Raw genomic sequence first — 72,089 nt, 5'->3', positions numbered from 1 at the left:
AGGAGCACTGACGTCACTGTCTAATAGTCTGGCAAGGAGGAAGTGCAAGAGCTAGGCTTATAGAGTAAGTCAAATAGGTGAAACCAATCTAAGGCCCTGTTCACACTGAGTTTTTTTACGCCGCAAAACTCGTCAAAAACCGCTAGAAAATGCCTCCCATTGATTTCAATGGAGGTTGGACGAGTTTTTTTACCGCGAGTAAAAAAAACGCGTTGCGGTAAAAAGAAGCGTCATGACCCATCTTGGGGCGGTTTCCGCCTCCAAAACCCCATTTTAATTAGTCAGAAAGAGGAAAAAAACACCTCGACGAGTGTTTTGACGAGTTTTTGTCCTGCAAAAAACTCTGTGTGAACACAGCCTTACAATCAAGGCAAGGAATCCAGAGAGACAGGTATTAAGAGAACCTGAACAATAGATTCAGCAGGGGAGCTGAACAATATTTCATATGGCTCAATGTGAAAATCTACTGCCTGGGAAACAGGAGTTTCTGGGTTAAAATCCTGACAGTACTCCTTTTTTCCAGGATGTCCTAGGGGCTGGCTTGTTAGGATATCTCTGATAAAATTATTTTGTAAGCCGTGGAGCATGAACATTTTTTCCTGATTCCCAAGAATTATCCTTAGAGACGTACGTCTTCCACTGGATAAAGTTCTGTAGCTTATTACAATAGATTCTGGTGTCCAATATCGCCAACAATATATTTATCTTCACCTTGCAAATTGCGGCTTTTCCTGAAAGAGCTTAAAGAGAGAGCAATGAGAAAACAGGATGCACCTTCATAGTCTCAGGAGATTTTAAACAAAAGTGACTCATCTATGGGTAAGTAATCCAACCAGTCATTCTGAAGATAACTAATAAAGCATCGAATGTACTCTTCAAGGGTTTCATTAGTTCTTTCAGTTTGTCCATGAAATTAAGGATAAAAGGCAGAAAGACAAATTCACTATTATCCTAAAGGGGGTTTTACACTGGGCGATTATCGGGCAGACAAGCGCTCATAGAACGCTCATTTCCGATAATTGCCCTGTGTAAACAGGGCAGCGATCAGCAGATGAACGAGCAAATGCTCGATCATCTGCTGATCGTATAGTTTTAAAAAAGTTAAATATCGTGGTCAGCAGCACATCTCCCTGTGTAAACAGGGTGATGCGCTGCCGACATGATAATAATGTATGGGGACGAGCGATCGGAGCAATGACCGCTTGTCCCCATCAATAGCTCCATGTGACTGGAGCAAACGAACGCCGATCACCGATGTCTCATTGGTCAGCGCTCGCTGCACCGACCGATTATCGGCCAGTGTAAAAGGGCCTTAAGAGGAGAGCAAAAACTTTTCCAGAATTTGGAAGGGAACTGTACCCCTTGCACATTATTTGGAATTCCATGTAATTTGAATACTTCTTAAATCATGAATTCAGCAGTTTGTTCCGTGGTTGGGATTCCTTTGTTTTGAATTAAATGATCCATCTTTGTGAAACGGTCTACAACAACCAGGATGGTGTTCATTACTTTGAAAGGAGGTAGGTCAACTACAAAATCTATAGAAATTGAGCCCTAAGATGGAGATTACATGGGGAGTGGCTATTGCAAGCCTAAAGCAAAAGAGCGTGGTGCTGCATTTTGAGCACAAACTACACATGAAGAAACATATTTTTGGATATCTTTCTTAAAGCTTGGACACTAAAAGGAGCGGGAAAGAAGTTAAAGTTAATGCTTAAAGAGGCTCTGTCTCCAGTTTCATACTTCCCTATCTCCTACATAATATAATATGCGCTGTGTTGTAGATAACTACTCTGTTGTTTTTTTAAAAAAAATACGTTTATTAGTGACAAAGTTATGAGCTTTTTAACATTTATGGGCGTTTTTTTACTTTAACTAAGTGGGCGTTGTAAAGAAAAGTGTATGACACGGACCAATCAGCGTCATACACTTCTCTTCATTCATGTCCAGCTTTAGATCGCGAGATCACGCTGTGCCATCATATCATCATGCGGGTCCTTCACCGGAGCAACGGGAGAATGACGAGACATCGCCTCCAGACGCCTCCTGGCTGGAGGCGATATCTGGTCGCGAGATCACGCTGTGCTGTGACTAAGGGCTGATTCAGACGAACGTTGCGTTTTTGCGCGCGCAAAAAACGTGGCATTTTGCGCGCGCAAAAACCACTTGACAGCTGCGTGTGTCATCCGTGTATGATGCGCGGCTGCGTGATTTTCGTGCAGCCGCCATCATAGAGATGAGTCTAGTCGACGTCAGTCACTGTCCAGGGTGCTGAAAGAGTTAACTGATCGGCAGTAACTCTTTCAGCACCCTCGACAGTGAATGCCGATCACAATATCGAGAAACCTGTTAAAAGAAAAGAAAAAGTTCGTACTTACCGAGAACTTCCCTCCCGGCCGTTGCCTTGGTGACGCGCCTCTCTTGACATCGGGCCCCACCTCCCTGGATGACGCGGCAGTCCATGTGACCGCTGCAGCCTGTGCTTGGCCTGTGCTTGGCTGGAGCGGTCACTTGGACTGAATTGTCATCCCAGGAGGTCAGACTGGAGGAAGAAGCCAGGAGTTATCGGTAAGTCAGAACTTCTTTTTTTTTTTTTACACGTTCATGTATATTGGGATCGGAAGTCACTGTCCAGGGTGCTGAAACAGTTTAACTCTTTCAGCACCCTGGACAGTGACTATCTCCTGACGTCGCGTACCGGAAATTTTTTGCCGGGTTCGGCCAAAACGAGTTCGGCCGAACCCGGTGATGTTCGGTTCGGTTGTCCGGGTTCGCTCATCTCAAAGACACTCCGTTTGGATGTTTGGAAACAGAAAAGCACGTGGTGCTTTTCTGTTTACATTCATCCTTTTGACAGCTGGTGCGCTGTTTCAGTCGGTTCGCACGGAAGTGCTTCCGTGCGACCTGCGTGGTTTTCACGCACCCATTGACTTCAATGGGTACGTGATGCGCGAAATACACGGAGATATTGAGCATGTCGCGCTTTTTGCGCAGCGGACAAACGCTGCGCAAAAAGCACGGACTGTCTGTACTGCCCCATAGACTTGTATTGGTCTGTGCGTGGCGCATGAAAACCACGCGGCCCGCACGGACCCAATACACATTCGTGTGAATCCCCCCTAAAGCTGGACATGAATGAAGAGAATTGTATGACACTGATTGGTCAGCATCATACACTTTTCTTTACTACGCCCACTTGGTTAAAGAAAAAAAAAAAACACCCGGTTGTGCTTTTACAAAAAATTTGCATAAATGTTAAAATGCTCATAACTATGTCACTAATAAACATAAAAAAACAACACAGTAGTTATCTACATCACAGCGCCTATTAGATTAGGTAGGAGATAGGGAAGTATGAAACTGGTGACAGAGCCTCTTTAAATGTCCAGCTTAGAGAATGAATCATGCAAAAATTTTAAAACATCAAGTCGTGCTGTTTCTGGTACATACAAACAATGAAGTTACATCCAGAATCCATCCTTGGAGAAGAGATTGACATAACTTTGCAGAGCAGTAATTTTCATGCCCATCCTTTCATGCCCAAGTATATTCAGAAACCCTTTTATATAAGTAGCCCCTGAAAAGTTATTTTTAGATAAAAGTGAGCTGCTACACTTGTCTTTCTGTGTGGACTCAGAGAACGTCCTGGATAAGGCGTCAGCTTTATAGTTTTTTTTTATCCAGGTCGATAAGTAATCACAAATTTAAATTCAGAAAAGAATAAACTCCATCTTGCCTATCTGGAGGATAATATTTTGGCACTACGGATGAAGTTAAGATTTCTATGACCAGTAAATACAATTACAAGATTAACAGTTCCCGTCAAAAAATGTCTCCACTGAGAAAATGCATTTTTTTATTGCTAGCATCCCTTTATTTCCGATATCATAGTTCTTTTCAGATGTGGACATTTAACAAGAAGAATAAGCACAAGTGTGCAACAACATCATGTCTCCTGACTGCTGAGACACGACTGCCTCCAGAATAAGAAGCATCATCCCCGACAGTCAGTGGCGTAACTATAGGGGTCGCAGCGGTCGCAGTTGCGACTGGGCCCCTAAGCCTGGGGGGCCCACGGGCCCCCGTTGCCATACAGCAAGCTTCCTAAATAAATCTTCTGTGCCGTCAAGCCGGCACTTCCTGGTTACTACGGTCACATGGTACACTTAGTTTACCATGTGACCGTGTTATCACGTGACACGTCTTCCAGACAGTGGAGTGGAAGAGTCGGTTCGGAGGACTCCATGTAAGCTGCAGTCTGGAATGTAATGTATTGTGTGGTGTTGTAATGTAATGTGTTGTAATGTAATGTGTTGTGATGCCTTGTAATATATTGTGTTGTATTGTGTGGTTTGCGGTGGAGAGGGGGGGGCGTTAAATCACAGCCCCCCCTCCTCTCTCCACCGCAAACTGCACAATACAGTATAGTAACACATGACTATGAGAGCGGGGCTGCTGCTGTGTAATATAGCCATTGCCCGGCTCCTGATTACTGACAAGTGCTCGGGGTCAGGATGATGCGATGCGACCGGCGCTGCACTAATGATCTGCGGCACTGAAGACAGAACATGGCGGGCGCGCTACAAAACACCCCCATGTTCTGTCTTCAGTGCCTGAACCGCCGCTCATAAGTGCAGCGCCGGCCGCATCTCCTCATGCTGACCGCGCGCACGCACTTAATGTCAGGAGCGGGGCAATGGCTGTATTACACAGCCGCAGCCCCGCTCTATAACGGCGGAGATCAGAGAAACCTCTCCTCTCCGCCGCCATTCTCCTGAATGCTGCGATCACAGCTGACTGCAGCATTCAGGGGAAAATGAGAAGGGGGGATGCCCCTGGATCGCATCACAGGGAATTCCCTGTGACGCGATTGAGGGACATACCATATATGGGCAGACAGCCCAGAGTCCATTGAAGGACCCCAGTGCTGTCTGACCATATTTCCTGTTGTTAGGGCATACTTCGGTATGTCCTAACAATAGCCTATGTACTATCTGTACACAGGCTAATGTACTGGGATATAGATATATGCCAGTACATTAAAGTTTAAAAAATAAAGTAAAAACAAAGTAATGTTAAATTTTAAAAAAATCCACATACACCTTTTTCACAATAAACATTAAAATAAGTCTCAATACATAAAATATACATATAATCGGTATTGGCGCGGCCGTAATAACCTACACAACAATTTTTTTTGCATCATTTATGATGTGTACGCTGTAAAAAATAAAATAAAAACTGCTTTCTATCACTTATTGTGGGGCACGAGGTGCGATGATGAATTTAACCTCCATGTGCCTCACATTAAGGGCTCATTTACATGAGCGTGTGCGTTTTGCGTGCGCAAAAGGCACTTAACAGCTCCTTGTGTCAGCAGTGTATGATGCGTGGCTGCGTGCTTTTCGCGCAGCCACCATCATGATGACGTGGTGCTTTTCTGTTTGCAAACATACTTTTGACTGCTGTTGCGCGAATCACGCACGTCCCACAGAAGTGCTTCTGTGTGGTGCGCGTGATTTTCAAGCAGCCATTGACTTCAATGGGTGCGTGATGCGCGAACAACGCACAAAGATAGGATATGTCGTGAGTTTTTTTCAGCGGACTCACGCTGAGCAAAACTCACGGACTGTCTGCACTGCCCCATAGACTAATATAGGTGCATACGACACGCGTGAAAAGCACGCGCGTCGCACGCACGTATATCACGCTCGTGTAAACGAGCCCTAACAGTAATTAACCCCATCATGTACCTTACACATTAACCCATTATGACTGAGAAACATGATGGGGTTAATTACTATTAATGTGAGGCATATTCAAAATTCATCATCACACCTCGCGCCTCACATCAGAAAACGAAAGAACTTTTTTTTTTTATTACTGTTGGCAAAGTAAACGAAGTATCGGTATCGTAGTGCAAATTTTGGTATCGTGACATCCCTACACTGTGGGTCGCGTCCTCCTTGGGGGTTCGTGTTAAGACTTCCGGGGGGTCCCGAGTCACTCACCGAGGTCCCAGTTCCATTCAATGCTGGAGCAAGGAGCTGACATCTCCTTGATCCAGCATTCACTGTGCCCTGAGCAGCTCGACGCAGGCAGGCGGGATGTAGCGACATCATCGCGCCTGTCTGCGCCGAGTCACTCATAGCACACACCGGAGGAGCCGAAGGATCCTCCACAAGACGTGGGAACGGGGATAGGTAAGTAATTATGTTATTTTTCTATTATGCACATATGGGGGCATTATGCTGTATGGGGACTGATTGTGGGGGGGGGGGCATTATACTGCATGGGGGCTGATAAGATGGGGGCATTATACTGCATGGGGGCTGATATGGGGGAATCATACTGTATGGGGGGCTGATGTTGGGCAAGGCGTCTGGGCATAGGCGTGCACAGGTGTCTGATGATGATGGTGGTGTTGGGGAGTGGTAGGGGGCCCCAAGCTGAATTCTTGCACCCGGGCCCATGAGCCTTTAGCTACGCCCCTGCCGACAGTTAGAAAAAAACTCTGGATTTGTATTAATAATACAAGGCACTGATGTAAGGTGAATCTTTAATTTAATGAAAGCATCCGGATTCTCAAGTGTCTAAATAAAGCAAACATTCTTCTTTGTGAGCTGAGTGATTGGTGCTATGCTCTTGGAGAAGTCGCAAATTATCTTTCGCTAGATCTATAGAAGTTAGAAAAACCAATACATTTCTAAAAACGTATGTTTAATTCTTGGGGGTTGGCCAATTAACAACAGCCTTGATTTTACTAGGGTCCATTCTCAGACCTTCTGGAGATTTAATGCACACAAGAAATTGAATATTAGTCTGTTCAAATTCAAATTTCTCAAGTTTATTGTATAAGCTATGTTCTCAAAGTCATTGGGGTATGGTGCAGACCTGTTTAAAGAGGCTCTGTCACCAGATTTTGCAACCCCTATCTGCTATTGCAGCAGATCGGCGCTGCAATGTAGATTACAGTAACGTTTTTATTTTTAAAAAACGAGCATTTTTGGCCAAGTTATGGCCATTTTTGTAGTTATGCAAATGAGGCTTGCAAAAGTCCAAGTGGGTGTGTTTAAAAGTAAAAGTCCAAGTGGGCGTGTATTATGTGCGTACATCGGGGCGTTTTTAATACTTTCACTAGCTGGGCGCTCTGAAGAGAAGTAACATCCTCTTCTCTTCAGAACGCCCAGCTTCTGACAGTGCAGATCTGTGACGTCACTCACAGGTCCTGCATCGTGACGGCCACATCGGCACCAGAGGCTACAGTTGATTCTGCAGCAGCATCAGCGTTTGCAGGTAAGATCGACTTACCTGCAAACGCTGATGCTGCTGCAGAATCAACTGTAGCCTCTGGTGCCGATGTGGCCGTCACGATGCAGGACCTGTGAGTGACGTCACAGATCTGCACTGTCAGAAGCTGGGCGTTCTGAAGAGAAGTGGATGTTACTTCTCATCAGAACGCCCAGCTAGTAAAAGTATTAAAAACGCCCCGATGTACGCACATAATACACGCCCACTTGGACTTTTACTTTTAAACACACCCACTTGGACTTTTGCAAGCCTCATTTGCATAACTACAAAAATGGCCATAACTTGGCCAAAAATGCTCGTTTTTTAAAAATAAAAACGTTACTGTAATCTACATTGCAGCGCCTATCTGCTGCAATAGCAGATAGGGGTTGCAAAATCTGGTGACAGAGCCTCTTTAAGATGCTTCACAAGATTGTCTGAAATGTTAAGATACCATCCATGGAGGCTATTACAAATTGATCCAATAAGTCCCTGAAATCATTTATAAAATGTTGGAAAGTGACTGGGGCATTACAAAGTCCAATAGACATTACTCAGTGTCCATTCCGTGTCTTGAAGACAGTCTTTCATTCATGCCCAGGACAGATTCGAACAAGATTAGAAAATATTTCAGCTGTCAGGCCTTCTTGGGGCAATTATGTTCTGATGTTGACATCAAATATTTCCAAAATCTTAAGGAGGACCTGAACCTTTGTTTGCTACAGGTCTGCCATGCCCTTCAGACCCAATTTGATAACAAGTAGACAACCTAAAGCAAACAAAAAAGGGACATAGCCCTTTAAGAAATAATGTACTATATAGTATACAAAAATACAAAATCTTTATTAGATATGATACAACAGATGACATAACACGGAATATAAAAACGAATGAACCATATATAGAGATAAAGACAGTACGGTCAGATGTAAAAGACCATGAACATGCAGAGTCAGACAACCAAGGGTAACCAGGAAACGCTCATGTAACCCACAGGGAAAGGAGAGGTAGAACGTGCATATAAAATGACTATGCCCAAATGTAAAGGTGCTGCCTATCCACATGTACAGTACATATGAACAAGCTAGGAAAATCCTAACAAAGCACATGGGCAAAAGTAGTCAGGCAAAGTGGGACTGCAGTAATAGATCAAAAAACTGTGAATACATCATGCAGAAAAACAATGCCAGCACGTACCCTGAGACATAATGGAGAGCGGAACCAGCAACCCAGAACGGAAGGATGAATAAACGCCTCGACGCGCGTTTCGCCCTACAGACCGGCTTCATCAGGAGGCTAAATTGCATAAAACTAGGGAGGCTTATATGGGAATAGACTATGGTTAAACTCACCTGTGGCGGGTGCAAATCGGCGCTGGACACGCCCGAGCGACACACACATCACGGGACGCACGTCCGATAACCAGGCGCCGCATGATGACCTCAGCCGAGAGTCACCATGACAACGCCAGACGCGGGTCTCACAGCGCATGCGCAAGCCAGCGTCTGTGCACACACCGCAGTAAAGGAAACCAGGATGACAGAAACATTGTAAGTATATAAATTACAAAAATGGGACTACTTGAGGAAATGACCTAAAGGGGTAGAAATGAATAAAGAAATATGTGCTTGATATATACACTAATTATGTACAACACGTACAATACTACAGTGAAGTGACAAATATAAATGGTGGCTAAGTTGATGTAAAAGTAGTGCTGGATACAAAGTGTGAATGAAAAGTAAAAGGAAAAATAATGAAAAATAAAAAAGTGACACTAAACAAAAAACGTGCACAGACTTATTATTCGGAAGAAATTATTTTATTATAAAGTGAAATAAATATGGGAATATAGTAGTGAAAATAAGTGATATGATAATGTGATAAAAATGAGTGACAAGATGAAAAAGGGACAAAGTATAAAATGACCCAAAAATATATAATGTGTAATAGAGACATATAATATAGAAGGATAATAATAATAAAAGATAAAAAATGAATACTATAGAGTAATAAAAATACAAAAGTATACATACAATACATATAGACAAAAAATATTATGTGTAAAAGTGAAATAACGTCTGTGTTGTAAAAATTAAAGCACAATAAATATTAAGAGTTAATAAAACATAAAAAAAATATATATAAAAAGTATACCCCAATAGCTGGCAAAAAGCAAATATATATAGAAGATGAAAATTTTAATATTAAGAAGTAGAAATAATATACCAATGGATATAATATAATGAAATATAGCAGCAATGCCTCACATGAGAAAAAGCAAAAATATTGTAAAATCCAAATAGAGCAAAATACATAATTTACAGCATATAGAAAAATACATAATTGACAGCATATAGAAAAAGACACAATATTCAATGTCAATGTACAGAAAAATGTATACATACAGAATATAATAAATGCACAATAGACAAATAACATACAATTGTGTCAGATTCTTCATTGGTCAAAAGAGGCTTGGGTAGTAGCAACTCAATATCTTCTCCAATCTGGTAAGGTACATATAGAAGTAGTCCCACAAACTCAAATAAACACTCTGTAAAACAAAAAATAGATGTTAATAAAAACAAAACAAAAAACCGCCCTAGAAAAATAAAATTCACGCATAGTTGGAAATTATAAAAAGGGCTTAAAGCTAGTGGCCTAATTTAAACCAAATGGTGCCGTGGTATTGAGAAGCGTGATCCATTTCATCTCCTTTCTCAATAATGCCAGACGTACATCCCCACCTCTACAACCCAAGGAAATTCTATCTATTCCACGTACCTCAAAGCCCCTGGGATTACAAGAAAGGTACTCGCGAAAATGTCGGGCTATGGGTTGAAGTTTATCCAATTCCTTAGTGTTCGCGGCTGATTTAATTTTATTGACGTGTTCTAACACACGTACCTTCAGGGGTCTACTGGTCATACCAACGTAAATAAGGTCGCATGGACAGACGGCAAAATACACCACAGCAGCTGTATTGCATGTGATGTGATAAACGATCTTGTAGTCTTTGCCTCTGTCCGAACTGTAAAAATTGAAAACACGTGGGATATATTTACACGCAGAGCAATTCCCACAATTAAAGGATCCCCAAGGGGGACAACGACTACCAAATGGATTAGGAGGAGCACTGGGGACATAGTGACTAGATGTTAAAAGATCCCTTAGGTTCTTAGATCTCCTCCAAGTAATGGAGGGATAGCTAGGCAGAACCCCTGCAAAATCGCGATCAGTAAGTAATACCCTCCAGTATTTTTGTAGGATATCGCTAATCTTAGTCCATTGTGGGTTAAAAGTGGTGATAAATCTGACATTCTGATCTACGTATTTCTTTTTTGGCTTACTCACCAGAAGTTCATCGCAGATAGAATGTTTCGCTCTAAGATAACCCCTTTTAATATCTCTCTGGTTATAGCCTCGGTTTTTAAACCTTGCTGTCATGTCGGATGCTTGACGCTCAAAGTTACTGTCACTGGAGCAGATACGTCTCGCCCTTAGAAACTGACCCACAGGTATAGCCTTCTTGACCTTTGGATAGTGTGCAGAAGAGGCATGGAGGAGGGCATTGGTGGAGGTTTTTTTCCCTAAAGATGTCAGAAGAAATGGATCCCATATCATCCTTCGTGATGCAAATATCCAAAAACTCCACACAAGTCTGACTATATTTCAACGTCAGTTTGATATTAAAGTCATTGACATTGAGATGACTAATCATGACTCGGATCTTATTGAGTTTGTTTTAGGTCTTCTCAATTATGCTTTGACTCATAACTTTTTTACATTCAAGGACCGCCTCTTCTTACAGCTCCAGGGTACGGCAATGGGGGCGACGTGTGCACCCTCATATGCCAATTTATTCCTGGGGCTGTGGGAGAGGGGCATTGCCCAACAGAATCCGGGTCATGATGCGGTACTCCTGTGGTCGAGGTATATAGACAATATTTTGTTCATCTGACAGGGCTCCACGTCACTGCTTGAATCATTCTTGACTTCCCTCAATGTCAATGACTTTAATATCAAACTGACGTGGAAATATAGTTAGACTTGTGTGGAGTTTTTGGATATTTGCATCACGAGGATGATATGGGATCCATTTCTACTGACATCTTTAGGAAGAAAACCTCCACCAATGCCCTCCTCCATGCCTCTTCTGCACACTATCCAAAGGTCAAGAAGGCTATACCTGTGGGTCAGTTTCTAAGGGCGAGGCGTATCTGCTCCAGTGACAGTAACTTTGAGCGTCAAGCATCCGACATGACAGCAAGGTTTAAAAACCGAGGCTATAACCAGAGAGATATTAAAAGGGGTTATCTTAGAGCGAAACATTCTATCTGCGATGAACTTCTGGTGAGTAAGCCAAAAAAGAAATACGTAGATCAGAATGTCAGATTTATCACCACTTTTAACCCACAATGGACTAAGATTAGCGATATCCTACAAAAATACTGGAGGGTATTACTTACTGATCGCGATTTTGCAGGGGTTCTGCCTAGCTATCCCTCCATTACTTGGAGGAGATCTAAGAACCTAAGAGATCTTTTAACATCTAGTCACTATGTCCCCAGTGCTCCTCCTAATCCATTTGGTAGTCGTGGTCCCCCTTGGGGATCCTTTAATTGTGGGAATTGCTCTGCGTGTAAATATATCCCACGTGTTTTCAATTTTTACAGTTCGGACAGAGGCAAAGACTACAAGATCGTTTATCACATCACATGCAATACAGCTGCTGTGGTGTATTTTGCCGTCTGTCCATGCGACCTTATTTACGTTGGTATGACCAGTAGACCCCTGAAGGTACGTGTGTTAGAACACGTCAATAAAATTAAATCAGCCGCGAACACTAAGGAATTGGATAAACTTCAACCCATAGCCCGACATTTTCGCGAGTACCTTTCTTGTAATCCCAGGGGCTTTGAGGTACGTGGAATAGATAGAATTTCCTTGGGTTGTAGAGGTGGGGATGTACGTCTGGCATTATTGAGAAAGGAGATGAAATGGATCACGCTTCTCAATACCACGGCACCATTTGGTTTAAATTAGGCCACTAGCTTTAAGCCCTTTTTATCATTTCCAGCTATGCGTGAATTTTATTTTTCTAGGGCGGTTTTTTGTTTTGTTTTTATTAACATCTATTTTTTGTTTTACAGAGTGTTTATTTGAGTTTGTGGGACTACTTCTATATGTACCTTACCAGATTGGAGAAGATATTGAGTTGCTACTACCCAAGCCTCTTTTGACCAATGAAGAATCTGACACAATTGTGTGTTATTTGTCTATTGTGCATTTATTATATTCTGTATGTATACATTTTTCTGTACATTGACATTGAATATTGTGTCTTTTTCTATATGCTGTCAATTATGTATTTTTCTATATGCTGTAAATTATGTATTTTGCTCTATTTGGATTTTACAATACTTTTGCTTTTTCTCTCGTGAGGCATTGCTGCTATTTTTCATTATATTATATCCATTGGTATATTATTTCTTCTTCTTAATATTAAAATTTTCCTCTTCTATATATATTTGCTTTCTGCCAGCCATTGGGGTATACTTTTTATATATATTTTCTATATATTTTTTTTATGTTTTATTAACTCTTAATATTTATTGTGCTTTAATTTTTACAACACAGACGTTATTTCACTTCTACACATAATATTTTTTGTCTATATGTATTGTATGTATACTTTTGTATTTTTATTACTCTATAGTATTCATTTTTTATCTTTTGTTATTATTATCCTTCTATATTATATGTCTCTATTACACATTATATATTTTTGGGTCATTTTATACTTTGTCCCTTTTTCATCTTGTCACTCATTTTTATCACATTATCATATCACTTATTTTCACTACTATATTCCCATATTTATTTCACTTTATAATAAAATAATTTCTTCCGAATAATAAGTCTGTGCACGTTTTTTGTTTAGTGTCACTTTTTTATTTTTCATTATTTTTCCTTTTACTTTTCATTCGCACTTTGTATCCAGCACTACTTTTACATCAACTTAGCCACCATTTATATTTGTCACTTCACTGTAGTATTGTACGTGTTGTACATAATTAGTGTATATAGCAAGCACCTATTTCTTTATTCATTTCTACCCCTTTAGGTCATTTCCTCAAGTAGTCCCATTTTTGTAATTTATATACTTACATTGTTTCTGTCATCCTGGTTCCTTTACTGCGGTGTGTTCACAGACGCTGGCTTGCGCATGCGCTGCGCGACCCACATCCGGGAGTGCCGCTTAGCGTCTGGCGTTGTCATGGTGACTCTCGGCTGAGGTCATCATGCAGCGCCTGGTCATCTGACGTGCGTCCCGTGATGTGTGTGTCGCTCGGGCGTGTCCAGCGCCGATTTGCACCCGCCACAGGTGAGTTTAACCATAGTCTATTCCCATATAAGCCTCCCTAGTTTTATGCAATTTAGCCTCCTGATGAAGCCGGTCTGTAGGGCAAAACGCGCGTCGAGGCGTTTATTCATCCTTCCGTTCTGGGTTGCTGGTTCCGCTCTCCATTATGTCTCAGGGTACATGCTGGCATTGTTTTTCTGCATGTATTCACTGTTTTTTGATCTATTACTGCAGTCCCACTTTGCCTGACTACTTTTGCCCATGTGCTTTGTTAGGATTTTCCTAGCTTGTTCATATGTACTATACATGTGGATAGGCAGCACCTTATACATTTGGGCATAGTCATTTTATATGCACGTTCTACCTCTCCTTTCCCTGTGGGTTACATGAGCGTTTCCTGGTTACCCTTGGTTGTCTGACTCTGCATGTTCATGGTCTTTTACATCTGACCGTACTGTCTTTATCTCTATATATGGTTCATTCGTTTTTATATTCCGTGTTATGTCATCTGTTGTATCATATCTAATAAAGATTTTGTATTTTTGTATACTATATAGTACATTATTTCTTAAAGGGCTATGTCCCTTTTTTGTTCGCTTTAGGTTGTCTACTTGTATCAAGGGACCCCTGTCTATGCCATTGTTTTGGTTTGAGGTTTTGTAGGTTGTCCAATTTGATAACACACTGCTCTACCTATCTGACCTAACAATTTCTAAATGTGTAAATTATAAACGTGTCATCAGCCTACCAAGCTAAATTGGGAGGTGGATGTTGTGAATATAAATGATGAACAATGGCCCTTAGCCTTGGAAACACCCAGGCTGGTTTCCCCAACTATGGCGAGCACATTACCAATCTCTATATCCTACATTGTGATTACTACACTGTGGTCAAATTACATACATTTCAGCCAAAAATTCCATGCTTCTGCCCTAAGAGTTATGGGGCACATTCTTTCACCTACTCTGGGTATGCCTGGCGCTCAGGGGCTTTTGGTCCCGGTCATTAAATTTCAAAATGATACAATGGGTATACCGGTCACAGAGGACAATAAAAAGATGTTAAAAATAAAAATGCAACACATTTTATTTTTAACATCTTTTTATTGTTGTTTAACTTATTATCGATACCAATGAATAGACGGGAATACACCACCCCCATTATGAAGTGTCAGCCGCACCTTTGACCCAGAAGTGGTTCCTGTTCAAAGTGGGTATTTAAGGAGTTCATTTTTTCCATTATTTTACAAGCTTGATGATGACCTTAGTCCGAGGTCGAAACACCTAGCTGCTTGGACCACCATTTAGACATATGCTGTTTTACTACACGTCTTTTTTTACAGAAATAATTTTCTACTTACTGTGATACTCTGCCTCGAATGGGAATTTTTCTCAATCTTTCACATATGCGCAGGAGTGCCTTCTACTAAGAGTGATCATTTTTAAAAAAAAAATCATTTGGAATTCTTCTTCACGCTGACTCCTGCTGATTCTACAGCTGCCGGTGTTCACTCTGAGGGCCAGCAGACTGCCTATACATGGAGCATCAAGGCTCCATACGTTTGATGATCGAGTTGTGCCGACCACCTAGCACAACTCTAAAAGGTGTGTATTCTACACATACACATTAGTGCTATCACTGACCACCCTGTTTCTGCGGCATTACCCCATAGGAGCGCTTTGTGTCTCTCTTTTTTCCCCCATATTATTGTCTCATATTTTCAAGAAAATTTCAAAAGCCTATTTTTTCAGGGACCAGTTCAGTTCTGAAGTGGCTTTGAGGTCCTGATATATTAGAAAGTCCCCATAAATCACCCCATTTTGAAAACTGCACCACTCAAAGTATCTAAAACCGCATTCAAAAAGTGTTTAACCCTTTAGGTGTTTCTCAGGAATTAAAGCAAAGTAGAGGTGAAATTTACTAATTATCTTTTTTTTTGCCAAAATTAATTTGTAATACATTTTTTTCTGTAACACAGAAGGTTTTACATGAGAAATTAAACTCAATATTTATTGCCCGGATTGTGCAGTTTTTAGAAATATCCCATATGTGGCCCTAGTGTCCTAATGGACTGAAACACAGGCCTCAAAAGCAAAGGAGCAGAGGATTTTGGGGCCTTCTTTTTTAAAATATATTTTAGGCACCATGTGAGGTTTGAAGAGGTCTTGTGGTGCCAAAACATTAAAACCCCGCAAAAGTGACCCCATTTTGGAAACTACATCCCTAAATAAATTTATCTAGGGGAATAGTTAGCATTTTGACCCCACAGTTTTTTGCTAAATGTATTTGAATTAGTCTGTAAAGATGAAAATTTACTTTTTTTCTGAAAAAACGTAGAAGTTTTAAATTTTTACAAGGAATAAAGTAGAAAAAACACCCGAGCATTTGTAAAGCAATTTCTCCCGATTACGGCAATACCCCATATGTGGTAATAAACTGCTGTTTGGACACACCACACAGCAGGGCTCAGAAGAGAAGGAGCATCATTTGGATTTTGGAGCGCTGATTTTGCTGGAATAGTTTTTAGTTCCATGTCGCATTTGCAATGAACTAGAGGGACCAAAACAGTGGAAACCCCCCAAAAGTGAGCCCATTTGGGAAACTACTTTAGGAACCTATCTAGGGGTATAGTGAGCATTTAGACCCCACAGGTCTTTTGCAGAATTCATTAGAATTAGGCCGTGAAAATAAATATCAACATTATTCCCATTAAAATGTTGAATTTTTTCATTTTCACAAAGAATAAAGGAGGAAAAAGCACCCCAACATTTGTAAAGCAATTTCTCCTGAGTACGGCTATAGCCCACATGTGGTCATAAATGGTTTTTTTTATTAGAAATTAATTAACCCTTTCTGGACTGATCCATTTTTTACTTTTTTATTTTCGTTTTTTCCCTCCCCGCTTTCCAAGAGCCATAAAGTTTTTCGTTTTCCATCAATAGAGTGGTGTGAGGGCTTATTTCTTGTATTTTCTATTGACACCATTTAAAGTACCATTTAATGTACACATATGAACAGCGATGTCTGGGCCTTCCCCAGAGCCGGAGTCCCGTGCAGAGCGCTAGTATAGGCTCTGCTCCTGGACTCTGTGGAATTCCCTGACTTCGCTGTCCATATATGGACAGTGTGTCAGGGTCTTTCCCAGAGCGGAGTCCCAGGCAGAGCGCTAGTATAGGCTCTGATCCGGGACACTGTGGAATTCCCTGACATCACTGTCCATATATGGACAGTGTGTCAGGGTTTTCCCCAGAGCGGAGACTCGGGCAGAGCGCTAGTATAGGCTCTGCTCTGGGACTCTGGGGAAGCCTCTGACATTGCTGTCCATACATCGACAATGATGTCAGGGGCTTCCCCAGAGCAGGAGTCCCAGTGATGTCAGGAGCACAGCTGGAGTCCCAGGAAGAGTCCTAGCGCTCTGCCTGGGACTCCAGCTCTGGGGTTGCCCCTGACATCTCTGTCCATATATGGACAGCGATGTCAGGTGCAGAGCTAGAATCCCAGGCAGAGTGCTAGAAGCGGCTCTGCTCCAGGACATCTCTGCGGCAGCACCCACAGGGGACTCTGCGGCAGCACCCACAGGGGACTCTGCGGCAGCACCCACAGGGGACTCTGCGGCAGCACCCACAGGGGACTCTGCGGCAGCACCCACAGGGGACTCTGCGGCAGCACCCACAGGGGACTCTGCGGCAGCACCCACAGGGGACTCTGCGGCAGCACCCACAGGGGACTCTGCGGCAGCACCCACAGGGGACTCTGCGGCAGCACCCACAGGGGACTCTGCGGCAGCACCCACAGGGGACTCTGCGGCAGCACCCACAGGGGACTCTGCGGCAGCACCCACAGGGGACTCTGCGGCAGCACCCACAGGGGACTCTGCGGCAGCACCCACAGGGGACTCTGCGGCAGCACCCACAGGGGACTCTGCGGCAGCACCCACAGGGGACTCTGCGGCAGCACCCACAGGGGACTCTGCGGCAGCACCCACAGGGGACTCTGCGGCAGCACCCACAGGGGACTCTGCGGCAGCACCCACAGGGGACTCTGCGGCAGCACCCACAGGGGACTCTGCGGCAGCACCCACAGGGGACTCTGCGGCAGCACCCACAGGGGACTCTGCGGCAGCACCCACAGGGGACTCTGCGGCAGCACCCACAGGGGACTCCGCGGCAGCACCCACAGGGGACTCCGCGGCAGCACCCACAGGGGACTCCGCGGCAGCACCCACAGGGGACTCCGCGGCAGCACCCACAGGGGACTCCGCGGCAGCACCCACAGGGGACTCCGCGGCAGCACCCACAGGGGACTCCGCGGCAGCACCCACAGGGGACTCCGCGGCAGCACCCACAGGGGACTCCGCGGCAGCACCCACAGGGGACTCCGCGGCAGCACCCACAGGGGACTCCGCGGCAGCACCCACAGGGGACTCCGCGGCAGCACCCACAGGGGACTCCGCGGCAGCACCCACAGGGGACTCCGCGGCAGCACCCACAGGGGACTCCGCGGCAGCACCCACAGGGGACTCCGCGGCAGCACCCACAGGGGACTCCGCGGCAGCACCCACAGGGGACTCCGCGGCAGCACCCACAGGGGACTCCGCGGCAGCACCCACAGGGGACTCCGCGGCAGCACCCACAGGGGACTCCGCGGCAGCACCCACAGGGGACTCCGCGGCAGCACCCACAGGGGACTCCGCGGCAGCACCCACAGGGGACTCCGCGGCAGCACCCACAGGGGACTCCGCGGCAGCACCCACAGGGGACTCCGCGGCAGCACCCACAGGGGACTCCGCGGCAGCACCCACAGGGGACTCCGCGGCAGCACCCACAGGGGACTCCGCGGCAGCACCCACAGGGGACTCCGCGGCAGCACCCACAGGGGACTCCGCGGCAGCACCCACAGGGGACTCCGCGGCAGCACCCACAGGGGACTCCGCGGCAGCACCCACAGAGGACTCCGCGGCAGCACCCACAGAGGACTCCGCGGCAGCACCCACAGAGGACTCCGCGGCAGCACCCACAGAGGACTCCGCGGCAGCACCCACAGAGGACTCCGCGGCAGCACCCACAGAGGACTCCGCGGCAGCACCCACAGAGGACTCCGCGGCAGCACCCACAGAGGACTCCGCGGCAGCACCCACAGAGGACTCCGCGGCAGCACCTACAGAGGACTCCGCGGCAGCACCTACAGAGGACTCCGCGGCAGCACCTACAGAGGACTCCGCGGCAGCACCTACAGAGGACTCCGCGGCAGCACCTACAGAGGACTCCGCGGCAGCACCTACAGAGGACTCCGCGGCAGCACCTACAGAGGACTCCGCGGCAGCACCTACAGAGGACTCCGCGGCAGCACCTACAGAGGACTCCGCGGCAGCACCTACAGAGGACTCCGCGGCAGCACCTACAGAGGACTCCGCGGCAGCACCTACAGAGGACTCCGCGGCAGCACCTACAGAGGACTCCGCGGCAGCACCTACAGAGGACTCTGCGGCAGCACCTACAGAGGACTCTGCGGCAGCACCTACAGAGGACTCTGCGGCAGCACCTACAGAGGACTCTGCGGCAGCACCTACAGAGGACTCTGCGGCAGCACCTACAGAGGACTCTGCGGCAGCACCTACAGAGGACTCTGCGGCAGCACCTACAGAGGACTCTGCGGCAGCACCTACAGAGGACTCTGCGGCAGCACCTACAGAGGACTCTGCGGCAGCACCTACAGAGGACTCTGCGGCAGCACCTACAGAGGACTCTGCGGCAGCACCTACAGAGGACTCTGCGGCAGCACCTACAGAGGACTCTGCGGCAGCACCTACAGAGGACTCTGCGGCAGCACCTACAGAGGACTCTGCGGCAGCACCTACAGAGGACTCTGCGGCAGCACCTACAGAGGACTCTGCGGCAGCACCTACAGAGGACTCTGCGGCAGCACCTACAGAGGACTCTGCGGCAGCACCTACAGAGGACTCTGCGGCAGCACCTACAGAGGACTCAGCGGCAGCACCTACAGAGGACTCAGCGGCAGCACCTACAGAGGACTCAGCGGCAGCACCTACAGAGGACTCAGCGGCAGCACCTACAGAGGACTCCGCGGCAGCACCTACAGAGGACTCCGCGGCAGCACCTACAGAGGACTCCGCGGCAGCACCTACAGAGGACTCCGCGGCAGCACCTACAGAGGACTCCGCGGCAGCACCTACAGAGGACTCCGCGGCAGCACCTACAGAGGACTCCGCGGCAGCACCTACAGAGGACTCCGCGGCAGCACCTACAGAGGACTCCGCGGCAGCACCTACAGAGGACTCCGCGGCAGCACCTACAGAGGACTCCGCGGCAGCATCTACAGAGGACTCCGCGGCAGCATCTACAGAGGACTCCGCGGCAGCATCTACAGAGGACTCCGCGGCAGCATCTACAGAGGACTCCGCGGCAGCATCTACAGAGGACTCCGCGGCAGCATCTACAGAGGACTCCGCGGCAGCATCTACAGAGGACTCCGCGGCAGCATCTACAGAGGACTCCGCGGCAGCATCTACAGAGGACTCCGCGGCAGCATCTACAGAGGACTCCGCGGCAGCATCTACAGAGGACTCCGCGGCAGCATCTACAGAGGACTCCGCGGCAGCATCTACAGAGGACTCCGCGGCAGCATCTACAGAGGACTCCGCGGCAGCATCTACAGAGGACTCCGCGGCAGCATCTACAGAGGACTCCGCGGCAGCATCTACAGAGGACTCCGCGGCAGCATCTACAGAGGACTCCGCGGCAGCATCTACAGAGGACTCCGCGGCAGCATCTACAGAGGACTCCGCGGCAGCATCTACAGAGGACTCCGCGGCAGCATCTACAGAGGACTCCGCGGCAGCATCTACAGAGGACTCCGCGGCAGCATCTACAGAGGACTCCGCGGCAGCATCTACAGAGGACTCCGCGGCAGCATCTACAGAGGACTCCGCGGCAGCATCTACAGAGGACTCCGCGGCAGCATCTACAGAGGACTCCGCGGCAGCATCTACAGAGGACTCCGCGGCAGCATCTACAGAGGACTCCGCGGCAGCATCTACAGAGGACTCCGCGGCAGCATCTACAGAGGACTCCGCGGCAGCATCCACAGAGGGCACTGCGGCAGCATCCACAGAGGGTACTGCGGCAGCATCCACAGAGGGCACTGTGGCATTATCTAAAAAGGGGCTGCCCAATCTTAACATGTGTGTCTGCCAAATGCTGCTAAATGAGCTGCCGGACTGCATTTAGCGACACTTAAACTGGAAAACTGAATTGTTGAAATAAGCACGTGGATAATTCTCTCAAATTTTAAACCTAGCGGTATTATAGTAATGTAGTATTATTATTCTAGTAATATAGTGTTATAGTAGTTCAAATAACTAATTGATTAACAATAATTTTGTGTTGTATCAAATCTGAAAGTAATGCGGCCCGTCAACTTCCCATTTCTTCTATATGTGGCCCACTTACCCGGCCGAGTTTGAGACCCCTGCTCTAATGAGTAATTAACATATAGTGTGCGATGTTTTAAAAGTGGATATTAAGAATTTTGCTGCATCTGAAAAAAACATACAAGGGAATGTTTGGAAATATTGTCAGGTCATGTATCATCGCATAGTGGAGGTTCAAGGGGTTAAACTACCTGTCAGATTCCCATTAAATATACAATGAATTGAGAACAATTCCATCTGTCCTGCAATTTTGTTATTATAAATATATCCTATATAACTAAAGATCCAGAACCAAGCTCTGACATATATACAGTACCACAACCAAGATCAGTACATAAATACATAACTAGAACCAAGCTAAGTACATATAGACAGCACCAGAACAAAGCTCAGTACATAAATACAGCACTAGATCAAAGCCCATACATATATACAGCACCAAAACCAACCTCAGTACATAAATACAGCACCAGAACAAATCTCAGTACATAAATACAGCACTAGAACCAAGCTCAGTACATATATACAGCACCAGAACCAACCTCAGTACATATATACAGCACCATAACAAACCTCAGTACATAAATACAGCACCATAACAAACCTCAGTACATAAATACATTCCCAGAACCAAGCTCAGTACATATATACAGCACCAGAACCAAACTCATTACATATATACACAGCACCAAAACCAATCTCATACGTATATACAGCATCAGAACCAAGATCAGTACATATTTACAACACCAGAACAAATACAGCTCAATTTAGTGCAACCACTGCCGTATAGGTTTGTGCGGCGTAAAACTACAGCGCTGAGCATGGCCCGAACAGTGGTGAGGATATGCTGGGAAATGCTGTTTCACAAAAAAAAAAAATCATACCACCCATTATCTCGCTGCAGATCATACAGTGATTACATTGCTGATTAGAGGCAGAATAAACATTTACATTAAGTGACTCACCGGTGACGTCTCAGATTCTAGTTCTTTTCTTCTCCCTCCGGTCCAGACATCTATGATGGATTTCTACCAGCCATGACGCATTTCTGCAGTTTTCTGCTCAGATGTCTTCAGTTTCTCACTTTTAAAACATTTCTGCACCTATAAACAAAGTTAAAATTCTCAACACATCTTGCCCCTCTAACTATAATAGCGCCATACACTGTGTCCCTGATTATAATAGTACCATACACTGACACACACACACACACACACACCGTGCCCCCTGTAGATAGTGCCCCCATAGCCCCCTGTAGATAGTGACCGCCATAGAGTCTCTGTAGATATTGACCTACATAGAAGCCCCTGTAGATAGTGTCCCACATACAGCCCCTGTAGATAGTGCCCACATATGCACTCCAGAGCTGCAAGGCAATAGTGCTAACCACTGAGCCACTGTGCTGCCCTACATATAGCCACACCGTTTGCCTTTCCGTTGAGGTGTCAACCCGACGGAAACCTCAGACGGAACCCCTCAACGGAAGGGCAACACTGATGTGAACAGGGCCTTAGATACAGGGCCCATGTGCATGTGTGATACGGTTTGTTGGACTTAGATCTTAGATACAGGTTAGGCTTAGATACAGGGTCCAGTAGACAGTAATCTTATACAGTATAAGATTACTGTCTGCTGGGGCCCTGTATCTAAGGCTACCACATGGTAGGCTTAAAAGGGGTTGTCCAGTCTCTAAATATTGATGGCCTATCCTCAGGATAGGCAATCAATAGCTGATGGGTCGGGGTCCAACTCCCGGGACCCCCGCCAATCAGCTGTTTTGAAGGGGTGCAGTGCTTGTACGTCATGCGCTGCACACAGCGCTGTGATGTCGGAACCTGTGCTGTGCTCCGAAAAGAGGGGGAGTAAGTACTGTCAGTTACTATAGTAACAGGGGCCCGTGTAGTTTATTAAATAGGCCCCAGTTACTATAGTAACTTTTCATTTTCATTCCCCCCTGGCATCGGGGCCTGGTCGCAATTGCGACCACTGCCACCCCTATAGTTATGCCACTGTACAGGATTGAGATGTCACTTTTATCTACACTACTGTATGTCACCCTGGTTATCACAGGGAGCATCACAGGGATATTAGAGTACTAGAAAAATACATCGAATGTTTTCTTTTTACCCAAAATCAGTAATGAATCCTAAAGGGAGAAGAAATTTAAAGAAACACTTAGCATATATTCACACGTTGAGGATGTGCTGTAGAATTTCTGAGACTATACACGGCCTAAAAATAGCGTGCGCGCGTACTGTATGATCTAAGTCAGTTTTTTTATTCTTTCATATTTCGTATGGATCAGGAAAACGGCACTGCGTGATCAAGGCCTGACCAGTATTGTTTTCTTTTTTTTTAATCTGTTTATGGCGTGGTTCTAGATATAATTTTACCAAACAATAATGGGTAGAACTGTGTCCTTCGCCAGAAAAAATAAGGCAAACAACTCTGAGCTATCAAAGGCATACATAGTTTAAAAAAAAAACACACTATGGACTAGGAAATATTATTTTAGTGATCAATAAAATAACAGGAAAGCCTATATAAACAAGTATGTTAAAGTTTCCTAAATGCAAAAAAACGGAAGAAAAAAAGGATATTTTTATATGGCCAACATTGCCATTCGGTCTGTTAAAATGTTTTTAGACATTCTACATTCATATCATGAGAATATGTTACACTGCATTTTTTGTGTAAGTCTACAGTCTAAAAAGAAATCCATGACAGCTCATTGTGTAAATTCCCAGTACTTCAAACAGGTTCTATATTTTAGCTGAAAACTGCTGATAGCTGCTGATAGCTGCAAACTAGGTCAAAAGCTCCTTAGAGATATATTGGCCGCATGTGAATTTTCTACACTAAAGTTCAAAGCCTAGAACAAAGCATTCAACAGAGAGCTATTGATCTATCTAAAGAGTGAAGTACATAGGGAAGCATATCCATTTATTTAAAAAAAATAGATATTTTGAGGTATATAATACAGTATGCTTGATGCAGAGCATAAATATCCATTCTTCAAAGACATTTAATGCATTCATTGGTTCCATGGCTTAGGGGACAAGGATGGGTAACTTAGAAGAGACATAGAGAAGAAATCCGTCATGGAGGAAATACAAATAAGGGGTCGGGGTAGAGCAAGGAAGACAAACAAGTAGTAAAGACACTTTTCAATAAGGTTGCAGGGACATGTTCTAGAGCTATGTAAAGATTGTCACTAATTTGAGTATTGTATATAGAATAGTTAAAGGCTATGTCGACCATTGCAACCAAAATATTTTTATTTCTCCAATGAATCAAAACTAAGAAAAATTAGGCAACTCTGCAAATAGTCTAAAATAACCTTACGTTTTGTGCCTACAGCTATGCAGCCCTATGTGTCTCCAAAGCAACAGACTACATACAAAACCCTGTGTAGTCTGACCTCGCAGTCATACTCACGCCCAAATGTACCATCTTTCTTGCTAACTATGCTTCCATATGACATTGGAGGCATATGGAGGTTTAGCAAGGAGCCAGGCACTAGTATGGACGACATTTTATGGCTCTGTACAATAGAGGTTGTATGGAGCCGTAATATGGCCATAAGTAAAAAATAAGAGGAAATAAAAAATAAAAATAAAAAGGAGTATGGAAAAAATAGGATAAAATGAGAGGTACATTTTGTACAAAAATCCAGTTGCTTCTTATATGATAAAGAGGCAGATTTGAGTACATATTTGTTTAGAGAATGGGTAAAATTGACTAAAACAAGTCTAATGTAAAAGAGGATACCCATGGCAACCAGTCAAATTGCTTACTTTAGTTTCCAATTGACCTTTGAAAAATCTGATATGTTGCTATGGGAATCTGCTCCACTTTCCCTAGTTGCACTACTTTTGTTAAATCTCTCCCATAAAATTCCTATTATTATGTCAGATTAAAAAAAATTGTAGATATTTTAGAGGCCTTCAGTTAGAAGAAATATTCTTTGCTGCTGACGGCAGATGGGAGTGAGCAGCAGATAGATATTATCTTCAAAGAACTTGTGATTGAGAATTGAGTTGCGTGGTGGTTGTGTGAGGCTGCGAAAAGATGTAGACCACTCATGGCAATTGGAAGGAATGGTGTTAATCACAGAATAGCTGAAGGAAGCAATTCCTTTATCAATTAAAGGCTATGTACACCTTTGATGCAATTTTTTTTAAATAAATAGCTTAGTCAGTGTGTTTAGTGTAACTTTTAGTTTTTATAAAAATTCCTTTTACTTTTGGAGAAACAGATGTTCTGTAAACTCTATACTGAACAGCTGTATCACTTGTTTTACACTGAATCCGTCAGTCCCGCAAACCTGACGGGGTTCAGTGTTGGCGGGTCCTGCGTGTCTCCGATATGCAGGATCCACCTGTAAATGATCACATCTAAGCTCATAACTTAGATCTGATCGACTACAGGTGGATCCTGTCAGATACATGCAGGACACGCCTATACGGAACCCGTCAGGTCCGCGGGACTGACTGATTCAGTGTAAAACGAGCGATACTTGAGGATGGACAGGAGGAATGTACGAGGCACTCACCGCAGTGGCAATAGAAAGGATTTATTTGAACAGATCTCGGTCAATGATGATGTGAGAGATGCCAACGACCGTTTCACGCTGAGAGCGCTTTGTCAAGGCTGTTCTGTATAGAGAATACAGAATAGCTGCATCCCCAAAAGTAAAAGGAATTTTTAATAAAAACTCTTTACAAAGTTACACTAATCACACTGACTAAGCCTTTTTTTTTTTTTTTTTTAAATGCCCTCAAAAGGTGTACATAGTCTTTAAAGGGAATGTGTTGCACATTTTTTTCTTTTTTTAATTGAACAGTTAGTGTAAAAATTATTAAACATTGTTCTAATTTTTTACTTTTTTTCACTAGTCAGGAAATATTATAAATTAGATTCTAATTTATAACACTTCCCAGTGCTGGTCACTAGATGGAGCAATTCCCAAAATTGCAGCATTGCATGTGGTAAAGCAACCACATTGCTTTATGCTGCAAAATTTGGGAAAACTCACTCGCTCTAGTGAGCTCTCAGAATCCCCCCCTCCTTTATCCTGGCTAGTGCCGGGAGAAACGAGGGGATTGAACGGTCAAACCTCCTACACTGTGTGTCGCCATTTTTTTTAGCTAACACACAGTGTAGTAGGTTAACATACACTAGTAAACACACAGTAAAACACGAACATACATAGAAATAACTTACCTGCTCCAGTCGCCGCCGCTCCCTCCGGTCCGTCCGCTACCGCCGCTCCAAGTGCACAAGTCCGGAAGCCGCGACCGGAAGTAGTAATCTTACTGTCCGGCCGCGACATCCGGTCTACAGGAAAATAGCGCCGGACGGCGCACAGTTCAACTTGGACAGTGTGGGAGCGGCGCATGCGCCGTTCCCACACAGACGGCGTACAGCATAGTGAATGGAACGGGCCCCATTCGCATTCACTATGGGACTGTAGCTGCCGTATTCCATGTCTGTATGTGTCGTTAATCGACACAGAAACGGAAAAAAAAATGGCAGCCCCCATAGGGAAGAAAAAGTTCAAAAATTAAAAAAAAGTAAAACACAAACACACAAATAATTATAAACGTTTTTAATAAAACACTAAAATCAAACTGATGTAAAAAAATTTTTTTTCGTGACACTGTTCCTTTAAGCAGCTGTGATGGAATACAGTAACATCGTACCATACATGCTTCTAGTGAGAAGAATGACTGATTAAATAATCTAAGTTAAAGAAACTGGATCTCAAGATCTTCAGTCTTAGAAGACACTGACTGCATGGCTGGGTTTACATTAAAAGATTGAAGCCACAATCAGAGATAATATGCTAGAAGGAACTTGATTTACCATTGTATCAAAATTATTCCCATTAATGGGTCTTTCCAAACTGCTGATAATTTGTTAAACTAATTTTGTTAAAAAAATTACCAATATGATGATATATACCTTATCTGTAAATACAAAATAGCTCAATTGTCATATGGGTGCATTCTAGCTACAAAGTTGAAAAGAAAGTATTTAGTAACATAGAATCACTTTACATATTATAAATCTTACCAGTTTTATGTGTAGAGGACCTGCAGAGAACGGGCAGAGCAGAAAGTTGGTGAGGCGTAGCTTTAGGCCTTATTCACACGAACGTGTTATATGTCCGTGCTACGCGCATGATTTTCACGCGCATCGCACGGACCTATGTTAATGAATGGGGCCGTTCAGACTGTCAGTGAATTTCATGCAGCGTATGTGCGCTGCGTGAAACTCATGACATGTCCTATATTTGCCCGTGTTTCGCGCTGCACGCACCCACTGAAGTCAATGGATGCGTGCAAATCGTGCTCGGCACACGGAAGCACTTCCGGATGCCGCGCGTGATTCGCGCAACAGTAGTAAAATCAATGAATGAAAACAGAAAAGCACCACGTGCTTTTCTGTTTGTAAACATAAAACCAGAGTGTGATCATGATGCCGCGCACCATATGCTGATGACACACGGACCTTTTGCGCGTGCAAAACGGACACGTCCGTGTGAATAAGGCCTTAGCCAATAGCTGTAGAGCAGGAAGTGATGTCAAATAAGGGGGCGTTGTTTTGTATTCTCCTGTACAACCTAGTAACATACAGACATGTTGGGGGGAATTTATTAACTTTTCTACGCCAGTTTTCTGGCATAGAAATCCTGCTAACCGCACAAAACACAACATTTTTGGGGAAAAATTTCGACTTTTGTGCCATTTCAGCTGCTCATGCCACTATTCTAAAAAAAAAAACTGTGTGTGATTTCCAGCCTTAGGCACCTTTCACACGGGTGTAGTTTGCATCAGTATTTGTAGCACGAAGAGTTAGGATGTGTTCTGCAGGAGGAAAATTCTGCCTCAAAATTCTGTTTGGGATTTTGAGGCAGATTTTGACCTTCCTGTACGCCGTTTGCCGCGATTTTCACGGCGTTTTTCGTTCGGGCCCATTGAGTGCTATGGACAAAAAACTCAGCGAAATATGCTTTCTCTGCCTCCCATTGATGTCAATGGGAGGTCAGAGGCGTAACCACGCGAAGATAGGGCATGTCCCTTCTTTCTCCTGCGAGGTGGTTTTACCGCTCGCGGGAGAAAACCGCCTCCGCCTCCCATTGAAATCAATGGGAGGCATTTTCGGCCGGTTTTTGACGAGTTTTGTGGAGCGGTTTCCACGCCAAAAAACTAGTCAAAATACTCCATGTGAACAGGGCCTTAGGGTATGTTCACCTGCTTAACAAAAAAAACAGCTCCTGATTTTTAGCCGTTCTTTAATCAAACTCGCGTTTCTCGCTGCATTTTTTACGGCCGTTTTTGGAGCTGCTTTTCTATTGCGTCAATGAAAAACAGCTCAAGAAGTCACATGCACTTATTTTTACAGGGCATCTTTTTCCGTGCCGTTTTTTTGAAAATGAGGCTTACAAAAATGCCCCATTGGAACAGAACGCCATGAAATCAATGGGCATATGTTTGTAGGTGTTCTGCTTCCTATTTTTCAACCATTTTTCAGGACATTTACGGGCAGAAAAACGACGGAAAATTGCTCCTTGTGAACATACCCTTAAAATTTTTTATAATCTACTTTTTTTCTGTGTACTTGCTAGTTAGACTGCTCCAATGCTGCTAACATAAAATATCATCCCACCCTATCAAAAGGCTTTTTTACTGTCCAGGCTAAGCAGAGGCAGCGGTTTATACCCCTTTATTAAATAAGGTTATCAGTAATCTTGTATTTTTAATAATAGCAGATTTGATCCCTTATTAAAAGTCTCTATGACGTCAATAGGTAGGACACAGTACAGTGCCAGAGAATATGATGTTGTGGGGGTAGAAAGCCTCATGCACACGACCGTGCAGTATTTACGGTCAGTAAACACTGCACGGACGGGCAGCGGAGTGCCACCTGAATTTTCCGTAAATGCAAAAAATAGGACATGTCCTATTTTTTGCGGGTCATTTATACGGCCCGGACACACACCTGTAAATATACGGGAAGGTGTCCGTGGCAGATAGAAATGAATGGGTCAGTATGTTACTCATAAAAATCACGGAGTGTGCATGAGGCCTAAAACATACATGGTCCTTATTGATTAAGGAGTTTATTCTAATGTTTAGAAGTTTAGTAAATTAGTATAATTTTTTTTTTTTTTAAAACAGTAACATTTTTAGGTTTTAAAAATGCCAAAGTAGGCATACATCACTACCATACAGGGTTAAACTATTTGAACATTGCACAGCAGAAACACAAGTTGTACGTTGTACAATACAATACAAATACAGAGTACAAGTTGCAGATGAGCGTCTCTGAAGAATTGATTTAGATAAGTAGTCCTGGAGCATGGGCGTCACTAGGAAAGACTGGGCCCCAGAGCAAACTTTTAACTACCCCCCCTCCCCTCGGTGCCACACACAGCCCCTACTTGTAGATACAGCCTCCCTGTAGATGGTGCCATACAGTCCCCCCTGTAGATTATGCCATAGTCCCCCCACCTCCCCCTTGTATTTTCACCCCTACCTCAATCTTGTAGATAGTGCCATACAGCCCCCCCCTGTAGATAGTGACCCCAAACACATTAAAAAAAGTATATATATACACTCACTTAGGCCCCGTTCCCGCATCAAACGGAGCTGCTTCACTGCATTCTCAATGCCGACGGAGTCCTTAAGTAGGCCGGCGTGATCCAGTGATGTCATCACGCCGTCCTGAGCAGGGATCTTGTCCCTGCGCCCTAAAGACACAGATACTGTGAAATGTGGCATCGCTATCGCTGTAGCAGCGCCACAGGGCATGGGGCCCACTCATGCCGCGGGACCCGCAGTAGCCGCTATGGCTGCTATAGCGGTAGTTACGCCACTGTTCTGGAGGGAAAGTTCACCTGGACAATGCAAACTAGCTTGGTAGTACCACTTCTATGTAATCGGCATAGGTACACATAAATGTATGTACATACAATAAACTGAAAACAGGTATGATACACATACAGAAAACATAGAAAAAAAAAAATCCTAATCCCAGGATATCAAATAAGAATGAGAAATATTCAGGTTGATAATTTCTTCACAATTCACTGAAAATAGATATAAATAGGGTCTGCAAGTACTTAAAGTATCACTGAATATGTCATACCTAAATTATAGCTTTTAATAACAATCCACTAAAATATTAGGCCACAGTTAAATCCATATAAGAAAAATACAACCAAATATAAAGACAAACCAATATGGGCATCGATGTGTTTCACAAAAATATTAGCATGTGTTTTTTGTTGCTTCAGCAACCGGCAGAAACTTGCAAAAGAACTACCCCCGCTTTATAAACCGTATGTCCAGGGTATCGTTATACAAAGCAGAGGATTTACCACATCCAAATGAAATCGTGTATGTCAATCAATGTGGAAACACATAGGTTGCCCTTAGCAACCAATTGGCATCATGAATGTACCGGATGGTGGAGGGGAAAGGCGCGTACACTATTCAATCCTGAGATAGCCCTGAAACAGTCAATCTTAAGGACAAGCACAGTTATCACTCCAAAAGGAGCAGCCCTGCGCAGAAAAAAAATATATGCACTGAGTAGTTCTACAGTCACGGAAGAATTTCCTATGAAGTATGAAAATTATATGGAAGGGGCTTAGGAAGCGCATAATTGCCTTGAGAGGCAAGCAGGTGAGATTTCAGGGAGTCCCCAGGGTCCATTCTATATGCGCTCAGTGTTGTGTCCGATCCATATGCCACCAATGTTTGAAAGCTTTTAATTTGATTAGCTAAATAGTAATCCTGAATATCAGGAAGACCTAGACCTCCGCTGTGTTTGTTTTTGAAGTTTAGTCGATATTTTGAGAGCTAAATTAAGATGTGAAATTGGATGATAAATATCACATTCAGTTGCATTCTTACCCAAGAATTATGATATATCAGGACAAAATTGGGACAAAGGGAGTTCTTGTCCTAAGAAAAAAAATTTCATTATTTTATGAGAGATATCAATTATTCTACTTTATAGTATAGATAAGTTCATCCAAGCCAAAGTTTGACTATTCAGGAAACATTTAGGGTCAGTTCACACGTTGCGTAAATACTGCAGAATTTCCGCAATGGAATTTGTTGCGGAAAATCCACAGCAAATACAGTTGCAGCAAAGTGGATGAGATAGAAAAAAATATGTCATCCACACACTGCTTAAATATTGAGAGGAAAAAAACGCTCAGAAATTGACCTGTGGTGCGGAATTTTATTTTGCAGCATGTCAATTGTATTTGCGTAAACGCTGCTTATTTGAAACGTCATCCCAGGAGGCCAGCCTGCAAGGAGGCCGTCTAAGTGCTGCTGTTTTCCGCAGCAGACACAGTTTGGTGCAGCGCACAGGGCGTATACGCTGCGTGCTTCTACGCAGCATTTCTGCCCCTTAAAGAGGATTTCCACCTAAAAAATTTATATATAGTATAGTAATAAATGGAAAGTTAGAGCACTAGTCTAAAGATTATTTCATTACGTTTATTTTACTTACAGATATATTGTAATTTCTTTATTCAGTTACAGCGGCCGTGTGACAACAGGAAGTGCAAATACATTGGTTGTCACTTTTAAATGATCTCAGAAACTGACATTCTGTCAGCAAGTTGACTCTATAACCATTTGAGAATTGAACATCTGCTGCTGAAACTGTGGCCTGTAACAGTCAATTTGCATTTTTTGTCACAATTTCATGAAATTCACATACAAAAACTGCAATTTAACCGCAAAGTGTGAAAAGACAACGAAGGAAATAAAGAGGATATCAACGCATGCTTCCTTTTTCTGACCAATAGTTCAATAATGGGATGAAGGAATTGTCTTTGCAGTAAGCTATTTTTTGGATAAATCAAATTTTTATCCCGAAGGCTTCTTTTACATCAGTAAATAAGGAACAATAGACATACTGTCCTCAGCTTCTGGTATTTGTTTCAATGTAGTATCAGGAATGTAAATCTAATCTCTAGGGCACGTGCATAGCCTTGAGAATGCTGCTTGTGTAGAACAATATAACCAAAAATATAGTAGTGGTCACCAACCTAATAATTATAATTATATTGATAGATAATTGGAAGGTGATCAAAAAACGAACATATATTGTCTGCATCATAGCCAAATATATGTAACCGAAAAAAAGAAAATCAATTACAATTGCAAAGTATCAAAAGCATGACAAATCTTTATTAACAAAGATCTTATACACATATAAAAAGGTCCGCGGACACACACAAAAAAAAAAAAAATAATAAGAAGAGGACAGCCTAATCATATGCTCAGGATAGCATTATGTAATAAACATAGGTATGGTCTGAAATATTATCAAGGTAAATCACAAAACGTTATCACTATACAATGCATGCAAAATACATGAAATATAATAAAATTAGCAACAAACCATATTCTGCACAGAAAGTATAATGTTAAGATATAAATGAATAATTCATAGTGTAAACGGAAAAAAGGAGACCATACTGACCCATAATAGTGTATAAGCACAGAGCGACAGGTTGGCATCCACCGCGATGTGCGTTTTGGTGCCTTTGTCCGGGGGTGGCGCTATACTGAAAATGTATGTTTTTTAAACAATTTCATGATTTGAGGTCCAAAAAAAATCTAAAAAATGTGAGAATGTTTAGCTGTAATAAAAAATATAAGACATAAAGCAATATAACCCCACCAGATCCAAGAAATCCTGACATATACATCAATCAAATCAAAACATATCAATCCCTAATTAGGCTAGAAACGCTATACATACGAAAAAAATAAAGAATATTAATAAAGGAGTTAAACCAATGGGAATTATTTTTTTCCCCTCATGACAAATCCAAAAGATGTATGGATTCATAAGATCAGCCCCAATGTCTATCATAGTTGTCACTTCGGCCACATACTTTAGGTATTTGTAATTAAAAACTATTAAAAGACCTAATAATATTGAACAAAAGAAACACAACGTTAAAAAGCTAATAAAAAAAAAATGAATACATATAGTATAACTGCCACATTGCTAACGGTTAGATAAACGCAGCAAGTCCTAATGTCTCATTGAGAACTTTGGGTTGCACAGTTTTGAGACACCAGATTTCAGACCATATGATTGGCTGTCGTCTTTTTTTAGTGTGTCTGTGGACATTTTTTATATGTGTACAAGATATTTGTTAATAAAGATTTGTCATATTTATGATACTTAGCAATAGTAATTGCATCTTCTTTTCTTCGGTTATATAAATTGTGTAAAACAATCAAGCTGTGAACGCAGAGCCAGCAACAGGTGTATGTGGACCCCCGGTCTACCCCAACCTAGGATTGAAAAACATAGTGCATATTGACCAAGAACGCCATGGGCCCCAGAATCTGCTCAGGTTTGCCAGGTGCTGATATAGGCCCGGTGTGAAAGGGTTAAACCTTTGGAGCTCTGTAGAATTTTTTTTTATTTAAATTAGGCGCAATTCAAGAGCTTTATTTTATATGTACGCTCTCATCAGCTTTTGACTTTATTTTTTATTGTAACTGTTTAGAAAGTTGTAATTCTGCCTTTTCTTTATACATGTATTGTAATTTGCTTTAAGACATCTGCTTTTCATTGCATATGGAATGGCTCTAATAATAGAACCTTTCTATATTTAATTAACTTGCTTGGGTTCTCATAGATTCCTCTCCATTATTCCTTGGTAGTATGACAAGAATGTTAAATAATAAACATTTACATTAAGAATGTAATAGAGCGCCACCTTGTGTTTCTTTACTCAGTTCATATTAAAATCATACATTGTTATATCATGTACAGCAGTGATAGACAAGCGTAGAGAGGTGGAGATTTACTGCTGTAACTTGGAATGGTCTTGAGATCTACTTGGTACTGAGTTGTGACAGGAGTATGGGGGGAAATGGTGTGAAAGTTATCAGGGGTGTTGCTTAGGTCTTCAAAGACATGGTCCCTGGATGGATAAAATTAAATTCAGCACTACAGAACATACAGAAGAATATACAACAATGTTATCCAGCCGGCGTCATCAGCAGTGGATTTCAGCTGTATGTTACAGCTGACATCCACCTGTAATGGCAGGAACCGGAGCTAGCTCCGATTCCTGCCATTAACCCCTTAGATGCAGCGATCGGAAGCTTTGAAAAAATTTAGATTTTCATTTTCACGGCCTAATTCCAATAATTTCTGCAAAAAACCTGTGCGGTCAAAATGCTCACTATACCTCTAGATATTTTCCTCAATGGTGTAGTTTCCAAAATGGGGTCACTTGTGGGAGGTCTCCACAGTTTTGTCCCCTCAGGGGCTTTGCAAATGTGACATGGCCTCCGCAAACTATTCCTGCTAAATTTGAGCTCCAAAAGCCAAATGGCGCACTCTCCCTTCTAAGCCCTGCCGTGTGTCCAAACAGCCGTTTATTACCACATGTGGGATATTGTTTTACTCGGGAGAAATTGCTTTACAAATGTAGCTAAACCTACATTTTCTTTTTCACTGCCTATTTCCGATAATTTCTGCAATAAACCTGTGGGGTCAAAATTCTCACTATACCCCTAGATAATATCCTTAAGGGTTGTAGTTTCCCAAATGGGGTAACTTTTGGGGGATTTCCACTGTTTTGGCACCGCAACAGCTCTTCAAACCTGACATGGTGCCTAAAATATATTCTAATAAACAGAAGGCCCCAAAATGCTCTAGGTGCACCATTGCTTCTGAGGCCGGTGTTTCAGTCCATGACCACACTAGGGCCACATGTGGGATATTTGCTAAATCTGCAGAACCTGGGCAATAAATATTGAGTTGCATTTCTCTGGTACAACTTTGTGCTACAAAAAAAAGATTAAAAATGAATTTCTGCAAAAAAAATGAAATTTGTAAATTTCACCTCTACTTTGCTTTAATTCCTGTGAAACGTCTAAAGGGTTAAGAAACTTTATAAATGCTGTTTCGAATACTTTTGAGGGGTGAAGTTTTTAAAATGGGGTGACTTATTGGGGGTTTCCAATATATAAGTCCCTCAAAGTCACTTCACAACTGAACTGGTCCCTGAAAAAAATTGCCTTTTGAAATTTTCTTGAAAATGTGAGAAATTGCTGCTAAAGTTCTAAGCTTTGCAACGTCCTAGAAAAATAAAAGAATGTTCAAAAAACGATGCCAATCTAAAGTAGACATATGCGGATGTTAATTAGCAACAATTTTGTATGGTATAACTGCCTGTCTTACAAGCAGATACATTTTAATTTAGAAAAATGCAAATTTTCACTAAAATTTGGGTGTTTTTCACAATTAAATACTGAATGTATCGAGCAAATTTTGCCAGTAACAAAGTCGAATGTGTCACGAGAAAACAATCCCAGAATTGCTTGGATAGGTAAAAGCGTTCCGGAGTTATTACCACATAAAGTGACACGTCAGATTTGAAAAATGAGGCTCTCAGGAAGGTCAAATTTGTCCAAAAGAGGGAAGGAACTTGCACATGTTTTTCATTATGGCATTTTTAGAGTTTTTGCTTATTTTTGTGTTGGGCAATGTTATTTGCGGGCCAAGTTTTTATTTATGTAGGTGACAATTTAGGAGCATTTATACATTAGCATTTAATTTCTAGAAATAGTATTTTGTGAATATGGTGTGCCCCTATAAAGTCCATAGCTGTCAGCACTGATTTAACAGTGCCAGTAGGCGTAGAACATGCCCTATTGCCAAGAGAAAGAATTTATTGAGACATTTCTAGAATGTATAACAAGGAAATGATACAATGCAGAGTAGTTAGAAAAGATGCTCCTTAACCCCTTAGTGACCACTAATACGCCTTTTTACGTGATTCACTAATGGGCTTTAGGCTAGGCTGACGCCTTTTCACGTCAGCCTAGTCTAAGTCCTGCACGGGTCTCCCGTGCAGGCAGGAGCTGGGGCTCTGCTGTATGATGACAGCTGAGCTCCTGCTCCAACGCCCGCGATCGAAGTTTACTTCGATCGCGGCCGTTTAACCCGTTAAATGCCGCCGTTAATAGCGACCGCGGCATTTAACTTTGTTTACAGAGGGAGTGCGCTCCCTCTGTCACCCATCGGCGGCCCGCGAATGAAATCGCGGGTCTCCGATGGGGTGTCATGGCAGCCGGGGGACTGATAAAAGCCCCCAGGTCTGCCCTGGACATATTCCTGTTAGGACGCGCCGGAGGCACTTCCTAACAGATTGCTTGTCAGATTTACACTGACAGGCAATAATGCTCTGGTATACGAAGTATACCAGAGCATTATAGCAGCGATCGGAAGATCGCACAGTAAAGTCCCCTAGTGGGACTAATAAAATAAGTCATCAAAGTGAAATAAAGATTATTAATAAAAAGTACAGTAAAAAAATAAAACCATTTTTTTCCATAAAAAGTGGTTTTATTTAGTAAACGTGTAAAAAAAAAAAAAAAAAGTACACATATGTGGTATCGCCGCGACCGTAATGACTCCATTAATAAAGATAATGTAATTTAAACCGCAAAGTGAACACCGTAAAAAAAAACGCAAAAAACTATGGCGAAATTGCAATTTTTTTCCATTGCCCCCCAAAAAAGTCAGAATAAAAATGAATCAATAAGTCCCATGTACCCCAAAACAGTACGATTCAAAACTACGTCTTGTCCCGCAGAAAACAAGCCCAAAAAATCACTACATTGATGGAAAAATAAAAAAATTACGGCTCTTGGAAAGCGACGATGCAAAAACAAATAATTTTAGTTCAAAAGTGTTTTTATTGTGCAAAAGTCGTAAAACATAAAAAAACCTCCACACATGTGGTATCGCCGTAATCGTACCGACCCATAGAATAAAGGTAACATGTTATTTACGTCGCATAGTGAACGGCGTCAATTTAAAAACGCATAGAACAATGGCGGAATTTCAGTTTTTTTTTTTATAATCCCCCCCAAAAAGGTTAATAAAAGTTAATATAAAAATTATATGTACCCAAAAATGGTGCTATTAAAAAGCACAACTAATCCCGCAAAAAAAAAGTCCTCATACAGCTATGTAGACGAAAAATTAAAAACGTTATAGCTCTTTGAATGCGACTATAGAAAAACGAATAAAATAGCTTGGTCATTAAGGCCTAAAATGGGCTGGTCACTAAGGGGTTAATTGTTTTTTTAATGAGGGATGTAAGTATTTACTAAAACCGAAATCAGGAAAGCTTACCAGTCGTCTTTAACACCAGGCTTCGTCATGGCACTCATCACAGGGGGGGGGATTACCTTTGTAATAGTGCTCGCCAACAGAATCGATGCTAGTAGTGGTGTGGAGCGGTGCATTACAGATTTGCTCTTTCCCATGATCTAATGGGCACACTGGCATTGATAGCGCAACAACCTTAATGTAATAGTATGTCAAGATGCGGAAATTACCTCCCTTCATTATGTGATCGGAAATAACTTTCAGCCCCATGCAAATTTACTTTTAAATGTACAACTAATTCACTTTGCGAGGGGTTTGCCGCAGCCATATTAACAGTTGTGTTCAAACACTGAATAAAGCAGCCGCGTCTCTCCTCCAGCAGAAATGTATGCAAAATCTAAAGCACCAATCAGCATCTGAGTTACATGCAGCCAAGCCACACAACCTTGTCTCTACATGTGTGTACAGCTAGGGAATCTCATCACCACTAAAACGACATGTCATGGCAATGGCTATTACTATGTGCAGCAAAAAGAGAAGTTGTGTTTGTCCGAGGGCAGATCATCTATAAAACTTCTATACGAACCACTCTAGTTAGTGTTTATGGAATTTCAAGAGCTAATTTGCTTTTTGGCGATTGCTACTTTTGGTAGTTTGAGGTTTGCTGTAAAACTCAGAGAATCAGTCAGAGGGGAGTTTATGGGCAACGGATGATATCAGTCACAGCTTTTCTTCTTTTTTTTTTTTTTTTTTTAACATTTTGCACCATACATTTCGGATGGCTAACGGAAAGATGCAACAGATTTTTTTTTTAAGGAGCCTCAATTTTTTTAAAGGTAACTTTATTATGACCTCATATCGAACCGCGGTACAAAATGAGGAAGTACAAAACAATATTACATACAGCAAATAGCACAGCAGTACCGAGTGTACAAGATAAATTTTAAGCAAAAACATATATATTACTTCACTTTTCCGTAAATATATAATAAAAAACAAAAACTGAACAAAACATGCTTTCCTTATCGGAAGATACTGTAAGAAAATAAATTTGGTGAAGACCAGTCAATAGCAGCAGTTAACAGAGGCACGGGGGCCCGCAGAGTGACGTCAGCCAATTCCAGACCCAAGCAATAGCAGACTATGAGCGAGTATGAGGGTTGACTATGCAAGAGCTCCACATTTCCAGAAATCTATCAAGGCACCCAAGTGCTTCATAAGTGAGCTTAAAAAGTGGCAAGGTCGAGTTAACCAGCGTAATCCATGCTGACAATGTAGGAACCTTTGGATTTCCAATTCAGGAGTATAGTCTTTTTAGCATAGAACAGTAAGAGTGTCATGAGAGATCTAACAGCAACACTAGGTATAAGTTCCTCTATCAATAATAAAAGACACGTTCTGGGATCAAGTATACGAGGGAGTCCTACTTTAAGCTCAAGAAATTCTAATACCTCAGCCCAGAAAGTATTATTAATGGGACACGCTCCAGAACATGTGTAGGAAGGAGCCCTCAGCTCAGTGCCACTGTGGAGATAGGAGTAGGTATACGTTCCATTCTAAATAATTTGGAAGGGGTGTAGTAAATTTGGTGGAAAAATTTCAATTATAAAGGAGTTTACACAGGCTTTATAGGAACCGAGGAGTGAAGCTTCCAGCTCAATACATGGATTGAAGTGTCTATGGGTGAACCACCACTAAATATACACCAGTTGGCTGGCAGGAAAGTAGAGGAATAAATTCGGTAGGGCCAGTCCACCATGCTCAGTGGGCAAATGTAGTGTGCCTAGAGTGATTCTAGGCGTACCCCCTGCCATATGTTGCTCGGCCAGACTCCTCCTATGTGAGGATATTGCCCGTATAATCACCCCTCTGGTATATGCCTTAAAGGCGTCCCATACTAGATTGTCATCGGTTGAACCTGAATTAATATTCCAAACATCTGTAATTTCTCTTTCCAAGGAGTCACATTAACGACACATACAGACACATATCGATTAACGACACATACAGAGATGGAATACGGCACATACATCCCAATAGAGAATGCGAACGGGAGCCGTTCCATTCACTAGAGTGTGCGCCGTCTGTGTGGGAACGGCGCATGCGCCGCTCCCACACAGTCCAAAAGAAAGGGCTTCGGCAGAGCGACATCCGGCGCCATTTTCATGTGGACCGGAAGCCGCGGCCAGACAGTAAGATAACTACTTCTGATCGCGGCTTCCGCACATATGTTCCAGGCAGCGAAGACGCGAGGCGTAGGATCGGAGGCAGCAGCGGCGGCAGGAGCAGGTAAGTTATTTTTGTGATGTGTGTATTATGTTCGTGTTATACTGTGTGATTACCACTGTATCTAATCCTCCTACACTGTGTGCCACCATTTTCTGAGCGAATGCAGTGTAGGATTAGAAGATTCAACCACCTCCTTCTCCTGGCACTAGCCAGGATAAGGGAGGGATTGTGGGAGCACACTAGAGCCAGCGGCGGATTAAGTAGACGATGGGCCCTGGGCTGTTACCCAAACTTGGGCCCCCCTTGCGCACCGCCGCCCTGCCGCGCCGTAACTATTTTTTAACATTACCTTTTTGGGAAAGCATTAACAGATGGGTGTTACGATTCCACTGGTCACAGGGCTGTGTCCCTACATACTGACAGTATCACACTGTGCAGGGACACATCCTCCTGACAAGGGGAATTTTCTATCAGTCCTGGACTGCAGAAAGACTTTTTGTGAAATACAAGGATTTCCTATAATAAACATGTCAGGAGAGGTGACAGATTCTCTATAAATCTAGTGACTCACATGTGACGACGTCTCAGATTCTAGTAGTTTTTTCCTCTTTTCTTCTCCATCCGATCCAGAGCACATGCCGACTTCTACTGGCCATGACTCATTTCTGCAGAATTTGCCACTCAGATGTCTTAGTCTCCTCACTTTTCCAACATTTCCACACCTATAAATGAAAATAAAGTTATCATGGTGCCACATACTGCACCCCTAAATATAATAGCACCAAACACTGCGCGCCTGAATATAATAATACCACACACAGTAAAACACCATACACACAGCCCCCTGTACATAGTGCCACACACAGCCCCCTGTACATAATGCCACACAGCCCCCTGTACATGCCACACAGCCCCCTGTACATAATGCCACACAGCCCCCTGTACATAATGCCACACAGCCCCCTGTAGATATTACACACACCCCATAGATAGCGCCACACACAGTCCCCTGTACATAGTGCCACACACAGCCCCTGTAGATATTACACATCCCCATAGATAGTGCCACACACAGCCCCTGTACATAGTGCCACATACAGCCCTTGTGGATATTACACACCCCCATAGATAGCGCCACTCACAGCCCCCTGTAGATATCACACATCTCCCCCCCCCCCCGTAGAGAGCGTTACACACAGCCCCCTATAGATACAAATGAATATCCCCCCAAACGGAAATCTTTAGCAAAGTTTCCATCACCATTGAGATCAATGGTGATGCAAACGGAAGCTAAGGTTTCCATTTGCCTTTCCGTTGAGGGGTTAACCAGATGGAACCCCTTAACGGGAGGGCAGCGGTGATGTGAAGAGGGCCCATGTGCATGTGTGATACGGTTTGTTGGACCCTGTATCTAAGCCTAAGGTAGGCTTAGATACAGGGTTCAGCAGACATTATTCTTATGCAGTATAAGCTGGGGCCCTGTATCTAAGCTTAACACATGGTAGGCTTTAAAGGTTGTCCAGTCCCTAAACATTGATGGCCTATCTTCAGTATAGGCCATCAATAGCTTATGGGTTGGGGTCAGACACCCGGGAACCCCGCCAATCAGCTGTTTTGAAGGGGTTGCAGCCGCTCGTACGAGTGCTGCTTCCCCTTCATTTCCCTCACTTGCTCACACTGTGAATCGCTGACACGACCGTGTCGGCGATTCAGTGTGAGAAAGTGACCGGAATGAAGGGGAAGCAGCACTCGTACGAGCGGCTGCAACCCCTTCAAAACAGCTGATTGGCGGGGGTCCCGGGTGTCTGACCCCAACCCATCAGCAAGACACTAGAATTAAACTTACCTCTTCTTCGGCCCGCAGGTCCTCTTTCCATCAAGTGTCGTGACGTTATGCGCTGCGCACAGCGCTGTGTCAGAACCTCCGATGCGCTACAGGAAGAGGAGGGGTAAGTACTGTCAGTTACTATAGTAACAGGGGCCCGTGTAGTTTATTACATAGGCCCCAGTTACTATGGTAACTTTTCATTGATGTGTGAATGTGGCTGCCGCTAGCGACGCCCCACCGGGCATGAGGTGGGCAGTGCGATCATGTGTGGTTCGGCTGGCCATGGGCCCCCCCGGGAGCCTTGGGCCCTGGGCAGCCACCCAAACGATAATCCGCCACTGACTAGAGCGTGTGTGTCTACACCAAATTTGCAGCATAAAGCAATGAGGTTGCTTTACCACATTGCAATGCTGCAATTTTGGGAATTGCTCCCTCTAGTAACCAGCACATGGAAATGTTATAAATTAGAATCTAATTTATAATATTTCCTGACTTGTGAAAAAATTAAAAAAATGAAAACAATGTTTAATCACTTAAAGAGGCTCTGTCACCACATTGTGCAACCCCTATCTGCTATTGCAGCAGATAGGCGCTGCAATGTAGATTACAGTAACGTTTTTATTTTTAAAAAACGAGCATTTTTGGCCAAGTTATGACCATTTTCGTATTTATGCAAATGAGGCTTGCAAAAGTACAACTGGGCGTGTTGAAAAGTAAAAGTACAACTGGGCGTGTATTATGTGTGTACATCGGGGCGTGTTTACTACTTTTACTAGCTGGGCTTTCTGAAGAGAAGTATCATCCACTTCTCTTCAGAACGCCCAGCTTCTGGCAGTGCAGATCTGTGACGTCACTCACAGGTCCTGCATCGTGTCGGCACCAGAGGCTACAGATGATTCTGCAGCAGCATCAGCGTTTGCAGGTAAGTCGATGTAGTTGATGCTGATGCTGCTGCAGAATCAACTGTAGCCTCTGGTGCTGATGTGTCCTCGCTCGTCCGACACGATGCAGGACCTGGGGCAGGAAGTGACGTCACAGCGTGTCTGCACTGCCAGAAGCTGGGTGGTAACGAAGAGAAGTGGATGATTCTGATTAATCAGCATCATACACTCCCATTCCTAACGCCCAGCTAGTAAAACAAGTAAAAACGCCCAGATGTACATAACTTTAAACACTCCCAGTTGTACTTTAGAAAGCCTCATTTGCATAAATATAAAAATGGTCATAACTTGGCCAAAAATGCTCGTTTTTAAAAAAAAACAAAAAACGTTACTCTTATCTACATTGCAGCGCCGATCTGCTGCAATAGGAGATAGGGGTTGCAAAATCTGGTGACAGAGCCTCTTTAAATACTAACTGTTTAACTGAAAAAAAAAAATATATATATATATTCTAGCGACACATTCCCTTTAAGATCGTTTAACCTCTCCATGAATGGAAGTTAGGTCAAAACAGATCCGGATGGGAATAAGACACAGGGGTGGAACATAGAGGCTGTGTCCCCTTTGGGAACTTCCAACTACAGCACTGTTCACCTGTCCACATGGTCCAAAACAATTACATACATATAAAGCCGACAAGCATGAAAGGCAGTGTGACGATCGCTGATCTCAGGTCACGTCACAGGTGTGAACTACACTACTGAGTTTATTAATTTACCACATAAATCCACGCCCACCTACTCTAGATGACAGGATTATGCTAAATTACTCACATAGGTTTCCAACACCCAAATAATTGGACTCACCCTGAGGTGAGGATGAAGCACTTGGCAGCTGCATTTGGGTCAACTTGAGCTGGTACTCCCGCTCTGCCTGGCGTTCTTCTCGCTCCGCTTGACGTTCTGCAAACTCTTGATCTGCTTTGCGTTGTGCAGCTTCTCGCTCTGCTTGGCGCTCTTGCATCACCAGTTGCATCCGCATATTCGGATCACAGTTGCCCATCTTCTGGAGGATTAGAGAAAGAGAAGACTCCATACCGTTTTGAGACCTGGTACTGCTATGCCCAGCCAGATCCTGACTAGAATCTTCTGTCCGTTCCTCTGAGGCTAAAGTTTCCTGCTCTGGTCCCACGGAATGGTGGAGCTGTGCATCATCAGCCACCAACGCTTGGATCAGATCTGCTTTACTTTTGTTCGTTCCGTCCAGCCTTCTCTCCTCACAGAGGACTAGCAGTTCATCTTTCCTCTTATTTCTATACACCTCTGCCATCTTATCAGCGGTTTTTCAAAATAAAAGAAAAAACAAGGGGAAGGGAAACTGTTTTGCACGTATGTATGTTCGCTAACAAAAAGTATGCACTGAGTTCTTCCTTGTGGACTGTTGTATTATTTATTTTCAAAGATACTCCAGCCCTTAAGTGTAAAGGTTAATTTCTTAAACAAAACACTTAACGTCTTTAACCCCTTAATGACCAGCCTATTTTGGACCTTAATGACCAAGCCATTTTTTACGTTTTTCCATCGTCGCATTCCAAGAGCTATAACCTTTTTATTTTTGCGTCGACATAGCTGTATAAGGTCTTGTTTTTTGCGGGACACGTTGTACTTTTTAATAGCACCATTTTGAGGTACATATTATTTATTGATTAACTTTTATGAACTTTTTTTTTGGGGGGGGGGGGGGGGGGGGAATAGAAAAAAATATGAAATTCCGCCACTCTTTTTTGCGTCCTAAATCTACGCCGTTTACCGTGTGGTATAAAATAACACAATAACTTTATTCAGCGGATTGTTACGATTGCAACGATACCAAATTTGTATAGTTTTTGTATGTTTTACTACTTTTACACAGTAAAAACACTTTTTTTTCTAAATTATTTGTTTTTGTGTTTCCATATTTGAAGAGCCGTAACGTTTTTATTTTTTCGCCGATGCGGTTGTAGGAGGGCTTTTTTTTTTTGCGGGACGGCTCGTAGTTTTTATTGGTACGATTTTGGAGTAGATGCGACTTTTTGATCACTTTTTAATCACATTTTTTTAAAGTCAGGATTCACAGAAAACAGCAAATTTTCTGTCGTTTTTTATTTCATTTTTTACAGCGTTCACCGTGCGGGTTAAGTAATGTAATAGCTTTATAGTCGGGGTCGTTACGGACGCGGCGATACCAAATATGTGTAACTTTACTTTATTTTGGTTTTTCAATAGTAAAGCAGTTTGTAAGGGGAAAAAGTGGGTTTTTCATTTTTATTTCATTAACTTTATTAAACTTTTTTACTAGTCCCACTAGGGGACTATAATATGCGATTCTGCGATCGCTATTGTAATACTTCTGTATTGCAGTGTATTATGCCTGTCCAGCATGATCTAGCAGGCATTCGCTCCAGGCAGACCTGGGGGCCTTTATTAGGCCCCCGGCTGCCATTGGAGACACAGACACTCGGCGATCGTATCGCCGGGTGTCGGTGGGGGAGAGAGGGAGCTCCCTCCCTCTCTCCAAAACCACTCAGATGCGGTGCTCGCTATTGAGCACCGCATCTGAGGGGTTAAACGGGTGAGATCGATTCTAATATCGATCTCACCCGGCAGAGCAGGGACGCTCCTAGCCCTCAGCTGCCTCTGGCAGCTGAGAGCAGGGAGATTTGACAGCTCCCTGCTCTGTTTACTTATTCCGATGCCGCGACGTAAAAAGTCTATGGCATCGGAATAAGGCCCGTTAGTGACAGACGTAGAAACACGATGGACCGGTCACTAACGGGTTAACAGTGTAAGTAACAACAACACTATCCCACCGCTGCCACCAATCTGTGACGATCGCCGATCTCAGGTCACGTCACAGGGGTGAACTAGACTACTGAGCTTTTAATTTACCTCATAAATCCACGCCCACCTACTCTAGATGACAGGATTATGCTAAATTACTCACATAGGTTTCCAACATCCCAATAATTTATACCACATTATGCTACCACCACCTATACTTATCTAGGCAATAGGGGCCTACGTCTCAATGTTCCCTTAACACCAGTTCCTATAACACAGGTTATCTAAATGGAACATAAAATACAGGTAACGTTCCTCACCTTCGGAAGATTAAGTTCTGTAAGACTACAAGGAAGAGACTTATAAATATTTCAAATTTAATACACAATAGTGCAGTGCAATACAAAAAAATAGGTGGCAGATTAAAAGATGAAAAATATACATACAGTTACAATGCAATCAGTTTATGAAGATAAAAGAAACAGAACACAACCTTACTGATGTACAGCGGCGATATCCTGGCTGTGGGGACAGCTGAAAATACGGGCAGTCACTCCAACCGAGATATGGATCCCCAACGGCTGACACTGACCCTCACTTCTCCTGGCATTTTTAAAGAGGCTCTGTCACCAGATTATAAGTGCCCTATCTCCTATATAATCTGATTGGCGCTGTAATGTAGAGAACAGCAGTGGTTTTTATTTTGAAAAACGATAATTTTTGAGCAAGTTATGAGCTAGTTTAGATTTATGCTAATGAGTTTCTCAATGGACAACTGGGCATGTTTTTACTTTTTGGTGTTGTAAAGAGAAGTGTATGAGGCTGACCAATCAGTGACCTACACTTCACATTGTTCCAGCCCAGCATGATCCACAGCAGTGTGATTGTGCAGTGAAAGACGTAAACACGCCCAGTTGCTAAAAAACACAATACACGCCCAGTTGGAAATAAGAGAAAACACGCCCAGTTGTCCATTAGAAAGGCTCATTTGCATAAATATAAAATTGCTCATAACTTAGCCAAAAATGATCGTTTTAAAAAAAACAAAAAAAACGTTACCGTTATCTACATTGCAGCGCCGATCACATGCAATAGGGGATAGGGATTTGATAATCTGGTGACAGAGCCTCTTTAAACTCCGTTTTTCCCTCCAGTTCACTGGCTGGTGATGTCACTGAGAGGAGGCTGTTCACATGATAATGAAGCGTACTTCTCCCATTACACAGTTGTATTTCTATAGAGAAACATAAAAGTGGTCATGTGTCCTTGCAGGAATCCCCTAGAAATATAATATTACCTGCATTCACCTGTGCAGAAATTTACCAACCAGGAAATATCAAACACCACTATAATAGGCCCATGTTTTTAGCCAACATCCAATTTCAGGTACTTCCTCTGGGTGTATGGATGTGAATTTGACATATATGTGAGGGCTATTTCCCCTGATTATAACTAGCTATGTGGGTCACTACAAATATCAATTATGATGGGGTTTGCCTTGATGTATCATATTTTCTTTGAAACATGTAACAATGGCCTATGCTTACCTTGTCCGCATGGCAGACACCGCAGGCAGCCATTTGCATAGCTTTAGATGTTTGGTCAGGATGTGTGGGCAATTACCTCCAGCCCTAGGTGAGAATGCTATCTAAGGTTAGATACAAGCCCTGGTGACAAATTCTTAATCAGCACATCTCGCACCTTGGTGAGGAAAGGGCCAATTAAACATTTGTCAGACAGTGAACGTCCTTTGATGGCCAAAGATCTGCATTTCTTCTGTAAATCAGTTGTATCTTCTGTGTCAGAAGGAGTTATTAACTGACCTCCTAATAACCTTACTTTGATGATATTACCTAGAACACCACAGGCAGTAACAAAAGAAACCCAACCCAAACCCACCCCCACGAACTTGAGACTGGTTTCCTACCCAAATGCAGCAAAAAACAGAAACAAAACTACACGGCATGCTTAAATGGTTAGCAAAGGGGGCAACCCCCTTCCCCTAGAATGCAGCAAGGATACATAAAGCCAATAGGCTCAATAGAGCTGCGACATGGAAGTCAGGAGTATTACGGCAAAATGCGTCTCTTAATAAAGCTGTTGCACCTTACTCCAGCGGAGCAGACAGCGAAGACTGGCGTATGAAATGCCAGTCTTAGCAAATCTGCCCCTTTGTGTTTTTCTCTTGATGAATAGGTCCTCTTTAATATTGATGGACTATCCTCAGAATAGGTAATAAATATTTGGTCGGCGGGGGTACCTTATTGTTTACACGGGCATTGTGCCGTACATATAGTTGTGGCTTAGTCCGAATCAATTGAAACACGGCCCCTACGTTCTGCTGATCGGCAGGGTTCACAAGGGTTGGACCCTCACCCATCAAATTTTGATGCCTTATCCTGAGGATACCATATTTAAGTCGCAGAAAATCTGAGGTGCACATTATGGTCATAAGAAACAGGTAAATGGGTTTGTAGTTGTGAGTTTAGGATAAAATTGTAGTCTGACTGCACTGAAGCTGCTTAACCTTATAAATTACATTGGTAATACGACGTGAGCAGTGATTTTTAGTAAAAAGGGGTAAAATTTGACAGTTTCTACAGTTATCTATTATTGCCTGAAAAGAAAAATCGTACGTACACCGATAACTTTAAAATTAAGAGCTTTATGACATTCATTTAGGTGACAAACCAATTGACTTATTTAGGCCTATTGAACTTGACCGTATTTTCGCAGCCGCAATTTATCTGCTCTTTTGCGGACTCATTCTTTTTTACGGCCCCATGCACACGACAGTGATTTACACATATCGGTGCAGGGGCCACATTTGCGGACTGCAAAAACTCAGGACAAGTCATTTTATGGTCCGCAAAGGCCGCAGATCAAGGCAAAGATCGATCGTCAATTTCTCATTTTTACCTATAGTGTTGTCATCGAAAACAACAACCTTCACAGACCAACCATGAATGACGTCATTCAGAAAGTGGCCATCTGTAATGACTAATGTATGGCCAGCTTTACTGTGCATTAACATGGCACTTACAACTCCTATCTGATAGGACACATTACTTAATGCCATGATCTACATTAACTGCAGGACAGAAAATGTTTACATCATTTCATGTATTTTATGTTTGTAGGATTTTAGTTTATTTGCTTTACTCCTTGCTTGAACCATCCACGTATATGATCCACACATCAGATCATTCATTTTAACATAACTGTACAAAAGTAAAAACAAAAGCTTAGAAATTAGTCCTCGTCTGAATCAAAGTCTTTGGTTGTAACAATAGAACTCCTAATGGAAGACATGAGCTGGTCCTGAATTTGTTGTCGAGGGTTCTCCTCAAGGTCTGTCTTGATGGCTCCAGATTCTGATATTTTCCATTCTAATTCTATGGTAAAAGAAACAAGATTGTTTAAAAAAAAAAAATTAAGAATATAGAAATGGTTGAATATAGCTTATTTAGGCTTCGTTCAAACTTGCGTCTTTTCTGTTGAGCGTCCATTTTTGACGGACAGAATAGTATAGCATGTTGCTCTATCCTCTCCCAAAACAAATGATAAATGACAAACCCGTTAAAAATCAATAAGAGTTACAAAAAACAAAACAAAAAAAAAACACCTGTAAAAAGGGAAGCCATTGCACCATAGTGACCTTACAGACTTAACGTCACCTATGTGTTTCCAAAACATACATAGGCTTCTCTTCACGGGCTGAAGCAATAGCACAAATTATCCAAAAAGACAACCCAGAGAAGCAAAGTGACTGTACCCCAATTCCTTCTCAAATAAGTGTAGCTTATTTTATTATATAGGTTAGTAGCTCAACCAAGATGTCAAATATAAGGAGAACGAAGCTTACAAGATCATTACAACAGTTCACTTACCATCCCGTGTCAGATTCATGCCACCAAACACAAGTGGTCCTATAAACTGAGCACGGATTTCCCCACCAAGATAAACAAAGACAGTAGGTAGGTTCTTGTCAGGATAGTTTGGTATACAGGTCGTTGAAATGGCTTTTACAAATTTCACATCTTTAAACTTTCTAGCAAGAACAGCTAGGTGTTGGTTTATTAACGTGCAAAGAGGAATTCTGGAAAACAAACAAACATGGACAAAAGATTCATTGGTGGACAATTAGAAAACACAGACAGCACATATGTATCATATACTGCAGATCACTAGCAATTGGAATAGCTGCATTTCAGGACTTTCCACACAAGGGAAACTACTTTGACCTTGACAAAAGTATCCTGTATCATATACAAGGGAGTAAAGTCACTCATAGATGTAGCTTATACTGCACGGCTATCATGCTAATCATTAAAGAAGCACTCCAGCAATTGTTCTTGCCCATATGGTGCAGCATAAGCTATTAAAGAATACTGTCAAAGTTCTTGCCTTTTATAAACCTATTTTAGTTGATGTGCCATTTTTTGGGTTGTCTGTCATCTTTGTTCCTTCTTCCCCTGATATGGTTCCCCCAATACAGCCTACATTTCCCATAATGCTTCTGGCTTTACAGAGGGGGCAGCGTCTCTCCGCACTGCACTTGATGCACTTAGATAGGACTCCGAGCAGAGCAAGTTATAGATCAGTGACATAGAATTTCTGTCCTCACACTGCAGTCTCAGTGTATTCCTATGTGGTTTTTATCTGGTCTCCCTGTTTTTTGCTTGTGTATGTTTTCCCCATGTCACTTTTTACACAGGAGGCAGTGAGAAGCAGCATCTCATAGTAATACACTGGACTCTGCACACAGCACTCACAGATAGTATAGACAGGCAGTGTGAGCCAGGGGAGTTTTAGAACTACAGCTCATCATTAGATTAATCCATACATTATATCACTGCAATCCTGCTACCTTAGATAGGGAAGAAATAATCTCTTCAATAGCACTCTATGCTTGGGGGACATAAACAGGAACAAGGAGGGGGAACTGGGTGGGTAGGAATGGGGGTCTCAGATTTGCCAGGAGGGATTGGATGGGCGATAATGTAATCCTGTAGTTCACAGGAAGTCAGCTACACAGCTCCTACAAAAAAGAGAGTATGGTCTATTCTGGTGGTCAGACAGAGCCTTATGACAAGGGTTCAAAATGTATAGATGCAACGTAGCTGGGAAGAATAAATTGCACTGCTAGAATAGTGCTGTTGAGCTAGCGTTAGATGTGCAAAAAATAAATAAAAATAAAATTAGCTGGAATGCTTCTTTAAGACAACTGTTCACAAATTGTGGACATATTATACATAGGACTACTCTTAACTCTCTCGCATCGTCACATACATATCCATTCAGAGTAAGGGTTCACGCATCCACATGTACGTGATGGTGATCACGCAGGGGACAGAAGCTGTACCTGCGCAATCACCCACGCAATCACCCACCGGAGGACGGCTGTGATTCGCATATCATATGCCTGTGCATTTTTCAAGAACAGGCAGTAATGTACAGTTAGACATATGATAATACATTATGTTTGAAAATAGAACTTCTAAAAATAATAGTCCAAGGGGACTTAAAAAAAAAAAAAAAGTTAAAGAGGCTCTGTCACCAGATTTTGCAACCCCTATCTCCTATTGCAGCAGATCGGCGCTGCAATGTAGATAAGAGTAACGGTTTTTGTTTTTTTTTTAAAAACGAGCATTTTTGGCCAAGTTATGACCATTTTTATATTTATGCAAATGAGGCTTGCAAAAGTCCAAGTGGGTGTGTTTAAAAGTAAAAGTCCAAGTGGGCGTGTATTATGTGCGTACATCGGGGCGTTTTTACTACTTTTACTAGCTGGGCGTTCTGACGAGAAGTATCATCCACTTCTCTTCAGAACGCCCAGATTCTGGCAGTGCAGACACACAGCGTGTTCTCGAGAGATCACGCTGTGACGTCACTCACTTCCTGCCCCAGGTCCTGCATCGTGTCGGCCACATCGGCACCAGAGGCTACAGTTGATTCTGCAGCAGCATCAGCGTTTGCAGGTAAGTAGCTACATCGACTTACCTGCAAACGCCGATGCTGCTGCAGAATCAAATGTAGCCTCTGGTGCCGATGTGTCCTCGCTCGTCCGACACGATGCAGGACCTGGGAAAGTGACGTCACAGCGTGATCTCACGAGAACACGCTGTGTCTGCACTGCCAGAAGCTGGGCGTTCTGAAGAGAAGTGGATGATACTTCTAGTCTCAACGCCCAGCTTGTAAAAGAAGTAAAAACGCCCCGATGTACGCACATAATACACGCCCAGTTGTACTTTAGAAAGCCTCATTTGCATAAATATAAAAATGGTCATAACTTGGCCAAAAATGCTCGTTTTAAAAAAACAAAAAAACAAAACGTTACTCTTATCTACATTGCAGTGCCGATCTGCTGCAATATGAGATAGGGGTTGCAAAATCTGGTGACAGAGCCTCTTTAAATACTAAGTGATCAAAAAATATCCAGAGCAGAGAAGAAGAAAAAAAAACACGACAAAAAAAAAACCAAGAATATAATATAATTTATTTAACCAAAGTATAAAACAAAAACAAAACCTATACTTGTTATATATTACCACACTGATCTTAAAGGTGGTATCGGGTGGTAATATTACCGCCTTAAAGGAACAGTGTCATCACAAATTATTTTTTTATATGTTAAAGATGTTAGTGCTTTATTAAAAACGTTTATATTTATTTGTGAGTTTGTGTTTTACTTTTTCTTATTTTTACACTTTTTCTTCCCTATGGGGGCTGCCATTTTTTGTTCCATTTCTGTGTGTGTCGATTAACGACACATACAGACATGGAATACAGCAGCCACCGTCCCATAGGGACTGCGAACGGCTCCCGTCCCATTCACTTGTGTGTACGGCGTCTGTGTGGGAACTGCGCATGCGCCGCTCCCACACAGTCCAATTTGAAATTGGCGCCGTCCGGCGCCATTTTCCTGTGGACCGGAAGTCGCGGCCGGACAGTAATATTACTACTTCCGGTCGCGGCTTCCGGACTTGTGCACTTGGACCAGCGGCAGGAGCAGGTAAGAGATTTCAATGTATGTTCGTGTTTGTGTGTGTTTACTACTGTATGTAAACCTACTACACTGTGTGTTAGCTCAAAAAATGGCGACACACAGTGTAGGAGGTTACACCGTTCAAACCCCTCGTTTATCCCGGCACTAGCCAGGATAAAGGAGGGGGGGATGCTGAGAGCTCACTAGAGCGAGGGCTTTTTACCCAATTTTGCAATGCTGCAATTTTGGGAATAGCTCCGTCTAGTGACCAGAAATGGGTAATACTATAAATTAGAATTAATTTATAATATTTCCTGACTCGTGAAAAAAAAAAAATTTGAACAATGTTTAATTTAAAAAAAACAAAACATGTTTTTTTGGCAACACATTCCCTTTAAGTCTTCTCGCTTATTTTCTCAGATCAATGCAGGAGCCATAAATGCTTACCCTGGTTTGTAAAGATGCAAAATCACCCAGAGATCTTTTCTAGCGTTTGTCACCTCTTGTATGTAGTCTTGTCCAGAGATCTCCAACACCTCCCCAAACTTATTCTTTATTTGGGCTGCTTGCCACTGAGCCAGCCTTTGCTTCCTGTAACATAGGTGCACATATAAACAATATGGTTTAAGACATACTCAGCGAATCTGCAAAATACACAATTACACATCATCTAAATGAGATATTCCAAAACTCCATTCACTAGCATAGTATCAATTTGACATGGATTTTTAGTGCAGAAGCCGCACTGTAACTCTGCAGCCTCTGACCAGACCTTAAAGGGGTTGTCCCACCACATCAACTTCTCACCTATGCATAGGATAGATAAGTGTTTGACCGCTCAGGGTCCATCCTCTGGGACCCCTGCCCATCAAGAGAACAGGCGTCCCGAATCCCCTTATGAAGGGTGCAGCAAGACACGCACGCTCCCTGCCACTCCATTCGTTCTCTATGGGACTGCCGGAGATAGCCGTGTACAGAGCTCAGACTTCCCCGGCAGTCCAATAGAGAATAAATGGAGCGGAAGGCCAAGTGCGACCACCAGCCATCAAACCCTTATCACCTATCTTGTGATAAGTTGTTGCGGTGGGAAAACCCCTTTAAAGGGAATGTGACGCTAGAAAAAAATTTTTTTTTTTTTTAGTTAAACAATTAATGTATAGGTGATTAAACATTGTTCTAATTTTTTTAATGAGTCAGGAAATATTATAAATTAGATTCTAATTATAATATTTCCCAGTGCTGGTCACTAGATGGAGCAATTCCCAAAATTGCATGTGGTAAAGCAACCACATTGCTTTATGCTGCAAAATTTGAGAAAACTCACTCGCTCTAGCGCTCTCAGAATCACCCCCTCCTTTATCCTGGCTAGTGCCGGGAGAAACGAGGGGATTGAACGGTCAAACCTCCTACACTGTGTGTCGCCATTTTTTGAGCTAACACACAGTGTAGTAGGTTTACATACAGTAGTAATCACACATTAAAACACTTACATACACAGAAATAACTCACCTGCTGCAGTCGCCGCCGCTCCCTCCGGTCTGTCCGCTCCGTCTGCTACCGCCGCTCCAAGTGCACAAGTCCGGAAGCCGCGACCGGAAGTAGTAATCTTACTGTCCGGCCGCGACTTCCGGTCTACAGGAAAATGGCGCCGGACAGCGCACAGTTCAACTTGGACTGTGTGGGAGCGGCGCATGCGCCGTTCCCACACAGACGGCGTACAGCATGGTGGATGGAACGGGCCCCGTTCGCATTCACTATGGGACTGTAGCTGCCGTATTCCATGTCTGTATGTGTCGTTAATCGACACATACAGAAATGGAAAAAAAAATGGCAGCCCCCATAGGGAAGAAAGTGTAAAAATAAAAAAAAAGTAAAACACAAACACACAAATAAATCTAAAAGTTTTTAATAAAACACTAAAATCAAACTGATGTAAAAAATTTTTTTTTCGTGACACTGTTCCTTTAAGTGTTTCTGGAGGATCTCAGAGATGGAGACACATGAGATCAAGTAGTGATAGCGGTAATCCAATTCAAGAAAACTACAGTCAGCCACTCCACAAGGGTTGCTTACAGGAAACAACTGGTTATATTCTATGGCACAAAGGTTTAAGGGGTAGGCTTCGCTCACATCTGCGCCAGGGTCCCGTTCAGACGTTCCGTAGTCGCCCACGCTATTTATGATTCCGTCAAAACAACGGAACCCTTGCACAACGGAGACAAACGGAAGCCATTGGCACAGGATCCGTCATCATTGAAATCAATGGTGATGGAAACGGAAACCTACGGTTTCCATTTGTGTGTCAGGGCTCCGTTCCGACGGAAAGCTCAGACGGAACATCGGAACGGAGCGCTAGCGCAGATGTGAACAAAGCCGCATTATTATCGAATAATGTTAAAGCATATCATTAGGGCCTGCCACAACACTGTGATCGGTGGGACCTCTGGTGTCCCTATCGATCAAGAAGAATTAAGGAAAACAGAAGAATAACTTTTTTACCCTTTTTGATTTTGGCCTTAAATATAAATTTCTTTACTGGGAAAACCTAACATATCAATTTGATATGCCATAAATGTCAGATTGTTGGTGGCTTGACCACTGGTATGCCCACCAACCTAAAGAATGGCAGTGCCCCAGTCAACAGAAAAGAGATGGGTGGATGAAAGCGCATTCACAGCATGATCGTGAATGGGATATATAGACATAGTCAAGTGAAGGCACCAGATAATACAAAACTCAGAAGTCTCCACGAATGTGTGCCCAAGTTCGGAAGTGCAAACCGTACACTATGTAAAGCTGCACTGCTCCTTAGGGCATTAGATCATGTTAAAAATAATCTTCACAATGTGTTAAGACGACTTTTTTGATGGGGCTGTCCGGTTTCCCCAACCATTATATATATATATATATATATTTATTTAATACGTCCCCTGATGATTAATTGTGCATGGGGGTCCCACTTCTCACACCACTTGCAGTCAGCTGTTATAACCAGAGAAGCCACCAGCTAGTCTTATTTGTTTCTGGAGCAAAATGAGGTATTACACGGCGACCACTGAAACTACTCGTCTCTAGATGAGCCAGGCCCTACAGAGGTAGAGATGCTTTCTGCAGAAGACCTCTGCTCTGGCAGAATGGGACCTGGGTGGGGCTTTAATGGCCACCTGAGGCATGTCCGGTCAGAAAATAACAGACATTTTATCACACTTATATGAAATTATGTATTAAATAACAATCACCAAGGAATCGCTTCCAGAAGAAAAAAAAAAAAAAACATCATACCCTTGGAATTTTCTCCCAATTATTTACTCATGGAGTCACTTAACCCCTTAATGACCAGCCTATTTTGGACCTTAATGACCAAGCTATTTTTTAAGTTTTTCAAACGTCGCATTCCAAGAGCTATAACCTTTTTATTTTTGCGTCGACATCGCTGTATAAGGTCTTGTTTTTTGCAGGACAAGTTGTATTTTTTAATAGCACCATTTTTAGGTACATATTATTTATTGATTAGCTTTTATTATCTTTTTTTTGGGGGGGGGAATAGAAAAAAAAATCTGAAATTTCGCCACTCTTTTTTTGCGTCCTAAATCTACGCCGTTTACCGTGTGGTATAAATAACACAATAACTTTATTCAGCGGGTTGTTACGATTGCAACGATACCAAATTTGTATAGATTTTGTATGTTTTACTACTTTTACATAGTGAAAACACTTTTTTTTCAAAATTATTTGTTTTTGTGTCTCCATATTTGAAGAGCCATAACGTTTTTATTTTTTCGCCGATGCAGTTGTATGAGGGCTTTTTTTTTGCGGGACGACTTGTAGTTTTTATTGGTACCATTTTATAGTAGATGCGACTTTTTGATCACTTTTTATAAAAAAAATTTAAAGTCAGGATTCACAGAAAACAGCAATTTTTCCATAGTTTTTTATTACATTTTTTACGGCGTTCACCGTGCGGGTTAAATAATGTAATAGATTTATAGTCGGGGTCGTTACGGACGCGGCGATACCAAATATGTGTAACTTTTTAACTTTATTTTGTTTTTTTAATAGTAAAGCAGTTTGTAAGGGGAAAAGCTGGGTTTTTCATTTTTTTTAATTAACTTTATTAAACTTTTTTTCACTTTTTTACTAGTCCCATTAGGGGACTATAATATGCGATTCTGCGATCGCATTTATAATACACTGCAATACTTTTGTATTGCAGTGTATTACCGCCTGTCCGTTTAACACGGACAGGCATCTGCTAGGTCAAGCCTCCGGCATGATCTAGCAGGCATTCACTCCAGGCAGACCTGGGGGCCTTTATTAGACCCCCGGCTGCCATTAGAGACACCGACACTAGGCGATCGTATCGCCGGGTGTCGGTGGGGGGGAGAGAGGGAGCTCCCTCCCTCTCTCCAAAACCACTCAGATGCGGTGCTCGCTATTGCGCACCGCATCTGAGTGGTTAAACGTGCGAGATCGATACTAATATCGATCTCACCCGGCAGAGCAGGGACGCTCCCAGCCCTCAGCTACCTCTGGCAGCTGAGAGCAGGGAGATCTGACAGCTCCCTGCTCTGTAAACTTATTCCGATGCCGCGACGTAAAAAGTCTATGGCATCGGAATATGGCCCGTTAGTGACCGACGTAGAAGCACGATGGGCCGGTCACTAACGGGTTAAAATTTTGACGACACTTGCAGGGGTAATTTGAAAATTACAGTCAAAATGTTTCTTTGGTACCACCTGTTGCCGTCTGTCCTGTGCATAGCCTCAGTGATGTAGCCATGTAAAGTCAGGTGGTCTCACCATCCAATCACTGCAAGAGTGGGGATGCTTCGTCCATAGTGACATCAATGCCCCACAGCAGCGATTGGATGATGTAGTCAGGTGATGTTATGGATGAAACATCAACAAGGCCTAGTCTTTACACAGGCCCAATGGGGATCAGAGCAAAATTTTAGAATGTTTTTTAGGATCAGGAATTGGGTTGCTTAGGTCAACATCCAAACATTGTTGTACTTGTTTTTAGAAACAAGTTCCAGTAGATTAGATGAAATAACAGCCAAGTTTTAAGCAATATAAGGGGGGTTCAGGTTTCGGTTTGATTAGCTGTAGTAAAGCTCACTTGTATAGTTCTATGGCTCTCTCATCTTCCTCACTAAATTCATCCTCATTCTCGTCAAGTTCTTCCAGCGTCATGTCCTCATATGTTTTCACTGAAACAACAAAATACAAAAGAATTCAAGCACAATCTAAATAAAACATTTGCTTAGGTCCCGGCTATCATATACTGTACCAGTACAGTAGATATTTACAGTATACTGCGCCTAGAACTCACGGTGGTTGTAGATCTTGATCTGTCTTCTAAACGTTAAAAGATTTAAAGCCTAAGTTGTGAATATTCATAAATCAAACATTCTCAAGTCATTGAATTAACATTATTTCCAGGAAAACCTCAGTCAAGATTCTGCCCCTGTGTAAAGGCGGTATTTCCCAATGTAATTGGAAAGGGCTTTGTGGCATGTCTACGACACCACATTAATGCGGTCACAAGAAATAATCACATAATTGCATTGTATACTGACAGCCACGGGAGTAAGAATCGTCAAATGTATTAAGAGGCGTACACCTCGTAATAAATTTGTCAAATCTTATGTCTGAACTACAAAGTGATTTCTGGTATAATTTACACAAATATCTGACATAAATTATAGCAAATATATTGGTCCGTGGGTGGCCGTGTCCCCTCTCGCTAAGCCCCACCCACCTAAATAAAGAGACAAAAGTGAAAATCAGCAAAAGTCTGCTAATTATTATTATTTAGCATCCAGAAGTTCTGACCAGATTAGTTTGATTTCTGTGCTAAAAAACTATATTAAAGGGAATGTGTTGCCAGAAAAACATGTTTTTTTTAAAAAAATTAAACATTTAGTGTGTGGGTGATTAAACATTGTTCAAATTTTTTTTATTTTTTTCACGAGTCAGGAAATAGTCAGGAAATATTATAAATTAATTCTAATTTATAATACTACCCATTTTTGGTCACTAGATGGAGCTATTCCCAAAATTGCAGCATTGCAACAATGGGTTAAAAGCCCTCGCTCTAGTGAGCTCTCAGCATCCCCCCCCTCCTTTATCCTGGCTAGTGCCGGGATAAACGAGGGGTTTGAACGGTGTAACCTCCTACGCTGTGTGTCGCCATTTTTTGAGCTAACACACAGTGTAGTAGGTTTACATACAGTAGTAAACACACACAAACACGAACATACATTGAAATCTCTTACCTGCTCCTGCCGCCGCGGCTCCCTCCGGCCCGTCCGCTCCGTTTGCTGCCGCTGGTCCAAGTGCACAAATCCGGAAGCCGCGACCGGAAATAGTAATATTACTGTCCGGCCGCGACTTCCGGTCCACAGGAAAATGGCGCCGGACGGCGCCAATTTCGAATTGGACTGTGTGGGAGCGGCGCATGCGCAGTTCCCACACAGACGCCGTACACTGAAGTCAATGGGACGGGAGCCGTTCGCAGTCCCTATGGGACTGTGGCTGCCGTATTCCATGTCTGTATGTGTCGTTAATCGACACAGACAGAAATGGAACAAAAAATGGCAGCCCCCATAGGGAAGAAAAAGTGTAAAAATAAGAAAAAGTAAAACACAAACACACAAATGAATATAAACGTTTTTAATAAAGCACTAACATCTTTAACATATAAAAAAATAATTTGTGATGACACTGTTCCTTTAAGCCATCCATCACGGTTACCAGCAGATCTTTTAAAATAAACTAAATCAATGGAATCTTTGGACAGAATTTGGAACGTGTGGCATGATATATAAACTGCAATCATATACTATAATCTCAGTTTGTTTGACATCTGACAGGTTTGTATGGAAACGAAAGATTCAGAAAAAAAGGTTGACAAAGTCTCTAAAACATGAACAAGAAGGAGTATAAAGAAGATTACAAATACGGAGTACGATTATTACCCCATCAAGTACTCACCAACTGATTGCTGCTTCAGGATCTCAGCTTCTTCCTCTTCATCCTCTTTCGGTACCTCCTTGGGAGGAAGGATACCTTTTCTGCGTAAGATGTCATTCCATTCTGTATCTGCATTAGGGTCCTGAAGTGAAACGGATCTGGTTAAACTCCACAAATGTAATCACACGACAGACTAGAATTCAGATACAATCAGACAATGTTGGTAGTACAATGAAAAAAATCCCACTTCAGACATTTATTGCAGTGCTACAAGAATAGATGGGGGGGTTCCACCTCTGAGACCTTCACCTATCAGAAGAATGGGGGGCCATTGATCCCCGTTTTGCAAAACAAGTCAATGGTGGCCACATAAAGAAGACCAAACGTGCGAGCAGTGAGAACTGCGTAATGGTCAATTCAGATTTTCAGTGCACAACCTGCAACAAAGTACGGTACGATGCAGTGAATGGGGTGTTAAAAAGTCCCATTCATACTTGATGGAAAAAACCTGGGTATGCTCTGGATTCTTAAATATCCGGCCTGTCTTACATGTCGCAGATTCCTTCCGGACTTTTGCAGTAAATGTCGTTTTGTTTTTTAAAACCTGCATGCAACGCAGCAACACAGGGGGGTAATTTATCAACTTTTCTACACCAGTTTTGTGCTGTAGAAAAGTCGCAAAAGCCCCAGGACTTTTATTACCCCTGCGTTTGCCACTTTTGTGGAAAGAGAGCGTGGCTTCCAATAAGGGACGTGGCCACAGCAGCCCAACAAATTTATTATAATCTACACCACAAAACTTATGTAAATTCTAGCAGAAATCTACGCCAGCTCCTAGCTGCCATAAATGGAATTCTATGGGGCATAGCAATGCAGAGGCCCCCATTGGAAAAAAACTATGTACTGGCACTAGGCAGTATCTGGATGTGACACTGCACTGATGACATTGAAGTGCTGTATCACATAGAAGGACATGATCAGCACCTAGTATGAGCGATGCTGGACTGAGGAGTCACCCAGAGTAGAGGAGAAGAGAGTGCGGTTTTTATATTTTACAGCCAATGTCGGAGGAATGGATGGCACATGGCCCGGCGACACATTGTGGGACATTCGCCTCTTAATAAATGTGCGGTATTTTACTCCAGCTTTTCTTTCCATTAAGACTGACATATGAAACCCCAGTCTTAACGAATTGCACCCACAGACTTCTGCTTGGTTTCCCTTGAGGAGGTGCAGCAGGAGAATTGAACACTTGCTTCCAGATTCCTATACAGTTTACAGATGATCATTGGGGGTCGCAGCAGCAGGACACCCTGTATTGAGCTTATTGATTGTCCAAAGCAGAAAACCCTTTAACCCCTTAATGACCAGCCTATTGGACCTTAATGACCAAGCTATTTTTTACGTTTTTCAATCGTCGCATTCCAAGAGCTATAACCTTTTTATTTTTGCGTCGACATAGCTGTATAAGGTCTTGTTTTTTTGCGGGACAAGTTGTATTTTTTAATAGCACCATTTTGAGGTACATATTATTTATTGATTAACTTTTATTAACTTTTTTTGGGGGGGGAATAGAAAAAAAAAAAATCGGAAATTTCGCCACTCTTTTTTGCGTCCTAAATCTACGCCGTTTACCGTGTGCTATAAATAACGCAATAACTTTATTCAGCGGGTTGTAACGATTGCAACGATGCCAAATTTGTATAGATTTTGTATGTTTTACTACTTTTACACAGTAAAAACGCTTTTTTTTTTCAAAATTATTTGTTTTTTTGTCTCCATATTTGAAGAGCCGTAACGTTTTTATTTTTCGCCGATGCGGTTGTATGAGGGCTTTTTTTTGCGGGACGACTTGTAGTTTTTATTGGTACCATTTTGGAGTAGATGCGACTTTTTGATCACTTTTTAATCAGGATTCACAGAAAAAAAATTTCCATCTTTTTTTATTACATTTTTTACGGCGTTCACCGTGCGGGTTAAGTAATGTAATAGATTTATAGTTGGGGTCGTTACGGACGCGGCGATACCAAATATGTGTAACTTTTTTTACTTTATTTTTTTAATACTAAAGCAGTTTGTAAGGGGAAAAAGTGGGTTTTTCATTTTTTTTAAATTAACTTTATTAAACTTCTTTTTTTACTATTCCCACTAGGGGACTACACTATGCGATCCTCCGATCGCTATTATAATACACCGCAATACTTCTGTATTGCAGTGTATTATGCCTGTCCGTTTAAAACGGACAGGCATCTGCTAGGTCATGCCTGCGGCATGATCTAGCAGGCATTCATTACAGGCAGACCTGGGGGCCTTTATTAGACCCCCGGCTGCCATGGGAGACACTGACACTCGGCGATCTTATCGCTGGGTGTCGGTGGGATGAGAGGGAGCTCCCTCCCTCTCTCCAAAACCACTCAGATGCGGTGCTCGCTATTGAGCACCGCATCTGAGGGGTTAAACGGGTGAGATCGATACTAATATCGATCTCACCCGGCAGAGCAGGGACGCCCTCTGGCAGCTGAGAGCAGGGAGATTTGACAGCTCCCTGCTCTGTTTACTTATTCCGATGCCGCGACGTAAAAAGTCTATGGCATTGGAATAAGGCCCGTTAGTGACCGACGTAAAAAGACTATGGGCCGGTCACTAACGGGTTAATGTAAGGCTGGGCGATTCATCAAATTAAATCGATTAATTCACCCTCAAGGACTCGCACGATTCTGTTTAACAGAATTGTAGAATAGATTCTTCAGTGGCGCCGCCCCGCCGTCTCGTCACTTCCTGGTCTGCCGCTGTTCCCTACAGAACTACTGTTCTGTACTGAAAAAAAAATCATTCCGCACAGAACAGCAGTTCCAAGGGAAAGCAGGGACTCCTAGTACATAGCCACACCACCCTGTAGATAACACCACAACCCCCCCCCCCGTTATAGATTGCGCCGCTGTAGCTTCCACTAGGAGTTGAATCCCCAGCCAATGTGTCGGCCACCTCTGGCCGGGTATTCAGCTTCTAGTGGCAGCTACAGCGGCGCAATATACAAGGAAGGGGGGTGTAATCTACAAGGGAGCGGGGGTGCGCTCTACAAAAGAGGCTGGTGGTGCTGCGATATGCAAGGGGGGTGCGATCTACATGTGGGGGTGAAATCTACGTGGGATTGCTATCTGCAAGAGGGTGTGGCACTTTCTACATGGGCATTGTGGCACTATATTGCTGGGCTGGCACCATGTGGGCACTATCACTACACGTGGACACTGTGGCACTATATGTGGGCACTGTCACTACATGTGGTCACTATGGCACTACATGTGGGCACTATGTGACTATCTACCCTGACAAATGAAATCCATCTTTTTTTTTTTTACGCCAATGAAAGACGGACAGACGGACTGGAAATCGATGAGAATTTGGAGATTTTGATGCAAAATGGACATGAAAAACTGACAATTGATCAGTTGTTAATGGCCATGTCCCGTGATCGGGCCGCGAAATCCGGCTGACACACGGATCATTATTCATGGTCGTGTAAATCCGGCAATGTCGGAGACCGGCTGCGGGGGTGACGGGCAGAGAGGGATGTTAGTGCATGGAGTGCATCATTGATTATAGATTCTGTTAACCTGTTCCCTTCCGGGAGACACAGAAGTTATAATCAATTCAATATACATTTTTCCAATGGTATTTATGATAAAATAAAGCATATACAGAGGTTAAAAGTTGTGAAGTTATGTACGACAATTATAGCAATATATGTTAAAAAAGTTATTTATATAAAGAAAATGTATTAAATTATCTCTGGGTATTACTGATAAACAGAAAAAAAAAAAGAAAAATAGAGACTCAAATCGAACATCGCCAAGTGTTGAATATAAATCGAGATTTTATTTTTTGCAAATATCGCCCAGCCCTGTTGTAACTGTTATGTAGCTCCATGATCAGAAAGAAGAAGTGACAATGGCCCGCTCGGTTATGAGGTCCGATCAGTAACAATTCCTCATTCATACCATGAAAAACCAACATGGCAGAGGAGTATGGAGCGGCCAGGAGTCGCTTATTTTGGCCACTTATAGGTGGAGCGCTACTCATACGTGTCCTTGTTATAAATGAGCCTATACTTGGAGAGTGGACACTCCCTGGACATCACAGCAAATGTAAGGAGGGAACCATGACAGACTTCAGCCTAATAATCCTACCGAAGTCCTACTAAATACTGGACACATTCTGAAGTAACGGAGATGTCACCGAGAAGAGGCACCTCATACAATCCGGGTTACTGCCCTTACCTGCATGGTAAATCCCGAACACGACCGTAGCGCTCCTTCTTCTCCCTACAGACAGGAACACCGTGAAAATAACGGTCAGGACGGATTCTGACTGGAAATACTCTCAGTATTGATAATCTACCATACATTACCTGCTACTCAGAGCTCACACACGCGACTGGCGGGGGAAGCTATTCTTTGTCACACTGCATAGGACTTCCGGTCTCTCACGATCTCCATATAAGGAAGTGCAGTGTAGTATAGGAAGTTGTGTGTGTGACGGGAGCAGCTGTGCTGGGGCGGTGTGCTGTAATATACCGCCCCCATGTCTGTATGAATCATGTAAGGACACTGCGCCCCTAGTGCTATATTACTCTTCAGAACAGTTGTCAGAGTGGTTGTCAGGGACAATAAAGTGTATAAGGGTTATCGAGAGGGGGAGGGTGGGTTCATGTAAAGCTGTAGACATCCTCCAAACAGGAGAACCCCTTTATTTGTCCTCTGGGGGTGTGCTCACGCCTTGCATTGTGTTCCGCTGTGGAAAGTTTAACAATGTATGCCTATGGACAAAATATTATGCAACACATAAACAAGAGTTAGGCCGGGTTCCCACGTAAACGCAGAGGAATTTCTGCAACGGAATTCCACAGCATTTACAATAGCAGAAAAGTGGATGTGATTTAGAAAATCTCACGCCCACGCTGCGGAAAGAAAACGCAGCATTAATAAAGTGTCCTGCGGTGCAGAATTTTAATCCGCAGCATGTCAATTTATGCTTTGTTTTCGTTGATTTTCTGTAGCGGGTTTTCCCCATTAACCCTTAGTGTCTAAGCCTGTTTTGGCCTTAAAGAGGCTCTGTCACCACATTATAAGTGCCCTATCTCCTACATAAGGAGATTGGCGCTATAATGTAGGTGACAGTAATGCTTTTTATTTAAATAAACGATCTGTTTTTACCACTTTATTAGCGATTTTAGATTTATGGGCGTATTTTTACTTTAGACCAAGTGGACGTTGTACAAGGGAGTGTATGACGCTGACCAATCAGCCTCATGCCGTCCTCTCCATTCATTTACTCAGCGCATAGGGATCCTGCTAGATCCTTATGTGCTGTCTTATACTAACACATTAACAATACTGAAGTGTTTAGACAGTGAATAGACATTCCACGGGATGTCTATTCACAATCTCTTCACTTCGTTACTGTGTCTGTGGTAGTTACAGCAGAGGAAGCGTGATCTCGTTGTAACCTGTCATTTACCGCGTAATCTCGTGAGATTACGCTTCCTCTGCTGTAACTACCACAGACAGAGTAACGAAGTGAAGAGATTGTGAATAGACATCCCGTGGAATGTCTAGTCACTGTCTAAACACTTCAGTATTGTTAATCTTTTTCAGTATTGTTATATCTTTTTTTGTGTTTTACAGCGTTTGCACAATAACATCACTTTTTTGAAAAATAATTTATTTTTTGTGTCCCCATATTCTGAGAGCCATAGCTTTTTTTATTTTTGCGTTGACAAGGCTGTGTCAGGACTTGTTTTTTGCGGGACGTCGTTTTTATTGGTACTATTTTGGGGTATGTGCGACTTTTTGATCACTTTTTATTCTATACTTTAGAAGAGATGGTGACCAAAAAAATAGCTGCCATTGTTTTTTTTTGTTGGTTTTTTTGCGGTGTTCACCGTGCGGGAAAAATAACTTTATAGTTTGGGTCGTTACGGACGCGGTGATACCAAATATGTGTACTTATAATAAAAGACTTATTATAGAAAAAAGGCAGTTTTTAATTGTATAACTTTTTTTTGTCCCACTAGGGGACTTGAAGACCTGCACCTCTCATCTTTATTCTAATACATTGCACTACCCACGTAATGCAATGTATTAGAGCTGTCAGCTATTCACGGGCGGGGCCTAATAGGCTTCCATACGTGGCAGACCAGGAAGCCATTGTTGGCCTCCGGTTCCCATAGTAACGATCGGCATCCTTGCGACCACATCACAGCGATGCCAGTCTCCTGGAAACAACTGAGATGCCTTGATTGCGGCATCTAAGGTGTTAATGGCAGGGAGCGGAGCTAGCACCCGTTCCCTGCCGTTACACAGGATGACCGCTGTAATATACAGCTGACATCCTTCAGGCTGATGACGCAGGCTCAGCTTCTGAGCCCGCCGCCATCTTTCATTTGCGGGGCATAACAGGCCGCCATACTTGGCAGAAAGGGGGCCATTGTTAGGCCTCCTGCTGCCAACAGCCGATCGGCTAGAGTGGCTACCTGGCTCTTTTAGCCGGGTAACCATGCTGCAATACTGTGATTGGTCAGTCACTACTGCCTGACCAATCACAGCGATCGTCTATGACAGCCAATGTCACTGTTCTGTCACCATGTGTTTTGACATAGTGACAGAAAAGCACCATGACGTAACTGTACTTCATGGTGCCTTAATGCAGGACAAACCATGACGTACAGTTGCGTCAAGGTGTGTTAAGGGGTTAAATGCAAAACCCACAACAGAAAGCCAAGTGTTGCGACTTTTGCGGTGGAATCGCCAGAACTCTCTCCTACTTGCTGTAGGCCGGCCTCCTGGGATGACGTTTCATCCAATGTGACCTCTGCAGCCAATCACATGGCCTCCAACGCCATCTTAGGTGGCCGGATTACGCGCGAAAGAGAGGGAGGGGGTAAGTATGAACGTTTTTGTTTTTTTTCCAGTGCTGCTTTCTGCAGCGGAAATTCCCTCCGAAAGACCACACCACGATTTTTCGGACGGGAGGTGCTGCGGGCAACAGGATAGATACGCTGCACAGTTTTTAAGCAGCGTATCCAACGCGTGGGAACCCGGCCTAATCTATCTGCGTTGCGGAATATTTTTCCCATAGTCATACATTGTAGTTTTCCGCAGCATATTTTTCAGCAGCAGACATACAAGGCAAATACACCAAGTGTGAGCGCAACCTAATAAGCATACAAATTTTTATTTGTCTGCTTGACAGTCATTACAGCACCCAAATCTGCCTAGTCAAAAGTTCTGTCAACCCCTATTCAGAATTATGCCAGCAGCTGATTGCCGAATGGGCTTCAGAAACCCCTGTTATCACTGGGGGAAACTGCAAACTACTTGCCATCCCCCAAGTTACTAGCATGAGAGCAGCTCTGTGTCAGTCGCCATGGCTCTAAGGCCTGATTTACACAAGCGTGTGCGTTTTGTGCACGCAAAAAACGCGGCGTTTTGCGTGCACAAAAGGCACATAACAGCTTCGTGTGTCATCAGCGTATGATGCGAGGCTGCGTGGTTTTCGCGCAGCCGCCATCATTATGACACTCCGTTTGGATGTTTGTAAACAGAAAAGCACGTGGCCTCCGTCTCCCTCCTAGGAGATGCCAGCGCTCACTTCCGCTCAGTCCGGCTTGGTCCCGTAGGGTGCGCGCGCACGCTCGCGCCCGGCCTTAAAGGACCAACGCGCGCAATTTGGATCATCATCATCAACTGCCACGATTTCCTGGTCTATAAGAAGGCCCCTGGCCTTCTAATCCTTGCCTGAGCGTTGTTAGTCTTTCCCAGTCTGTCTCGCAAATGGTCCCTTAGTGTCTCCCGTTCCAGCTGTTACCCGTGCCCTGTTACCGTTCCTGTATTCCGTATTGTTCCTGTGCCTACCCGCGTTCAAGTATCTTCTGCCACGTCAAGTGCCATCTGCCACGTCAAGTGTCTTCTGCCACGTCAAGAGCCATCTGCCACGTCAAGTGGCATCTGCCACGTCAAGTGTCATCTGCCACGTCAAGTGTCTACCGCTCATCGGATACTGCCCGCCACGTCTGGCGCCACTTGCCGCACCTGCCTCCATACGTGCTGAAGCCACAGCCACCGCCAGGACTATTTCAGGTACCCAAGCATTACTGTCTGTCATTTTACTTTCGCATAGACTGTGACCTGGTCAGCTGCCTCCCCGCTACGGCGGAGCGGCCTAGTGGGTCCACAAACCCGGTGTCCGTGACACAGACCATATGGAAAAAGGATGTCATGATGAGACAACCCATTTAGGCTTGGTTCAAATGGTGCGGCCCGATTTTCAAATGGAGGGCGGCTGAAAGAAGTTTGATTGTAAATGACCGTGAGGTACTGCAGGTATTAGCTGTAATACCACATAGCTATTAACTAGCCAGGGACGGCCCTAGGATAGATGTCGCCCTGTGCGAAATGATCTTTCGGCGCCCCACCCCATCATTAAAAAAAAAAATGCCCCATAAAAATATAATAATGTCCCTTTAGTGCCTCCATACAGTATAATAATAATATTTAATAATATATTACAACCCCTTCAAGGACACAGTATTTTGTCCTCTAATTGTACAGTATAATGTCCGCTTAGTGGCCCCCACACAGTATAGTGCCCCCATGTAGATTTTTCCATACAGCCTCCCTGTAGACAGTGCCATAATCCCCCACCTCCTTTTTGTAGATCGTGCCATACAGCCCCCCACCTCCCCCTTGTAGACAGTGCCATACAGCCCCCCCACCTCCCCATTGTAGACAGTGCCCCCAAACAAAAATAAAAATTGTACTCACCTAGGCCCCGTTCCCATGACGAACTGATCTGCTCCATGGCGTGATCCTGTAGCCTAGTACAGAGTTTCCCAACATTTTCTGACTCGAAGCAGCACTGGAAAACTAAAATTTCCTCAGAGCTCCCCTTCCAAAATTGTTTTGAGAAATACAGAAAGCGGCTAAGAACAAGCACTAGACACGTAGGGTATGTTCACACACGTTTTTTTGCATGGCAAAAAAAATCTGCCTCAAAATTCTTTCAGGAACTGACAGCGTTGTGTGACCTTTTTTTTGTGTTTTTTCTTAAACCGTTGAAGCGAATGCAAAAGACGCCTGCAAAAAAGCTCCAAACGGGCGCCGCAGGTATTTTCTGCCTCCTATTAATTTCATTTGGAGGTCAGAGGCGGAAACCACTTGAAGACCATCAGCCCCCCACTCACAGTAAAATGACCATCAGCCCCCCACTCACAGTAAAATGACCATCAGCCACCCACTCACAGTAAAATGACCATCAGCCCACCACTCACAGATTCTCCCTGTAGGTAGCGCCACGCAGCCCCTTGTAGGTTGCGCCACACAACCCCCTTTTAGGCAGCGCCAGACAGCCCCCTTGTAGGTAGCACCAGACAGCCCCCTTGTTGGTAGCGCCAGACAGCCCCTTGTACGTAGCGCCAGACAGCCCCCTTGTAGGTAGCGCCAGACAGACCCCTTGTAGGTAGCGCCACACATCCCCTTTGTAGATAGCGCCACACAGCCCCCTGTAGAGTGTGCCACACAGTCCCCTGTAGGGAGTGCCACACAGCCGCCTGGTAGGGAGGGCCACACAGCACACAGCCCCCTGGTAGAGAGTGCCACACAGCCCCCTGGTTGGTAGTGCCACACAGCCCCCTGGTTGGTAGTGCCACACAACCCACAGCCCCCTGGTTGGTAGTGCCACACATCCCACAGCCCCCTGGTAGGTAGTGCCGCACTGCCCACAGCCCCCTTGTAGGTAGTGCAAGGACTATGAAATGACCCTGATAGCTGGCGGGCAATAGACATTCAAGAAAGGACAACTGTGCAGGAGCACACAAAATACCCAGCTTTCCCAGCTACCAAATAAATGTGTGGAAATAAACTAAGATATGACTTGTATTTAGTCTAGCTAAAGGATTAATCCTTTTAGCTAGATTAAATTAAAGTTATATCTTAGTTTATTTCCACACATTTATTTGATAGCCGGGAAAGCTGGGTATTTTGTGTGCTCCTGCACAGTTGTCCTTTGTTGTAGGTAGTGCCACACAGCCCACAGCCCCCTTGTAGATAGCAACCCCCCCTTCCAGTATAGATAGCGCCACTGTAGCTCCCTGAAGGAGTGGAATCCCCGTGTGGCCCGGGGTTCCACTCCTAGAGCGCTCCTTGATGTCTCTGTCCATATATGGACAGTGACATCAGGGGAAACTCCTGAAGCGGATTGCAGATGGTGTGACCGGGGATCCCACTCCAGGAGAAGCTCCTGTCGTCTGTGTCCATGTCTCAGCCGAGCCACAAGTAGAAACATTTGTCAATCAAAGTTCATTTATTTCACAAAGACTCCTGGAATGGTTTGTCACTGTGACTCAGCAGAGCCATAGGCAGCGACATCTGACATTCTTTGTGAGATTATTTCATAAAGACTCCATTAAATTAGATCTATTGTCCAAAGATAGGTCAAATCTGGGATGGCACTGTGACCCAGCTGAGCCACAGGCAGAGACCATCTTTTGAGTTGTTCATTTACAAAAAAGTTTGTGAATTTGAATCTATAGTCCAAAAAACTAGTCATGTCCGAGTTGGAACTGTGACTAAGCCGAATCACAGGCAGGGACATTTGTCATTCAATGTTTGGTAATTTCACTGAGACTCCTGGTCTGTGTTGTCACTGTGACTCGGCCGAGTCACAGGCAGCGACATCTGTCATTCCTTGTGAGGGAATTTTATAAAGACTCCAGGAAATTGAATCTATAGTCCAAAGACTGGTCAAGTTTGGGTTGGCACTGTGACTCAGCCGAGCCACAGGCAAAGACATGTGTCATTCATTGTTAGGTTATTTCACAGTCTCCTGGTCTGTGTTTTCACTCTGACTCAGCCGAGCCATAGGATGAGACCATTTTAGAGAGGTTACATCACAAAAACTGGGAATTTCGATCTATAGTCCAAATATTGGTCAAGTCTGGGTTAGCACTGTGACTCAGCCAAGCCACAGGCAGCGACATTTCTCATTCTTTGAAGAGATGTCCAGTTGTTGTGAACTTCCCAGGATCTAGTAGTCTGTAGATGAAGATGATGGTGATGATGATGTTGATGTTTGTCTTATCCTTTGCAGTTCTGGACAGTTAGGTGGTTGCTGTAAGAAGACACACAGACATTTTCAGATCAGTATCTCAAATTATTGCTTTACAGTCATGAAGTTAGATCATAGGCTATAATAATTCTAATTACATGTATGCGTGGATATCACAGAGCAGGATAATACTATGTATTATACTTACAATGTCCATCTGAAAAGGTGGGTGGGCGCTGCCGGACTCCACATCCTCCCAATTTACTGATCTAAAGAACCGGTGGGATCTAATGGATGATGTTATTGCCAGACGGCTACATGGGGACTTGCTGAGGAGCTAAAAATTTAATGAGAGACCATTAATCATAATGTGTATGGATTATTACTGACATATATATATATAAATCTCACTGTATTGCCATTTAGACCTTTATAATTTCACCTATTTTTATATATATGTATGTGTATATATATATATATATATATATATATATATATATATAAATAGGTGAAATTATAAAGGTCTGAATGGCAATACGGTGAGATTTCAGGATTACACTGATTTCTCACTTCACTAACGGTGTGCTCACATATCGCAGTCAATTTGCATTTTTTTGCAGTCATTTTCACAACATTCAAGCAACATCATTGCAAAAGATGGGATTTGACCATGATGTGAAGACACCCTCCCCTGTCCACTAGCTGTTCTTCTATTTTCCTCCCCTCATTCTCTTTAGCTGATCCTACTCACCCCTTTTATGATGTTGATGGCATCTGGGCACATCTCTGCTGGAAAACAAGGGTCCTCCTCTTGCAGTGATAGATTGTACTGCATCCTTGTCCCATAGCCGTAAAATGGCTGTTCACCTGTTGTCATCACAAATAAGGTGACGCCAAAGGCAAAGGAATCCACCAGATGGTTGTAAGGTTCTCGGTTCATCATCTGTAAGAACATTAGATTAGAGATCATGTAATGGCGGTGAGTGGATGTACACACAGTAATATATTAGATAATTATTTGTTATTTTCCTATAATGAATGCTCCTTACCTCTGGGGCGATGTATCCCACTGTCCCTGCATTGCCTGTCTGCATGTCCTCCCCAAATGCGCTGATGGCAGATAATCCAAAATCAGCAATTCGAAGGTGTCCGATGTTGTCTAGGAGCACATTGCCAGGCTTTATGTCACTGGAGAGAGAAACATTGTTGTGGCAGTTTATGACATTTATTTGATAATTAGAGCTCTAGGTTACACAGTTCTTATTCACAAAAAGAGAAATATATTCCCCGGTTTTCCTTCTTTAGTCTGTCATAACATAGCTGCTTACCGGTGGATGATGCCGTGTTCATGCAGGAACTGGAGTCCGCAGACCATTTCTGATGCAAAGAATCTGTGAAGTAAAGGAGAGAGTTGATCAGTGGTTACATTCATGATCATACACAGAACGTACAATGATGTAATAGAAATTTACCTTGTCATGTCCATATTAAGAGGCAGTTTTCCTGCCATGAAATGGTGCAGGTCTCCTCCGGCCATATAATCCATAACAATCAAGAAATATTTTGGTGTCTCCAAAGATGCCCGCAGGTAGGTCAGGAAGCGACAACCAATGGCCAATTCCATGATTTCAAGTTCTACTGAGATTTGGGCCTTCATGCGCTTTTTCTCCATAATTTTGACTGCCAGTAGCTCTTCGGTGTCACGATCTTGTGCCAGGACAACCTGGAGAAGACGCAAGATGGATCAGACCAGACACAGTGCTTAATAGTAATACATCCCAGTTACTCAGAAATGATTTACTTCTCCAGCTACTTATTTATTTTGGTTGGGATATTGATGATCTCTGAGTATCATGAATATGTACTGGTCACTTACCTTTCCATAGCCTCCCTTTCCAAGCTCTCTTAGGAAATGGAGATCCTCAGGGTCAATAGATGACTTTGTGATGATACATCCAGAGGATTG

At 43.2% G+C, this 72,089-nt stretch overlaps 2 protein-coding genes across 2 annotated transcripts; both read right to left on the bottom strand.

The window, feature by feature from the left end:
• Positions 1–45,418: 45,418 nt before the first annotated feature.
• Positions 45,419–63,498, bottom strand: PDCL3 (phosducin like 3). Its single transcript, XM_075852678.1, has 7 exons — positions 63,429–63,498; positions 63,298–63,342; positions 59,042–59,162; positions 57,165–57,255; positions 52,494–52,637; positions 48,949–49,157; positions 45,419–48,453 (listed from the first exon to the last, which is right to left on the bottom strand). The coding sequence occupies exons 2-7, from the start codon at positions 63,301–63,303 to the stop codon at positions 48,311–48,313; spliced, it is 714 nt and encodes a 237-aa protein (XP_075708793.1). The 5' UTR covers positions 63,304–63,342; positions 63,429–63,498; the 3' UTR covers positions 45,419–48,310.
• Positions 63,499–69,414: 5,916 nt separating this feature from the next.
• Positions 69,415–71,063, bottom strand: LOC142741779 (protein kinase C theta type-like). The gene is made up of 3 exons (XM_075851113.1): positions 70,875–71,063; positions 70,332–70,460; positions 69,415–70,186 (listed from the first exon to the last, which is right to left on the bottom strand). Exons 1-3 carry the CDS (start codon positions 71,061–71,063, stop codon positions 70,103–70,105), a joined length of 402 nt encoding a protein of 133 aa, XP_075707228.1. The 3' UTR covers positions 69,415–70,102.
• Between the last annotated feature and the right edge of the window lie 1,026 nt (positions 71,064–72,089).

This window comes from Rhinoderma darwinii, chromosome 2 (genome assembly GCF_050947455.1).
Source record: "Rhinoderma darwinii isolate aRhiDar2 chromosome 2, aRhiDar2.hap1, whole genome shotgun sequence".
In the NCBI taxonomy this organism is placed as follows: Eukaryota; Metazoa; Chordata; class Amphibia; order Anura; family Rhinodermatidae; genus Rhinoderma; species Rhinoderma darwinii.
Note: the sequence above shows the minus strand (reverse complement) of the source record. Positions and strands in the feature narration are given on the sequence as shown.

Excerpts from the sequence above, each read along its gene's own strand:
- LOC142741779 (XM_075851113.1), bottom strand. The coding sequence starts at position 71,063 with ATGAACCGAGAACCTTACAACCATCTGGTGGATTCCTTTGCCTTTGGC. Across the intron at positions 70,461-70,874 it reads CCATCAACATCATAAAAGGG|CTCCTCAGCAAGTCCCCATG; the intron begins GTGAGTAGGATC and ends TTAAATTTTTAG. Across the intron at positions 70,187-70,331 it reads CACCTTTTCAGATGGACATT|CAACCACCTAACTGTCCAGA; the intron begins GTAAGTATAATA and ends GTCTTCTTACAG.
- PDCL3 (XM_075852678.1), bottom strand. Across the intron at positions 57,256-59,041 it reads CCTGAAGCAGCAATCAGTTG|TGAAAACATATGAGGACATG; the intron begins GTGAGTACTTGA and ends TTGTTGTTTCAG. Across the intron at positions 49,158-52,493 it reads TTGCATCTTTACAAACCAGG|AATTCCTCTTTGCACGTTAA; the intron begins GTAAGCATTTAT and ends TTTGTTTTCCAG.